General features: G+C 42.1%; 2 protein-coding genes, 1 long non-coding RNA gene and 1 pseudogene across 9 annotated transcripts; 1 reads left to right on the forward strand and 3 right to left on the reverse strand.

Moving 5' to 3' along the window:
• The first annotated feature begins 482 nt into the window (after positions 1-482).
• slc44a1b (solute carrier family 44 member 1b) lies at positions 483-26,841 on the forward strand. Of its 7 annotated transcripts, none has more exons than XM_085417259.1 (17): positions 483-844; positions 1,237-1,326; positions 4,988-5,130; positions 7,143-7,279; positions 11,837-11,930; positions 12,011-12,180; positions 12,304-12,393; positions 12,483-12,640; positions 12,726-12,912; positions 13,402-13,570; positions 15,181-15,337; positions 16,354-16,437; positions 16,513-16,650; positions 17,316-17,552; positions 19,980-20,078; positions 21,268-21,371; positions 22,408-26,841. In XM_085417259.1, exons 1-17 carry the CDS (start codon positions 821-823, stop codon positions 22,550-22,552), a joined length of 2,226 nt encoding a protein of 741 aa, XP_085273385.1. In that variant the 5' UTR covers positions 483-820; the 3' UTR covers positions 22,553-26,841. The 7 variants fall into 7 exon arrangements, with proteins under 7 accessions (XP_085273385.1, XP_085273413.1, XP_085273402.1 ...); XM_085417287.1 differs by having other exon boundaries at positions 21,189-21,371; positions 22,408-22,540; XM_085417276.1 differs by having other exon boundaries at positions 21,189-21,375; positions 22,408-22,522.
• Positions 26,842-34,625: 7,784 nt separating this feature from the next.
• Positions 34,626-36,138, reverse strand: LOC146676979 (TBC1 domain family member 2A pseudogene; annotated as a pseudogene).
• Positions 36,139-36,234: 96 nt separating this feature from the next.
• On the reverse strand, positions 36,235-44,908 carry LOC146676980 (uncharacterized). The gene is made up of 3 exons (XR_014913109.1): positions 44,107-44,908; positions 36,432-36,632; positions 36,235-36,344 (listed from the first exon to the last, which is right to left on the reverse strand). It is a non-coding gene; the product is annotated as an uncharacterized LOC146676980 (long non-coding RNA).
• Positions 44,909-53,854: 8,946 nt separating this feature from the next.
• On the reverse strand, positions 53,855-56,111 carry LOC146676981 (TBC1 domain family member 2A-like). Its single transcript, XM_085380777.1, has 3 exons — positions 55,672-56,111; positions 54,966-55,089; positions 53,855-54,636 (listed from the first exon to the last, which is right to left on the reverse strand). Exons 1-3 carry the CDS (start codon positions 55,826-55,828, stop codon positions 54,435-54,437), a joined length of 483 nt encoding a protein of 160 aa, XP_085236903.1. The 5' UTR covers positions 55,829-56,111; the 3' UTR covers positions 53,855-54,434.
• Positions 56,112-63,157: the final 7,046 nt, after the last annotated feature.

The raw sequence follows: 63,157 nt of genomic DNA on the forward strand, positions 1-63,157 counted from the left end.
CATGAACCTCCTCTAACGTCTTTCTTTTTCCTCCTGCCAGCCAGCTCCACCTTCATCATCATTTGTCCAGTACATTCACTCTCCCTCCTCTGCACATGTGCAAATCATCTCAGCCTCACGTTTCTGACTGAGCTCATTTTTAATCCTGCATCCTGTTTACTCCCAATGGAAATCTGAGCACCTTCAGTAGCAGATATCAATCTGGTTTGCAGAAATGTATAATTGCGGGATTTTGGGGGAGAAACTGAGGTTTAATTCTTTATTTATTGCATAGATTGTTGCATAACTTTGGGGTATTTCACTCTGTTTGAGAAAACTGTTGATGATTACTTAAAAGATGTGACTGTTTAGAGTGTTTTGTGTTACTTTCTAGTGTAGATTAGCTCTACAGGGCAAACAGCGGCATCTTGCCTTTAGAATGGATTTAGTGGTCAAAGCGGGTACTGCAGCTGCAGGTCAAAAACGGCTTTGTTGTTCTGCTCCGCTCACGGCGCGGGCACAAGCGCAAGCGCAATGAGATGAATGGCCGCAGCACCTGACGGCCCACCAGGAAGTGTGGCGGACAAATCCTCGGCCGTTAATCCCCGCTCGGTTAGGTACCCGGAGTAGCCTCCGACAAGTAGAATGCTCAGCGGGTCGGAGCGTTCTGTCTGACCGTCGGGACCGTCTCCGCTCCGGGTTCGGCCTCCGGGATCACGCGGGGCTGGTCGTCTCCTCCTCGCCCCCCACCCCCCCGCCTGTCGGGCTCCAGACCCCGCTGCTGCTGAGCTGAAGCTCTGTGAAGCTCCGTGAAGCTCCGGGCACCTCCACCCTGACTGCAATGGGATGCTGCGGTAGCACGGAGGTAAGCGCGGCCTGGTTCGGTTCGGCCCGGTTCGGCTCGGTCCGGTACCGTGCTCGTTCTTCTAAGCGTGTCCTTCAGCAGAGCGCCGGTGTGTGTTTATTTTGTGACCGTGAAAGGGAAACCGGTCCCGGGGACCAGAGCGGGCCGAGCTAGGATTAGAGCCAGCAGCTCGTTTAATCCAATTAGCTCCAGCCGGGAACAGGCGGGTAACCGCGGCCTGTGAGCGGCCCCGCTCCGCTCTCTGCGGCCGTAAACAGACACGGAGCTGGGGGATGGAGCCGAGTTAGCAGGCCGGGGCAGGTGGGATAGAGGGAGGGATGGAGTTCCTGAAGGCCCTGCTGTGCTCTCACCGTGTGTGTGTGTGTGCGCGTGCGTGCGTGTGTGTCTTTCAGAGGACAAAGAGAGAATGGAGACCGCTGGAGGACCGGAGCTGCACAGACCTGCCCTGGTTTCTGCTCTTCACCGTCTTCTGCGTCGGCATGGTAACCACAGAAACCCTCCATCAGCACCCACATCACTCACAGTACTACAGTAATGCTACAGTAATAAAAGACACAATACTACGATGATAATATGGCGATAGTAACCTGGTATTCCAGTGATATTACCTCAGGAGTACATACAGTAATGTTGCCACACGACACTACAGTACTATTACTGTAATACCCTGGGTATTATACCTCTGAACTATAGTAATATTACATTAATGATATGCCTAATACTACTACAATGATAACAAAGTAAATATTACAGTAAAGATGTTCTCATAACTACAGTAATTTTAGAGTATTAATACCAACTAATAGTACAATGACAATAAGGTATTAATATCCTATTATTACAGTAATGATAACCTCAGAACTACAATATTATCGTAGAAATATTGTTCTTAGTACTACAGTGATACTACAGTAACATCCCAGTATTACAGTGATGATACCCTCGGATATACAGTATCAATACAGTAATAATAGCACACAAAACTACAGTGATACTCCGGTAATTGCAGTTAATTACAGCAATTACAGTAATGGTACCCCAGTACTACAGTAATAATACAGTAACAATACCCTCAACATTACAGTGATATTATAGCAATAAGAGTTCCAAACAATAGTAATAGTGCATTTATATTACCTCACAATAATATAGTAGTACCACAGTAATAACACTTCCTGTACTACAGTGATACTGTAGCAATAGCACCCTCCTGTATTACAGCAATTATACCACCAATGCTACAGTGATACTACAGTAGTGATACCTCATAAAACAGTCATACTATGCTAATAATGTCCACCAGCACTAGCTGCTAAGTAAAATAAAAGCACAAATTATAGTAGATTTTTGGGTAAATAAGAGCCTACTTGTGATTATGAGCATAACTCTTCTGTCTGTGTTGCTCACAAAATAATTTTATCAGTTTGTGAAGGATTATGTTCAAAATCTCTAACGATAACTGCAATAAAAGTATTTTCACTGTTAGCAATCTTGATCCCATATTAGCCATTATTTAAAAGTTACTTGCTTCGTTTATGAATATTTTCTGAGTTACAAGCGGAATAAATTTTAGTTACTGAAATAAAAACTAGACTTAATTAAAAAAATGAAATGATATTGTTACTTATTAAATTCACCTTGGATATTTTGCCCAACGTATTCTTAACGTGTTCTTTGAAGCAGGTCATATAAAAAAATAAGGTTAAAATCATCACTTCATTACAAAGACTGGAAGAACATAAACAATAATGGATATATAGCTCATAAACGGTGAAATACAATGCTTGTCCTTCCTTCTCGAGAGACGATTGAGTGGTTTTTATTAAGGCTTTCTGTGGCTGAAGTCAAATTAATTAATAATAAAAGTAAAAGTAACACAGCAACGGTCATACCGAGTAGTAAGGACAATTCAATTTTATTTATATAGCGCCAAATCACAACAACAGTTGCCTCAAGGCGCTTTATATTGTAAAGTAGATCCTAGAAAAATAGATACAGAGAAAAATGCAACAATCATATGACCCACTATGAGCAAGCACTTTGGCGACAGTGGGAAGGAAAAACTCTAATGAGTGGCTATTTGAGTCTGAAGCAGTCTGAACAGATGTAACCAGTAAAGTAGCTGATGGCTAAAAATGAAACTATGTTTTATTTTGTTTTTTAAACTTAAATGAGCATATTTTATTCACTGACACTAAACCAAAGATTTTAAATGAAATAAAAATACAAATTATTATGAATCTGCATCTTACTGACTGATAAGCGTTGACCCAGAAAATCAGGCGAGTGAATTTAGCATTTTCTGATGTTTATGGTTGAGAGTTGGTGCTAAAATGTGGAACAAGCCTGTTTTAGTCTAATGTTTTTCATAAAGAACGGACTCTGAGGCTTCTCTGTAACTGGGATTTGGCTGAGCAGCGTGAGAGCGCATGACGGTATAAGCAAGACGTGGGAGATGTGTGAACACTTTGAGAGAAAAAAACATGTATGAAAAGTAAAGTCGGTGAAACTTGCTTTTACAGCTTTGTCTTGTTAAGAATCGACTTGAAGAAACTGTTTGCACTGTAGTTAGAAGCCCCTTCAAACTGCTGCCTGCCTCTGTAATATGTTTGGTGTTGTTGATGTTCTAACAGCGTTTCTGTTTGAGTTGATTTATGAGGAAAATTACTTACTGGACATGCAGCTGAATACTTTTCTGCTGCCAGAAGCACAGATACAGAAAATCTTTACCAGCTTGTGCCACAGTGACTGCATTCATTTTACATTTTAACCCCTTATTGTAAATTTTGACTTAATAAGTCTTCAGTTTTTTTAAATTTTATATACAGTTAGCCATTGTAACACAGTAATCGCTGACGATGGATTACTGCTGAAATGCCGCTGAGTCTTTGCCCCTTAATAAACATGGTTAAGTAGTTTTTCTTCCTTTTCAGCTTAGTAATTACACAACTTTTGGGTTCTCTTACATCTTAAATTTCTGAGAAAAAAACTCAGAAGTAAAGAAAAGACAGCACAGATTGCTTTACTTTTCAAGGTGAAGTGGAAAGATGTTCATTCGCTGGCCCTGGTGGGTTCAACAACTCAAGCGTAAACGCTGTTAGAACATCAACAACATCTCCTGCCAGACTTATTGAGGCAAGCAGCAGTTTGAAGAGACCTGTAACTACAGCACAGCAGTGATAAAACTCATTTTTATTTGCGGCACGTCTGAAGGCAGAAGGCCAGGCTGTATGATGCGGGCAAACTCTCTGATTATTTAGGTGTATTATTTTTTGACTCGGCACCACGACATGTTTGGTTTTATTAAATGCCTCATTCTAACCATAGCTGTTAGACTCAGGCTTGTGAAAGTTGTGAGGTACCTGAAAAAATACAATCAGAATGAATTCTTTTCCAAACTATAACTTGATGTTTAATTGTGTGGCTCTATGTGGACCACACTGAAGCATGTTATTAAACTATATATTTCTGCCCCTTTATATAATTTTTTGGGGGGACTGAATGAATGTGCACATCTGGATTAAGATTCTTGTGGTAACAGGAAGTAGCAGCAGGAGCAGAGCAGGCAGCTGATTGGCTTTTAAAGCCTCAGGCAGAGCTCTGACTGGTCAACAGTCGTTTGATTTTACAACTGAAGCGAGGACAGGAATAGATGCATGAAAATTTTATGATGAGTAGAGAATAAACAGTGAATCTGAGCCTGTTCAGGTCAGAACATCTGCTATTCAGCCCTGATTTCTGAGGATTTAAACCTTTTAGATGTCATGTGGTCTTAGATTTTTCACAGTGATGTCCTGACGGGGTTTTTACTGGAACTCATCCTGAGTTTGGTCATTTTATGTGCTGCTGAGACGAGAGTCATGAAAGTTTCCATATATATTCATAGTCTGGTGCGAGTATCAGTACAGATAAAACACAACAGATTTTCCCAACCATGCAAAAGCTGAAGGCCCAGATTCAAATGTATGCAGTTGATCAGATTAGATTATTGACTGAAGATAAATTAACGTGTAACTGGAGAATGTGACAGCAGTAGATGTGATACAGTGCACTGAGGGATGAGATTCAGTGAATATAGACAGCAAGAAACGCGCCTGTTGCTTAAGGTGTGTTGCACTCGCTGACTCTCTTTCTATCCTCCAGGGCAGCATCTGCGGGTTCACCATCGTCACCGGCGGCGCCGCTCGCCTCGTCTTCGGATATGACAGCTATGGCAACACTTGCGGCCAACGAAATGAACAGATTGAAGGCGTCAGGCTGAGTGGCCTCGACCACACGGACAGGAAGTAAGTACTGAGGTTTTTACTGTTCTTCGTACAGTTAAAGTGTTGAGTTTGTTACTGTTTGACAGGAATCTGTGCATTTTGAAGTTACTTCTGACTATTTGAGAAACAAAAATGTGATATTTGAGTAAATATATACTCCTCTTAACAAAGCAATGTTTAAAAACAGGTTATCAGAGGGGAGATTTTGTGTATGAATTTTTCTGTCGGAAAAACTCGCGACTACAGGAATTCTGTAGTTGGGCTTGTCTTGGTTTATAGGTTGTATTGAGGTGTTCATCTTTACAGTTTATAAAGCTCTTTCAGTGCGTAGCAGTTTCGATTATTGTGTTGATATTTTATTACACAGTGCTGTGTTTTGTGTCTAATAATTAGGATTTTATTGCATAAATATTTTTGGGTTTTTTTAAGTTATCAGGGTCTTTTTGCAGTTTTGTTTCATTTATTTTGTGCTCCTGGTGGTGATATATGTAAATAATTTAATTTCACTGTAATTCTTTAGTATTTTTGTTTGTATTCTGGTTGTGTTGCACATCTGTCCTGTACAGTCTGTCTTTGTTAATTTGCAGTATTACTGAAGTAGTACTTGGGTATTTTTAGAACATTGTGGCAGCTCATCCTGGCACTTTAATACTCGATGCGTTTGAGTTCCTGTGGGAGAGTTCACCATTGATTATGCTGACACTAGCTGAGAGCTGTGACTCATCTCACACACACACACACACACACACGCAGAGCTCCACCTGCTGGAGGGCGAGCAGCTGTTGGAGTTTGGAGGCGATGTCAGACCTACTTTTACACACGGTACAGATCTTTGTTAGGCATCTGTCAGCTCTTTACTGTGTCAGACTGTTTGATCTCTGAGACATTCTGACTGATGTGGGATCAGATGTAGTCTTTCAGCTGATATAAACCCACGGGAACACGAGGCTGAACAGAGAGCGAGGTGATTTCAGGTGAAGTGAGCGGGATCACAGGATCACAGATTCCTGCGCCTGCAGGAGAGGAACGGCGAGGGTTTGAGTCTCTGCAGACTCTTTGTGGCTCTTTGTTTCCATTCGTTGTTGAGTCACACGTTTCTCCCACATCTACATTCCTGCATTCTGCTCAGCTTTAATCCTCCTCTGCTCAGACTCAGCTTCTATTTTTACTCAAACACTTCTGTTCATGACTCAAGTCGGGATTATCAAACTGGGCAGACTGGGCAGCACTGCCAAAATTCAGCAGTCAGTTCAAGTCTACAGTACGTGAAACAGTCAGATAGTAGCAGAACTGATACACGATGGACTGAAGAGCAGGCAGCTGATGTAGTGCTTCTGCTGGGTTTTGTATAATAATGAGGTTGATTAATAATAAAATGGATCATGAGTATAAAATTATAACTTACACTCCGTTTATCCAGTTTTTAAAGTATATTTCCTTAATGTGATTGCATTCTATTGCAGTCTCGACACGCCTCTTTTAATAGAAATTAGATGTAAAATATTCCTGTTCTTAAACATTTCTGCAGTTGATATTTATTTGAATGTGATCCTTTAAAACTGATACTTTAAAACGCACTGAATAAGTAGGTCCATTCAACCCTACTGACGGCCTTACCTGCACTTAAAGACACTTATCAGAAGATTTTTTGCTTTATTTATAATATTTGGTACTCTTCTAAAATCTGGAAAATTGTGCTTTACTTTTAAAAATGCATTGTGTTCTTTATCAGCAATTCCTGAAATTAAATTTTGATAAAGTTACTGGCTTCATGTCTTCATATTTATTAGAAGATGGAGATTTTTCTGGTTTTAGAAGCACCATTTGTTAAATGGTTTAAATGCCAATCCAATGCTGACCTATTTGGTGTCACTCTTTTTTAGATTTTAAGGTCTTTGGAGGCATTTACCTGCATTTTATATATATATATATAGATATATCTATATATCTATATATATATAGATATATATATAGTCATTTTTTCTATTATAAATGTCGATGTGCTGACTTCCTGTACTTTCTGTCGCTTACAGGTTTGTTTTCTTCCTGGATCCCTGTAACATCGACATTGTTCAAAGGAAAATCAAGTCGATGGCTCTTTGTGTGTCTCTGTGTCCCACAGAGGAGCTGAAGACCTACCAGGACCTGAAGAGGTTCGCTATGGTCAATGGTGAGGGTATAAATGTCACACGACTCCTTGCACACTTGAATAGGTGTCTGGATATCCAGATATATTTTTACACGTCTGAGCTGAGGGACAAAGAGGCTTTGTTCTAGGCTTTAGAGGCAGGAGAGGGTGTTGATGGGAAATGTATTTGAATCTGTGTCTTTATTTGTTCAGCAAGGTCAAACATTTAAAGCAGGTAAAGTTTTTGAGGTATAAACAGATTATATGTCAAAGATGAAAACAGGTGAAGCTGGCTGGGGTGATGTGTTGGAGGTGAAAACTGAAAGGTGACGATTGTGCTGAGATCAAGCGTGCAGAATATAAAAAAATAAAAGCAGGTAACTTAATAAATATGAAGATAATGGAAGCAATAAAAATAGAAGGAATTAAAGTGTAAAGAAGCTTATGTGTTTGAGGTGATAGCAGGTGATGTTTTTTAATAGGATTTATTTTCATTTTTCAATAAAAAAAAAACAAAAGCTGTTACAGAACATTTATGGCACATAGTAAATATCTGCAACTCGTTACAGTACGGTAAGTTATTGTGACTATAGGAACACACTTAAGTGTATATTCTTGTATCCATGCCATTCAAGGGTAATTTCAAACATCTGAAAACCCAACACATAAAGTAATAACAATATTCGTGATTACAAGAAACAATTAGGATAATACAGTATGTGGGAGAAAAAAGAACAAAACAAAAAGTAGAGAACACGTTATACAACCCCCCCCCCCCCCCCCCCCCCCCCCCCCCCATACCCTTGTATGGCTAGCAGATGATATGTTGAGGTTAAATAATATAATAAAGTTTGAAAGAAGTATGCAAAGTGTTAAACAGGACAGCCGATGAAGTATTGAAGCTTAAAGCAGGTGAACCATTAAAGATAGAAGTAGGTAAACAGCTGGAGGTGAAAGCAAGTGATGTCTTGAAGTTGTGACGACGCTTAGGCACTAGATGTCCCTGTTTTGGTTTTGGTTTTGTGGTCTTGTCTGATTTGGAGAGTAATTAGCTGTGAGAGCTGGGCCCAGTGAAACACTCCCTCCTGCCTGCACTTGCATTGCTCCTTGTACTGGATTGGATTTGAAACCAACCTTCTAAACTGGACCAGTTCAGCTGCATCATGTTTTCTTGTGTTATTTTTTGCTTTGCACACATTCTGCCGCATGCATGTGCAAGCTTTACACTTCTGACAAAGGCATTCTCTCTAATGATTTTTTTTTTTTAATAATCATTTTCCAGCATGCAAAGTGTTAAAGATGTAACGGGTGATCTGCTGAAGGTGAAAACATACAATGTGCTGAATCTGAAAGCAGGTGTTAAATATGAAGGGTGGGTGATGCGTTGGAGGCGAAAAGCAGGTGGAGTGCTGGAAGTGGCAGGGGATTGGAGGGTGCACTGTGTGACTCGATGTTCTCACAAAGACCGAAGTACGAACATGTTGCTGGTTTTAAAGGAAGCAGTGATGTCAGCACTTGGCCGACCGCGCGCCATCGCGTCACCGTGATGATTGAATGTCTGCAGACCGGACACACCAACAGTATACTGAACTTACAGTACAGTAACAAAGGCAGCATTAATGCGTGTCGTGTAATTGGTGCCACTCTGCTCTGCTTCTCCTCCATCATGGCTGCTCTGTGACTCAGAGCCTTCACTGTTCACTTGAGACACAAACGTGTTGAAACATGACGGCAGACCCTCGGTCAGGTGACCTCACAGCTCCTCCGGCAGTCGTTTATAAAGGATCCACTGTCACAGATTCACACAGAGGAACTAGTTTATCTGCTACACCTGAGCAGCCTGTCACAGAGGCCCAGCTCCAGCACGCTCACACTCAGTTTGTTCATACAAGCGGAAATATTCATATCTGTGTTTCAGATTAAACTTTCAAAATAAAAATCAAATCAAGTTCACAGTCAGGAATGATACAAACTGGGCATATTAGTCAAATGACTGGGCATATTGGGGACTAGTTTCTTTTGGAGCTGTTTGCACTGGATGGTGTTTTTTTCCCCTCTTCAGCCACGCGTTCCCATGGGTTTTTTAAAGGATTTGCACACAAGACATTTTAATGACTGCAGTCATCTGAGCTTTGCATGTTTCTTTTGTTCGAGTTCTTCCCTCATAAGAATGGTGCCTTTGGGTGGTGATTATGTATGGCAGCAAGCATGATCACTGTGAAGAGCAGAGGTAGTGATACCTTTTTGATACAAATATGTGCAATTTTCTGCAATATGTCTATGTTGCACCAATAAATAAAGCCCAAGTAACTAACTGGTTTAAAAATAGTATCATACCTCTAGAGTATATCAGTATAGTATATCCATGTACACTTCAGAGTCCATCAGTAACCAGCAGTGGCCTAGTGTCACTGGAAGCTAAACTGGTCCATGCATCAGACGTGAACTGAGGCACAAAGTGTACAGAAATGCAAGGAGCGATAGCAAGTATACCATAAACTTAGGGCAAGTGACAAAGCAAACTAGGAAGCTACTACTCAAATAATTCTTTGACACATTATGAACAGGAGTAATACTATGATGTACTAGTTCCCTGAACTGTACTATAATCACGTGAAGTATACTGTGAAGCAAAGAAACAACACTATAAAAGTCACACGATTACAAAAACACTGAAACGAGTGGTTAGTAAATCACTACGTGAACTGTGACATGGTCCGTGAGGGAGCCTTGGGGCTGTTGCGGACGAGGGCTGGGGACCCAACACTGGGTAACATCCAGTGCAGGACCCATGGGGTGTGGGACAGAGGGAAAGGGTGTGGCGTAATTCTCAGAGTCACTGAAACAAGGGAAACAAGTGTTAGAAGGGATGCCAGATGCGGATCCAAGGCGTAGGTTGCAAATTGCAAACAGTCTTACTTTTCACAGGCGGAGGCGAAGCATAGAGGGGTTGGTGCGGATGGGGTGTAGAGGTACTCCGATGAGTAAATCCGTTAATGTCAGAGCGCTGGACAGGAAGGCAGGCAGGTGAATGTAAGTGGAGAAGCTGTGTGCTGACCAGTGACTGAACCAAGACGGGTTATGGCAGTGAGTTTCAGCAACATCCAGAGGTTTTCTGTGAGCAGAAGGTACAAGGTCAATACAAGAATAACTATGGCAAGATACTGTCACTGTGGCGGCTTGACTAACGAGGCTTAGCAGACGATCTGGTGGAGAGTGAATATGAGCACTGATTTCAAGAAGCCAGCAGCCCAGATTACACTCAGGTGCAGCCTGTCAGCGGTGATGCGGCGGATACGCTCAGAGTTGGAAACGCCGGCACTGTGGAAAAACCCAGCGCTCACCCTGACCATCAGCTTGGATGTGAAAACCATGAAAGTCTGCATGTTAAGATCATACTGATTCTATAACTTGAGGACTAGAATACCAATATTTTGAATATCAAAAACCCCCAAATTTAGCAGAACAGCAGAACAGCTTATAGTTGAACAGTGGTGCCTTTTTGTACTTTTAGTGACTTGATCCCATAAGTACATCTACTAAAAATCTTGGATGAGTATCAATATTGGTGACCTTGACCTCAAGGTTAAGGTCAAAGGTCATGTTTACTAAAAATCTTGTGAATGCAATAGGTGTATTTACACAGGAAGAATATAATATAGGCTTCTCATACTAATAACTTAACTGACAATCTCTGACACTTTGCAATTTGACAATCTTGATCCAATTCATGCATTTTTGTTTTGCAGGTTTCTCAAGGACGCAGAAAGCAATATGTAGTTAAAATGGTGTCAGTGTTTCAGTGTTTTGACACAATGACATTCAAAGCTTTTTCCCAGTTTACATTCAGTGAATTTTCATAATGATAATCACGCTTCTGGATGTTCAGGCCAGGGCACAATTTGATTGCAAAAATGTTAAAAGATGTTAATGTTGTTTCAACATTATACAATAAGCATAGAACAACTTTTAACCTTGTTAAAATGTAAAAGTGGGATTGTGCCACCTAAAGATTCAACTGCCAGGAGGCTGAGGCGCTGGCACCTGCCAGTATTTTATAAAGTTTATTTTACTGAGTGCTTTGAGTGCTCAGTGAGAGTAGAAAAGCGCTATATAAGAACCAGTCCATTTACCATTTATCTGAATTGTCCTGTGAAGGACTTTGTTCTGAAAAACAGTTTATAAATAAAGATTATTATTATGTTTTATTGTTTTTAAAATGGTTAAGCCAGTAAAAACCTATTTCAGGAACTGTTTGATTTACCGAAACAGATGTGCTTCCATTAGGTCATGCATATTGTCTGCAAACATCATCTGATGCTGTTGGCATAAACAAAATTATATTATCAACATATAGGGATAGTTGATGGTCATTGTGTCCTGTTGTTAACCCATAGATTTGTGGGTATGATTGTACAGTTACTGCAAAAGTGGAATTGCTAGTGTAAACAGCAGCGGTAGCAGAGGACCATCCCAGTGAGACTTTAAAGAACTAGGATCATTAAACCTTGTCAAAGACCTTCTCTGCATCTAAAGGGCCGTATTAGAAGTTATTTTATTATTATTTAAAATATGATGGTAGTTTTTTTTTTCTTTCAGGTTCTGAGCTGTGCTCCTATGAGTTAGCAGCTCATAGATATCCTGTTCTCGAACAGAGGACCACTAAATGCCCCAAACTACCTGTTCCACCCAGGTATGTAGCAGCTTTTCACCCCAAAGTCGCTTGCTTTTTTGCTTTTTCTGTGACCTCTGACCTCTGTCTTCCATTCTCAGTAAACCGCTGCCCGTGTTTAATCGCTGCACTCCGGTGGACATCTCCTGCTACGCAAGGTTTGCTGAGGCTGTGGTGACGTTTGTCGGGGATAACAGTGTTCTGCACCGACTGATCGCTGGCGTCGCTGCCAGTAAAGAGATCATCATCGGACTTTGTGTCCTCGCACTGTGTGAGAACAAGCATCAAACTCTAAGATGAAAATCTAATTCTCATATGGAAGTGCCAAAAACTGCAGTTCTTCTAATGGCCACTTGAGACTCTAACATCACTTTTTTTTGCCTGTCTTTTTCAGTCCTCTCCATGATCCTCATGGTGATCATTCGTTACATCTCTGCTGTCCTCGTCTGGATCCTCACCTCACTGGTTGTCCTTGGATCCCTTGGTGAGATCACTTCCTGTCTGTTTGTTGCATTAAAAGATGTAAACAGATGAAATGTGTCTGAAATCAGGGCTCTGCTTTTTGTGTCTAAGCGGGGACTAGTGTGCTCTGGTGGCTCTACATTGACTACCGGCTATACGGGAACGACACTTCCTCTAAAGTACTGAAGGAAGCGAAGGAGGAGGTGGAGGTCACCAGAGATAGCGGACAGGCACTACTTGTCTATGCCGTTGCTGCCACTGTATTCACTGTATGTACTCGACATCAAACAGAGCATAGAAAGTGTGATCGATTGGTGTTTTAAACCCGAGACTGACTGTGTGTTTTGTCTCCAGATCATCCTTCTGCTGCTGATGCTCTTCATGAGGAAACGAGTAGCTCTGACCATCGCTCTGTTCCACGTAGCAGGAAAAGTCTTCATACACCTCCCCCTCCTCACCCTGCAGCCCTTTGTCACCTTCTTTGCCCTCCTGCTCTTTTGGATCTACTGGATCCTGGTCCTTCTCTTCTTGGGAACCACTGGTCAGTTGCAGCAGTCAAAGAGAAAAGCTGACATCATAAACACGGAGCTGTCCCTCTGATGTGCTCATTTCTAATCCTATCTCTCCTGGTTACTCCCAGTGAACATCTTAACACCTTCAACTCTGCTACTGCTACCTTGGCCTCCTGTCTTCAGTTTAAACTACAATGCTGTTAGATATTCGTCTTTGTTTTGCTAATAAGTCAAACAGCTGGTACATATTTGGTTGAACCCCCCCCACCCCCCAATCACATACACATGTTCACATGTCCAGTTTCTCTCTGTTCTTGTTGTACCTTTTGGTTGTAGTGACTCATTCGTAAATCGTTTATCCTATAAATTGTGCTTGAACCAATTTGGGCGAATCGCGGTACCCGAAACTGTCTCTGTGGATTTATGTTTCTGTTGAACGTTGAATGTAAAGTAGCAGATTTCATTTAGTTTTAGTCATCAAATTATTCTTTCTCTCTTTGCTCTGTGTGGTCGTGCAGGTAACCCCGTACAGAATGAGGAGACGGGGCTGACGGAGTTCAGACTGACCGGTCCTCTTCAGTACTTGACCTGGTACCATGCTGTGGGCCTGGTCTGGATCAGTGAGTTCATCCTGGCCTGTCAGCAGATGACTGTGGCCGGTGCTGTGGTCACGTACTATTTCACAAGGTGAGTCCATACTACACTTTACATACCTTTTTCATACTTGATATTTCACTGGAGAATTTGGTATATGATGGTATTTAAATAGAAAAGACAGCTTCTTTTCGCCTGAGACACTGACTGTAATCGATGTAGTAAAGCAACATGGTGGAAAGTGGATAAAATCAGCTTGGATACTTTTAAGAAAATGAACAGCTGGTCTGTAGGTATTTGGACAATGACAGCAGGATCATGTGTCTCTCTTTCTCCATACCTTTCTTTAGCAATCGTTCTGGTATAAATTTATCTGTGCAGGCTCATTAGCTGTTTTGTCATAAAGTCTAATCTAAGATAAGATGACCTTTATTAGTCCCACACGTGGGAAATTTGTTTTGTTACAAAGTGGACAGTGCAAAGTTACATAGCAAAAATTAGAAAAACACTGGAATAAGATAAGAATAAGATACTGTACACAACTGTACACAATAGAATAGCATAAAATAAAATACTATATATAATAGAATAAAATAGAATACAAATGCTATATACAACTGAGTATAATACAACGATGCCAGAAAAGAGTATTGCACTTAGTATTATTGCTTTTGCACATGTGTGGATGTGTGTGTTTGGTCAGTTGGAGTCTTTGTTGTACAGTCTGACAGCAGTGGGGAGGAAAGACCTGCCCACACCGTGGGTGCCGCAGCCACTGAAGGAGCTGCTCAGTGCTCTCAGAGTCTCCTGCATGTGATGGGAGATGTTGTCCAACAGGGATGACAGCTTAGCCACCATTCTCCTGTCACTCACCACCTCCACTTGTCAAGAGGGCATCCTAGAACAGAGCTGGCCCTCCTGTTCAGTCTCTTCCTGTCCCCAGCTGAGATGCTGCCACCCCTGCAGACCACACCATAAAAGATGGCTGAGGCCAACCCAGAGTCATAGAAGCGCTTCAGTAGTGGGCCCTTCACTCCAAACGACCTAAGTCTCCGCAGCAGCTACAGCCTGCTCTGCCCTTTTCTGTAGAGGGCGTCTGAATTATGAGTCCAGTCCAGTTTATTGTTCAGATGAACACCAAGGTACCTGTAGCTGTCCAGAGTCTCAATGTCCATACCTTGAATGTTTAGTGGTTGCAGTGGAGAATGTTTGTGCCTGCAGACGTCTACCACCAGCTCCTTGGTTTTACTAGTGTTGATCTGGAGGTAGTTCTGCTGGCTAATCTGGTCCTCTTGTTGGTTGTAAGCAGTGGGTTGCAGCTTGGTTACAAGAAGCTACAAAAAGATAATATTTTTGAAGGTTTCTCTTGATTGTAGACATTGGCCGTGATACTTCTAGAGAGTGCGCTTCAGTCATATCGTAATTGTTTGAAGTAAAGTACACTGTGGAGGTGTACAGAGTCAAAATTACAAAAAAATTATTATGCTTGTTTTATCTCAAGGTATTAAAATCATACTGTCTGTATTTCTAGTCACTCTGGTATACAATGACAGCATAATACTGCATCTTTTTAGCCTGCCTTTTTAAACTCTGGATTTCCGAGTGGATTCTCCACATGTGTACCCCCTCGTTTCAGGAAACATAAAGGTTCTTCTAAATGTCTCATGGCAGGAAAGACTCTTAACCAGGACTTTGTGTTTCAGGGACAAGAACCGACTCCCAGTGACTCCAATCCTGTCCTCAGTCCTGAGGCTGGTCCGGTACCACCTGGGCACAGTTGCGAAAGGATCCTTCATCATCACACTGGTCAAGATCCCACGACTCATCCTCATGTACATCCATAATCAGCTCAAAGGAAAGGTACAAAAAGTTTATTTACTAGACTGTTAAGATAAGATAAACCTTTATTAGTCCCACATCTAGGAAATTTTTTGTGTCACAGCAGAAAGTGGACAGTGCAAAGTTACAGCAGCAAAAATTAAGAAAAACAATGGAATAGAATAAGATAAAAGAATAACATACTATATAAAAATAGAATAAAATGCTATAACTAGCGCAAAGCAGTAGTGCATGATGGCAGAATATAATTGCTAAGACTTAAGTTAGAAAGTTACAAGAAGAGAGGAAAGAGGAAATAAGAAAAAAGCTCAGAAATGAGCAGAGCTGCCGTAACAGGCTGCCACACGCCAGAAATCCAACGCTGAAAAAATTAGTTTTCACTTTTACTAAACATGAAGTAATAAAGCAATAAGATGCAAACAAAATACCTAAAATCAAAGTTTTATTTATTCAAATAAATAATTTTTAAAGAGGACAGTGCTTAGTGTAAACTGAATATATACCAACCAAGTAAATGTTATTTCACCAGATCCCATTAAATTGATTTTATGTAACAATTAGTTAAAGAAAGCATTTAGACAGATTTTCTCTTTTTCTGTATGCCCTCTTGAAACTCCTGATGAATCCTGAGATGTGCATAGGTTTATGGATTTTATTTCTCAGTAGGGAACCTTACCATGACACTGTCACTTACAAGAACAATGTGAACCTGTCAGTGGCGAACACACTGTTGCTAAGATTACACGGAAGTGATTCATTGAACAGTTTCACCAATTATGATCAATCTGGAAAAAAAACATCAGAAGAATGACTTGATGTCCTTTAAAGGTTTGGTAACAATACGAAGGGCATCTGTCTGTATGCTGATGATGTTTTGGTGTTCAAACAGAAGTCTCCTCGTCACTACAACAACATTTCTGTTGCATTAACAACTCGTTCATCCTTTTTAAAAATGATTACATGTACAGTGTGTTGTATGTGACATGTAAACATAAATACATTTTATGTATAACCTGATATTATCTGTTGTTTATCAGGAGAATGCGTGCGCTCGCTGTATGCTGAAAACTTGTATCTGTTGTCTGTGGTGTTTGGAGAAGTGCCTCAACTATCTCAATCAGGTAATACTCCACCCTCTTCTCTTCTCTTCTCTTCATTGATATGATCATCTCACCATGTCTGGTTTTATTTCCCAGAATGCATATGCAGCCACAGCCATCAACAGCACCAGTTTCTGCACGTCTGCACGTGATGCCTTCGTGATCCTGGTAGAAAACGCGCTGCGAGTCGCCACAATAAACGCCATTGGAGACTTTGTGCTCTTCCTGGGGAAGGTGAGGCGGGAGCTTGATTTTTCATTTTTCCTGCCAGTTTGTGCTGCTTTGGAGGAAGGATCTTCACTTTGAGTGTGATCACCTAACTGGATGTTGCTGTAAGAGAGCTTCGAGTGCTCAGCTACAGCAGAAAAGCACTATATAAGAACCAGTCCATTTTCCATTTACAGTTCTGTGGGATTAAGTTCAGAATTTCCAAAACATTGACTTTAAACACTTTTACTGGTCCCGTGAAATGAGATTTGATGCCATGCCTAAATTTTTTTTCTATACTATACGTATACGCCAGTATAGGTGGGGAAAGGAGCTATTAGCTAGCCAGATCCAGAAACAGTGCTATTATGTTCGTCTTCCTTCCTTTTCTTTGCATTTGTTTTTTAGCTGTAAAATCTAGTGGCAGGGAGGGCTTTCATCTTGGCTTTTGTCCACCATTCTCCTGTCACTCACAGACAGATAAATTTCTAGCTTACAAACACCCCAGCAGAGCTGGAGCTGATGTTGACTTGTAGGTTACCTGTCTAAGGTGTTCTCGGGAGCTCTGTTGCTTTTTGTCTTTAGTAGGAAAAAAGTAGCTAGTGAACTTTGAAGCATCACGGCATATGGACAGTGGATTTCAGTTTTTCTTTTCCCACCTGTCATCAGTTTATTTGAATATATCTCCTCAGATCCTGATTGTGACGACGACGGCGTTCGCTGGAGTCCTCCTCCTGAACTACCAGCGGGATTACGCAGAGTGGCTGCTGCCGCTCATCATCGTGTGTCTTTTCTCCTTCCTGGTGGCCCACTGCTTCCTGTCCATCTTTGAGATTGTGGTGGACGTCCTCTTCCTCTGCTTCGCCATTGATACAAAGTACAACGACGGCACTCCAGGGAAGGAGTTCTTCATGGACAAAGCTCTGATGGTGAGATCTTTCGTCTGTCTCCCTCAGAGCTCGGTGAATTTAATAAAAGGACTGATATGGTAACATTCAACTCTGAAAATATGCTAGTGTAATGATGACCTGCAGCAATGTTCCCTCTATGCTGCGCGCATGCGCAATTGCGCACTGCTGGCACGGTCTCTGCGCACAGAAAATCTGCATTGCGTTAAAACTTTAACAATTCTGTTTTGCAGTGTTAGTCAGTAAGTGACTGGCTGCTGGGATTAGAACGATGCCACCTTATCCCATAGTCCAGCCAATAATGCGATTCACATTCGTATATACGCAGCTAATCAACGTCGTTGACAGGCTATGACAGCGTCCTTATGTGCCGACACCGGTGTTTTAGCTAGCAAAGCGGCGTGGCTGATGTGGAGTGAAGCCATGTTAATGACAACGTGGAGATGTGAGCAGGACAGACGGAACAATTGACGGGAAAAGTGTGGACTTTATACCAGTTTTTAAATTGTGTTGATAGACCACGTAAAACCAGAGTTATGATAAAAATATATGCAATGTTTGGTTTTCTTCCTTAATACTATCGTTGTTTATATTTCCTGCGGGAAGAAACGGCGTTTTATAAGGAAAACGCTCGAAAGCCTGTGAGCAAAAACAAAAACAAAAACATGGAGGAAGTGGAAAGAAAGGCTCTTGGCTCTTTCAAAGGAAGAGTACCCAGCCACTGGTACAGATATGTAGACGACACCTGGGTCAAAATCAAGACACAAGAAGTGGAATCCTTCACTGCGCACATTAACGCCGTGGATAAAAACATCAAGTTCACCAGGGAAGACACAAAGGATAACTGTTTGCCTTTCCTGGACTGCGCTGTGCACATTGAAGAGAACGGCAACCTCAACATCGAAGTTTACCGGAAGCCCACACACACGGACCAGTACCTCCTGTTCGACTCCCATCACCCTCTGGAACACAAACTTGGGGTAATCAGGACCCTACACCACCGGGCAGAACATGTTCCCTCTAAGCCTGAAGGGAAAAAGAAGGAACACACACATGTAAAGGAAGCACTTAAAACATACGGTTATCCTAATTGGGCATTTATCAAGTCAGCAAAGATGCACAGAAAAGAAGATCAGACACCAGCGAAGGAGGATAAGAAGGACAGACGCAGCAACATTGTCATCCCCTATGTAGCCGGTGTATCAGAGAAACTCAGGAGGGTTTTCTCCAAGCATGACATCCCAGTGTACTTCAGACCCAGCAACACACTCAGACAAAAACTGGTTCACCCGAAAGACAAAACTCCAAAACACAAACTTAACAACGTGGTGTATGCTGTACAGTGCAGCGAGGAATGCCCAGACCTCTATGTCGGAGAGACCAAACAGCCACTTCACAAGCGCATGGCACAACATAGAAGAGCCACCTCCACAGGACAAGACTCAGCAGTCCATCTGCATCTTAAGGATAAAGGACACTCTTTCGAGGATGCCAACGTTCACATTTTGGACAGAGAGGACAGATGGTTTGAAAGAGGAGTGAAAGAAGCCATCTATGTCCACTGTGAGCGACCATCTTTGAACAGAGGCGGTGGTTTACGACACCAACTGTCTGCCATGTGTAATCCAGTTTTGAGATCCCTCCCCAGGCGCCTTAATGCCCACTCACATCCTGGGCCATCTGACCTTAGGAAATCACATGATAGGGTGGGGCCAGGTTTCACAATGAGCTCACCCTAAACCCTGGCTGATTGTGACCCACACCCACTTTCACACCTTGGCTCATGTGATTAGGGTCATCAGGGGGTCCTTTGTCCCTCTTTGGGGGGAAACTCCCAATGGGTTTAAATCTGGGACTCTCCACCATTTGACCTTAGAACTGAAGAAGCTTCTCGGATGAGAGGTGAAACGTCTTGAAGCAACTCAAAGAAGTCCAGACGCTTTTCTTTCCAAGCTCCTTAGACTACTTTCAATAGTGTTAACATACTACACAGGTCATGAACAAGAATTTTTAAAAATTTTCATTGTAAGTGGGCTAAAGCAGTTAATTAAAAGTAGCCTAACATAAATGTAAATGCTGTAATTTGATTATTTTAATAAACCATGTAACTTGGATGGATTTGATGCTGGCATGACCACAGTGCACACATCTAATGTTGCTCCCAGTGGTCCAAGGGACCGCTCAGGGAGTTTGTGTGTTCGCTCAGACACACGAAAAATTAGAGGGAACATTGACCTGCAGGTGTCAGTTCAAGAAGGGGAAGTTGTTTGTCGTAGAATCTCCAGTTTGCAATTCATCATGGGATGTGTAGTTCCTTTATTGTTAAACATAATTATGTTCAAAATAAAGTTCTGATCATGATTGCTAATAAAAGGACTTTCTTGAATATCAATGGGGTGCAGTGTTTTAATGTGTTTGGTCTTTGTCCACCTTTCTGTGTTCCTGCAGGAGTTTGTGGAGAGCAGCCGGCGGTTGGAGCGTGCTGTGGAACGTGGGCGGAGTCGGGTGAAGGAAGTGGCATCAGAAGGGGCGGAGATCAAGCCCATGGTGAGTGACAATGACACCAGAGGGGGCGTGGTCAGGCAGAAGAACTCGTTGGAGGCGGCATCGGTGGGTCCAGACTGGGGTTGTGACGGGGAGTGGGAGGAACATCAGGAATTCCAGGTGTACTACCTGTTGGTGGGGGTGCTGGTGGACTGGATGCTGATGGAGCAGACTGACTTTGTCCTCTGTCTCAGCGAGGACGTCGTCCTCTTCCTGTGTGTCTACCTGCCCACCTCCACTCTCTTCCTGTTCGTCAGCCTGCTGAACACACCAAACCCCGCCCCCTCTGCCCATTCACATGTTAAATCAGCCGCCGTAAACACTGTGTGCTAACCTATACATGCTAACTGATGCATGTGGTGACTCAAGCATGCTGACTGGATGGCCCACTGACGCATGCAAGCCAAACCCATTTACATCGCCGCCATCATCACCATCATCATCATGCTGGCTGCTTCCTCAGAGACTAAACTCCTACTGACTTTTTGTTTGTAATCTATTTATTTTTTACTTTTGTAATTTTTATATTTGAAATTTTTTTTTTTTATAAATGTGTTGATGTTTTGTTGCTGTTTGAGTGAACTTCTGTTCAGCCTTATTTTCTCACTGTGGTGCTTTAAACAAGAAGAAGGACTCAGCAGATGGTAAGCTGCAGCTTCAGGTTCATGGTTCAGTCTCAGGCTCTCTTTATGCTTCTGTGATTCTGGTCCTGTCATCACATTTTTAGATATACTACCTTATGATTGGAGAAAAATTATGTAAACTGAGATGCAAACTCTGCTCTTCCCTGCTGATCAGAATGATCGAATAACCAATAAAATTGGAACAGACGTAAGACAGGTTAGTTAATTTTTAAAATATGAATCAAAAATGTTTACAGAGTTCAGTTTATGGACCATAGATTTAAAAACAATCTATTTTTCAGGAGCTGATTGAGGTTAACTAAAGGTGGTTTTTTGAAAGATGCTTTCTTCTGGGTCCTAGCTTCCTATTTGGTTTCAAAGAATGATATTTCATCACTTGAACTCATGTCCCTCATAGTTCGAGCAGCTTAGGAAGAGCTAGGTCTGACTCAGAAATGAATTCTAAAGGGTTCATTATTTTCCCCACCAGATGTTTGCTCCTGGTAGAGTGAGACGAATTAAAAACCAGAAACCAGGTGGTTGTCACATCCTGTATGTTTGTCCTTCAGCGACCCCCAACAATCAACCAAAGAAAAACTGCAGAGAAACAAAAAACAACCAAATCTAGAAGCGCAGCAACAACAGAGAGATGCAAAGGACCACTCCAGCTCTTGTAGGTTTGTGCAGATTGTGTTTCAGTTTGTGAAAAATCCCCAGTATTTTGTCACAGTAGTAACAGCACTGGAAAAATAGCTGTGGTGGATAAACTTTACCCTGAATCGCTTCTAAAAGTTTTGCAGAGTAGTTTAAGGATAGCTTTTCCACTCTGGAGCCAAACAGCTAAAATGGCTATTTTAACTGTTATAACACCAGTTCATTGTAATACCGTAACGTCAAAAGCCTACAACTTTAAGAAAGAGGTCCAACAATCAGACAAAACTTTTATGAACAGCACTTGGAGATGATGGAGAGGAAGAACTCCCTTTTAACAGGAAGAGACTGCCAACAGAACCAGGCTCAGGGAAGGATGGACTGTCTCGATCAGTTGGAGGTTATTTGGCAGCTTCTAGGCTAATCTTTTACAAATATAACACCAAGGTCCTTCAGTTAGTCTTACAGCGAAGCCAATTTTGCCTAAAAACTATCATTGTTTTGCTAATGGTTGCTCAGTTTAGGATTTATGCCAGGAGGTCGTCCTTTGGTGGCAATAGCTACATAGATCTTACAAGTGTTTGTAGACAAAGTGGTGGTTAAAGGTGATGCTATCTGGAAACTACTGCTTGTATGAAGCCAGATATCAGAATGTAAGATATAGTAAATGGTGCTGTAGTACTCGAGGAAAGGGGTTTTACCACAACATTTACCCCTTTTAGCTCTAAGTCCATAGGGCCCCATTTATTCTAAGCATCCCCATGAGCGTCCCCATGAAACAGGATCCCCAGAGATTGGAACTCTCATGGAAATAAGGGACCAACTGAAGAATTGTTACACCCCTAATAATGATGATGATAATAATGATAATAATATTAAAAACTTTTAAGTGAGTAACTTAGTGAGAAAAACTAGGAAATAAGCAAACCCTGCTCCAGCTATGTGGACCTGACTCACCTTCATCTCCCATTATGCTCTGCTCTCTCGTCCATACCCTGTGTGACTGCCTGTAATGTGTAATGACTTGTGTTAACCATATGACCGTTTTGCTGTTTCAGGCTCCGGGGACGAGTTCAGCTTGACCAAAATCAGCCAATGGGACTTGTTAAAAAGAGACATTCCAAATGTTTATTTTTACCAACGTGTAACATGTTTACTATGGTTTCACTCCAGGGAAAACAATATTTTAATAAGAAACTGTAAAAAAGTAACAATGTAATGAAGCACTTTATATTGAAGCGCTGCAGATTTTAAACCGGCTGATGCATTTTTTTCGTAGTGATGTCCTTTTTTATAAAACTCACCCCAACTCATCGCTCACTCTTCAGTTCCTAACAGTTTTCAGCCACTTTTCCGTTTTTTGTCTTAACGTTTGTTTTGGAGACGACCCGCGCATCGCGGAAAACAGCTCGTCAACCAAGTCATCAAAGGGACGGGGCCTGTGGACAGGCGGAACAGCAGCCATAAAACTCCATTTATTTGGTGGACGAGATCTGTCCAGGTCATACCGAGGCTGTCAGACTCTATGTGGGATGGATCACCACGAGTGTGCGTTTTTTTGTTTTTTCTACCGTAGTTACTGCTACAACCTGCAAGGTGTGGGTCATGAGACCAGTTATGTGACTCCTTAATGCAGCACCTTCAGTTTGCTGAAGCCTGAAGTTCTCCTGCAGCTAGGAAGGACAACAGAGCTTGTGGAGAAGACGGGGTTAGTGGCTCTTTTTTAAATCCACCAGACTTGTTTGACAAAAACAGGGATTTTTTTAACACTGAAAATGAGTGTTATTGACCTATTTGTGTGACTTTTGCTTTTTAATGCATTAGTTTAGGTCCGAATTAATGCATTATAACACCAAAGTAGCACAATATTACAAACTATTCAATTGTGGCAACAGTAGATGAGTAACTCCTGTGTTCTTTGAGGTAAAATTACTGTTTTGATGAATGGGGTCTGGTGGAGTGTAACAGCTTCAGTTACTTGTTTAAGAAAAGCTGTTTAATATGGGTAAAGTGGAGAAAATCTTGTGTACATAGCAGCTCATGGTTCTTGTTTGTGCATCTGCTTGTGGGCGTGGCCTTCTGCCACCCACTGCAGATAACATATTGACTGTGAACAGTGGAAAATAATTTTAAAAGGTTTCCTGACTGATAAATCAATACATTTGAAATCACGCTCTTTTTAAAAAATATCAATCAGTCATTTCAAACACCAAGATATGTATTGTGCATTGCCTAAACATATCAGGACAGAATCTTTGATGCATATCAGACCTATAAATAGCCTATAGAAAACTGTCTCCATCAGTCACATGACTCTCACCTCGTAGGCTGTAACAATCAGCCGAGTCCCCTTGTGGTCGGGGCTCAAAATGGTTTACTGGCGTCAGAGACGGATGCTCCAACAAACAATCACCCGGATCCCACTTCCTGTCCAGAGCTGAAACCGCCGTCTCTGAAACGGCCACAAATCAAATTGTTGTTTCCATTGAGAAGACGGTGGGAGATGTGACGGCTGAGTTCAGTCAGCAATAAAAAAAACTGCATCATGTGACCACATCAACAACGACAACAAGTCTTCCTGCTTCCTTTTGTTCAACATGTTCCAGGTTCAATGATTAATTTCGCCTCAGGCAGGAAGTCCGACCAATGGCTCGACTGTCAGAGGTTTAATCTCCTTTTATTGTTCAACAAGGCAACTCATTGGGCAACCTGAGAAAGAAAGGTTGCCCAAAATGTGAGTTTGAGTTATCAGAATGTCTTGAGTCAAGTGCTGAAGAAAGTGAAACTTTTGATTTGAGAGCAACGGTGCTGCCGAGGAAACTGCTCTCCTGGTTGGCCAACATGTTGCCTTGTTGCACTGCAGGTTAAGCTGTGTGTGAGGCTGAATCCAAGCGTCCTTCCTTCAGACTGAAATACAGACTTAACCCAGATAGCAAACATGTCTGGCCTTATCTGGGCACTTTGGGGACCTACAGTTCAGTTATGTTGTGTAGACTGAACACTCCTATATCATCCCAAATCCTAAATCATTATGATGATCTGCACATGAGTACCTCCCATTGGAAACCAGGTTCAAAATGGAGGGAAATTAATAAAGGTTTAGAACCTAATTAGTGCTGCAAATAAAATCCTAAAATTTCCCTCACCAAAACTGAAGCTCAGAACATTTGGACAGTCAGTTAGTACAGAAACCTCACAGCAGCCATATTATTGGTCAGATAATTGCAAAAAAATGCTTCAACAAACATGGTGCAGAGGTCCAGTTCTAACTCCAGTTACTTGAGGTGAAGCCTAGCAGACAGCTAGCCGCTACAGTCAGCTGTATCACTATCCAGCTGTCAGTCAAATAGACCACACCCCTAATTATGCAAACTTCAAGCCTTAATATAATTTAAAGAGGTGAGTTATAAAAACATTCTTGACCTGTAGACGTGTTATGAAGGTGTAAATTATCTATAGAGACAAAAAACGTTTTTATATAAACTGTAAACATGTTTATTTCTGCTGTAAAGTTTTAACATGGGGGTTTATGGGGACTGACTCACTGCTGGAGCCTCCGGTGGATGTTAGAGGAACTGCAGCTTGTGGGCACTTTACCATTTGCATCAGTGGAAACAGCAACTTTCATTCACATTATTCAAGAAATGTTGCCTTTACAAGCTGTTTACAGTAAACTGAAGCTGAAGGTGTTTCCATGGAGACATCCTAAGGATGAAGTCTGGAGTTTGGACGTTCTCTGGGTTCAGTCAGTTTAAAGTTTGTTGTGTTCAAACATCGACCTGCTGACATGTTTCTGGTCTGAGTCTGTGACGATGAACATCTGTGTGCAGTTTAACACTTTTTGTTCCTGAGATGTTAATGGGCGCAGCTGATTGGCTCCGACCGGCGGTGTTTAGGCTGCGACTGTTCCCATCATGCACCTTGTCTCTGCCAAACACCTTCACTTTGACAGATAAACCGCTCAGAGAGGCCAAACTGAGGAGCGTCTCCTCCAAACAAAAACAAAACAACCCGACAGATTCACAAGCTGTTGTGGAAAATCTCTCCGTGTGCAGAAAACTGGACCTCAGTCTGACATTCAGCTTTCAATTATTAAGCGCATGTGTGTGAAAAAGCAGCGAGGCCGTGGTCGCCGCACTCGATGCTCTGAGCATGTTAACTAATTGCACTAAAGATGGAGTTCATTCATCACTGACGTCCGTTTGAATTAGCTGTAAAGTATTTTAGATGAACAGTGTTCGTAGCTCAGATATTACCACACACACTTACACTCTCTCACACACACATTTATTCATGTTTAAACGTCCCAAAAAGAAAAAACTAAGAGCAATCAAAGGAAATATTTAACTCCTGCTATTCAGATACACTTAGATTAGTTTGGACCATGTGACTGCTGTCGCCGGGCAGATTAATTTGACTGCAGATTAACCTGGAACTGAGAAGTTTCATTCCAACATCAGAAAAGTCTGATCATTTCAAGTATTCAGTTAGAATTTGTACAGACACTTATATACAGGACTCAAATCAATCAGTGTGATTGGAATAATGACAAAAACGAGATTGAAAACAAACGTGGTGATATAAAAACAGTAAAATCCTCATCAGGCTTTAAGTGGTGTGTCTCCTAAAACACAAACAGACTTCACTTTGGGGTATTTTTGTCCAGACATCTCTACAGAATTGTTTTAATTAAGAAACTTTAGAGGGTTTTCTGGCGTGACTGGCCTGTTTAAGGACTTTATGTGAAAATCATAAACTAACAAAGCAAATTTGTTATTTATTTAACTCTATTTCTTCTTGGGATGAAACATTTCAGCTCCACTTCCTTGTCTGCTGATTAATTGTACGTTTCATTTACCATTATCCATCCAGTCGGCACGCAGAGGTCAAGCTGCTGCTGAAGGTATAGGGTCAGCAGGTGAGCTGTGGGTTAGTGACACTCCAATCAGAATCTTTGTATCGACTGACTTATGCAGCGTTGTCATAATCAGACTGCTTTTTTTTTTTCAGTGGATCTTATTGTATTTTTTTATTTAAACACAGGGTGCATCTAACTTTAAGGTCAAATCTGTCAAATTTGCATAAAGAAAACAGCTTTTAAAAAAAAGAAGCACCAGTTTGAAATCACACAGGTAAAAACACAAATTTAAGGCTGATTTAAGTCAAATTCTGTCTCGTCTCAGAAGGTAAAGAATGTTTCCAAAACCTGAACTGAGCCCCAGATCTGTCACAAACGTGACCTGGTGTTTGTGATGTTTGAGCTGCTTGTAGCTCAGTGAGATTTAGGTTACAGCCTATGTGAAAACATTTCACCTCTTCTTTAAAATAAAGTATAAAAACTTCATCGTTACTGGAGGGTTATCAGGTTGCATCTCGTCTTTCTACTTTAAGAAGTTTAGAATGGGTTAGCTTTGAGTCTCGACAAATTTGACCAAACTCACAAAAACTATCCAAATACAAAGTAAATTTCATGTATGTTTTTTTTTTTTTTTTTACTTCACAACATTGTTTCAGTTCATCACCATTATTTTTTCCCAAAGATTTGCTTTATGTATTTCAGTTAACTAAAGTGTTTTTTCAGGCTTTAGTAATTATAATAAGTGGTCTGAACAGGAGGTGGGTGGGGCTACTGTGCCCTACGTCATACAGCTTCAAAAGAGGAAAACAACTCTTTGAATCTAAGCCTTTAGAGTGGCAACCTGAGCTTTTGGCTCACAGGGATTACTTGAGAAATTCTTTATTTGAAACCTGTTCAGTATGACAGGAAATAACTAAAAGCAGAAGAGCAGATGTATTCAGGACGACTTCCTCTTGTTTGATAAGATAAGATAAGATAAGATAGAACTTTATTAATCCCTCGGGTGGGTTCCTCTGGGAAATTCGATTTAATCCCTCCTTTGAGCTGGTTCTTTGAGTTTGTGTGACCAAGGTTTTAGGTGGTCAGTAGTATTTCACAGAACCTGAAGAGGACGGTTAACCTTCCCCCGTTTCTGCATGCCACTCTTCAGGTGTGATATCATATCTTTGGTATTTGGAGATCTCGGCAGTCACAGCTAAAATGGTCTTATTTATTCTCCTGTGAAGTTTATAGGTCCATTTGTCAGAGCCTTGAAGTTGTTTCTTGCTTTTTACCCCTCAGCCATAAAAGGTTCACCTTTTAGTGACCTGAACTTCAATGTGAAGGTCAGAGGTCAAGTTTTCTGAAAATGTTGTCGTAGGTGCATCTGCTAGGAGGCTGGGGGTAGCACTTAAAACTTAACAACATTTTAATAACATGTTTGCATATTCTCTCCCGATTATTAACATCTCAACCCAGACTACTCTGATATTTTCTTAAGAACATCAGTGGTCAGTTTGATATAATGTCCTAAAATGTCCATTTGTATTTTTTATCGATTTTTATTACCCATAACGGTAAAAAGAATCCCAAATCTAGCTCTTTAAAGTTTAAAGACTTGCAACTTGAGCCAACCTTTAAGTCTGTGCACAGCTCTTTGAGTAATCCTGTTAACAGACCAACCAAACCAGTTACAGGTTATTTATTTTTATTCAGATGTGATTTTCTGAGCCTTGGCAGTGATCTTTCTTTAACATTGGAGTGTCTCTAACTCGTCCTCTACATGCCACCCTTCTCACTTCGGTTGTAGGTTTTAAATAAGGCAATCTGAGACTGTTTGCCTGCTTCCTCGGGCCCGGATCGGAGCAGATGAAGGGCCGGTGTTGTAGTAAAGTTGCATGTCCATGTGTCCCAGCTCCGTATTGCAGCGCGTCGTCTTCGTACGGTGTGAATAATCTGCTGTTAGATCCACAGCACTAAAAACTCTGACGTCTTTGTTTCCTTCGGATGTGACTCTTTGTCTTCATGAGGGACGGCTTCATAGCAACAAGAAAAAGTTAAGACTTTAGGCAACACAAGTTTAACTGTCAGGTGTAACACTAGTGTTTGTTTTCTCTGCAGTACGAAGTGGTTTGTAACATTGAAGAACTTTTTCTTTGGCTCTGGGTTGTTTTTTTATATTTATCATTTCTTATGTATATTTGTTTTTTAAGAAAAATAATAAAAAGGAAAATTTGAATCTGTGCTTGGTATCTTTCTTGACTTTCAAGATCTGTGTGTTATCATATCAGAAGGGAATATGATTGACAGATTAATCGTTTGGCCTCCGAAATGCCCGAAAATATCCAACAAATGGTCCCACGTGGAAATGTATGTACACAACCTGACAGGACACATTGGTGGTTATTTTTCTGTTGATCTGAACAATAATCTGTCTTCTTACCCTTTTGTGACACTTAAAATTTTTTTTTAGCCAAAATCCACATACTGACTGGCCGATTTATTAGGTACAACTGTTCAGCTGTTAACCCGTTTCAAATGAGTGCAACTCTAGACATGAGCAAGACGACCTGCCGAAGGTCAAAGTGTGGATCTGGATGTGGAAGAAAGATGATTTAATGGACTCGTGATGTGGTTGTCCATGCTAGACAGGCCGGATGGGTGGTGTTGATGTCAAATGACCTGACTGCCTCAAGCCAATACAATACCCCTACTTGTTAGGAGCTTTGGGCCCCTTGTTTATATAAGAATAAGTTATCATTTTAAGAAACACCAAGTTGATGTTCATAGAAGTACATACATACACACACACACACACACTATTGCTTACCTACACACATCAGATATTGATAACCTTTAACTGACCCCTGATCTCCTAACTGTTCCTTAGGCCTGACTCCGGGATCCTCTCGTACTCGCTGTCACTTTCATCCAGTTCGCTGTCCTATATTGAAACAATGTTAGGGTCTGATCTTGGATCAATGTTAAATTCTGATTTTGATTTTCCACCACGTTTGCACCCTTGGATAATATTGAAACAACAATAAAATCATCATTAAAAACCAACAGGACTTCACAGGTATTTCAATCAATAATAAACCACTGCAAATTACCATCAATACCTGTGAAAAAGACAACTGTGTATGATATAAAAAGAGGATAACCATTATCTGTTAAGCATTATGTTACAATTTAACATAATGTAAAATTGTAACATTGTACACATAATGTTACAATTTAACATAATATAACACTGTAAACAATGTTACAATTTTACATTATGGTAGAATTTAACATAATGTAAAATGGTAACATTGTAAACATAATGTTACCATTTAACATAATGTAAAATGGTAACATTGTAAACAGAATGTTATCATTTAACATAATGTAAAATGGTAACATTGTAAACATAATGTTACCATTTAACATAATGTAAAATGGTAACATTGTAAACAGAATGTTACCATTTAACATAATGTGAAATGGTAACATTGTAAACAGAATGTTACCATTTAACACAATGTGAAATGGTAACATTGTAAACAGAATGTTACCATTTAACACAATGTGAAATGGTAACATTGTAAACAGAATGTTACCATTTAACACAATGTAAAATGGTAACATTGTAAACAGAATGTTACCATTTAACACAATGTGAAATGGTAACATTGTAAACAGAATGTTACCATTTAACACAATGTGAAATGGTAACATTGTAAACAGAATGTTACCATTTAACATAATGTAAAATGGTAACATTGTAAAAAGAATGTTACCATTTAACACAATGTGAAATGGTAACATTGTAAACAGAATGTTACCATTTAACATAATGTAAAATGGTAACATTGTAAAAAGAATGTTACCATTTAACATAATGTGAAATGGTAACATTGTAAACATAATGTTACCATTTAACATAATGTAAAATGGTAACATTGTAAACAGAATGTTGCCATTTAACATTATGTTAATTATAACTAACGGATTTACTTTACCAAATGGACCATCCCGGCCTTGCCGTATTGGTCTATTTGATTCACCTTTGTTTTTATTGTTTATTTTATTTTCACTTGCTACACATAGGACAGACATGACTGGGGGAAAGAAAGGGGAGAAAGAAAGAGGGAAAGAAAAACAGCAGGGAAGAGGAATGGTGATAAAGGGCAAAAAACAAAAACCAACAAAACAAACAGACAAAAAATATATATATCAGTCACTTCAACTCAAAGAAGTCCAGACGCTTTTCTTTCCAAGCTCCTTTGACTGACTGTTAGGACAACTTATTTATTGCAAGCATGCAGTACAAGAATAACTCGATGTTTCTGACTTTGCATTACGAATTGTTTACCCACTGACAAACATTTCAAATGAAATTAAATTAAAAAACAATTTGTGGTAACCTGATTTTAATTCAAAAAGAATCATTAACAACACTTCTTGTAATGGTGTCAAAATCAGCCCAACTTTTATTTTCAAATGCAAAAAGTAAAAGAAAATGAGCCAACATACTGGACACATATAATTGTCAATATAATTGTTTATAAACAATTATACTGTCATCATTGTTACAGATATGGAAACTTTATTAACAATTTGTCCAAGTAAAAAAATGCCCTGCTAATTGTTGGGGTTTTCTCTCCTCTAGCCCTTTCCTTTAAGCTCTTCTTTACATCCCCCCACCCCCACCTTTTCTTTTTTCTTAATAATATAACAATAAAAACAATTGGCTGCATTTTAAATGTGTCAGATCAATGTCTTTATTCAAGAATACAAGAAATGGTAATAGCTGCATGTGTGTTTGTGTGTGTGCATAATATGCATACTTTACTTGTTGGATCCAAATCCCACAAGGAATCAAATAAAACAAGAAGACAAACAAAAACAAAACAAAAATATATTTCTCTCCCTTCCCAGGTCAGGTTCACAAAAGCATTGCAGCTCTTTATTCCTCTGGTACAGCTCCAGAGTCTGTCAGCCAAAAAGAAACTACTGAGGTTCCAACACCCAGTGTTTCTGTAAACACAGATGAAAATGAACAGTCATCCACATCTAAAAGATTTGTAGATTCGAGGGACCGGTATAATACATCTAGTACATCTTTGTTTAAACCTCAGAACACAAAAAGGGAACAAACCATTGTATACAGATTTAAAAGTGCGCAAAGCAACGAACAGTCACCCTCTGAAACAGCTGAGGTTATCACAACCATTGTTTCTGTAAATACACAGGAACAGTCACCCACCTCAAAAAGATTAGTATATTCAAGGGACCAGTGTATCTACTCTGGTCAAAAGAATCCATGCTTCGTACTGATGTCCACAATTCTTTTTTATTCCTCTCACAATCATGGAGCACCGTGAAAACTAGAAACGAGTAAAATAATATCAATAGCACATATGACATCCATCTCAGCCACTTATTTCTTTTCACAAGGTGCACAAGTGCTTAACAAATAACAGCATAATGTTTTTACCGTGTACGCCTTGTAAAACCAGTAGTAGAAAAGTTGTAGATTCGTGCTCTTGTGGGGGAGACGTATGTTATCCACCACCTCGATAGCTAGCCGAGAGTTTGAGGGTCACTAGAGCCGCCGAGAACGCATGAACTACTTACGGTAGGACGTTTTGCCAAAGTAAGACGTTTTGTCAGAACACCGAGTCCTCAGGAGGATGCAGCCCATGAATTTGGACACGATCTCAGATGCACTTCTGGTGTTGTCATGGCAACCCACACAAACATTTCAGCGTCAGCTACAATGAGGCGGAGCCCTTACTGGGACACTGAGCTCAGGTAGAGTGAAAGACAACATTTTTCCGCATCCAAAACAGCAGCGCTGTTCCTGTGACCTCTAGTAAAGCCTCTACTTGGGAAAAGGGAGTCTTTCATCAAAGCATCCTGCAGAAGTTGAATAAAAATATGCAAATGTTTAAATGATGCAACTTAATGAAGGCTGACAGCAGTTGTACTATTTTACATTGCAGCGAACAGGGGTGACCATTATTTTCAACGTTTTTACAGCATTTTTCACATTGAAAGTGAAATAATATAAATAATGTCTCAATTAAATTGTGTTAATATTTAAAAATACAAAAACTACAGCTTTGTTCACAAGCCAATAAAAATGTACTTGGGCCAGTAAAACTCAGAGCCACTAACCTGCATCTATAGCCTTGAGGATCCAATACTTATATGAGGGTATTATTCATGAGATCCACCTGATTTTTAAGCTTAAGCAATTGTGCTTCAGAGATTTAAGTGCATCTCCCTCTTGTGGTAAATAAAAATAACACTTATTCAGCACCTGGTTGTTGCGGCTGCATCAGGACACCAGATGTTCAGCCTCCATCCTGCATGCATGGATGGATGCATGGATGGATCAGTTTGTAGGCTGTGTGTGGTCAGCAGCAGGCTGCTGGGTGTGGACCAAGAGGGAAAGCCCAGCATGTGAAACCCATCAGCAGAAGGCCAGAATAAAGGTGCACAGACAAACGCAGCCCAGACACTCAGGCAGGACGAGTAAAATAAATGGCAGCAAACACAGTATGATGTGGTAAAATGTGCTTTCTTTCACAAACAGATAGCACAAACAAGAATCACAAGAATCTCCTTTGTGGTTTTTGTTTTTCTTTTGAGTACATTAATAAAAAGTTGAAATAAAGTGGCAATAAAATTCATGCACTGAAGACCACACGAAACCCTAATTCACCCTACTACCTGTTGCCTTCACATTCCATTTGCATCCCTTGTCCACAGAATCAAAAATGACCCTTCTTCACTAAAGATCGAACATAAAGCAATTGCATTTTAAATGGAAGCCCATTTTGCATTAAGAAACACTATCAGCAATCAGAAATTGTGTATATCAGAGTTCTCTGTTTTTACTGTCCTGAAAACTGCATTAATTCAGTGGATGCGGTTAGGTTCAAAACAACGTAATATAAGAGGGCAACCAATTCAATCTAAGAGGGATCCAATTTTTATCCATTCATGTACCAGCTACTGGCTTTTTGCTGTTATGTTCTCATATCGCATGAGAGTTTATTTGCCAGGTGTCAGAAGTCTAATAATGAATAAAGTTCAGGATATGCTTAAAAACTCACCTCAGTATAGCCGTCATCAGAAGGAAGTGCGCTTCACTGACTCATCAACTTGTCTCAGGCTTTCCACAAAGTTTCACAGTTGACCTTAAAGTAAGATGCTGCAAGCTTACCTTGCAGTGTATTACTTTTCAAGGTCTAAAGACCTTAAAGTGCGCTATAGATTGAAGTGATTTGAACTGACAACAGGGCTAATTCAGCACTTCAAGTTAACATCAATAAAAGTTTTTAAATTTATTCTGATTTCCGTTTGTTTTCATTGCCTGTGCTATCTGTTATTTAGTTCAAATTGTGGGTAGATAATGCTGTGCTGTCATGTGACCTGTTCTCTCATGTGTGCCTTTCTCTTGTTTTGTATGTATTTCTCGTTTGTTATTTATTCCTATTTTATTCCTGCAATTGGTATGGAATTCATTTTTTTTTTAATTGATCAGTGTTTTGAAATTAGATGTGATGAAGATGTGACCTTAATTTACAAAATCAACATCATGTTGGATTCAATGAGACATGAAACTAGTGCATGAAACAGGTCTCAGTAAATGTTCTCATAGACTGCAATACACTGCCCCCTGCTGGTCATTATAAAGTCTGCAGATGTCATTTGACATGAATGTCATATTTGTGAAACAAAATAAAGGACTCTGTAAAATAAATGAAAATCAAATATTTATATACAGAATATTTATGTACAAATGCTGAAAAAGACATTTGAACAAGATGCACACCCAGTAAAATTAAAAAAAAAAAGAAAAGTCAGTTTTATCATGTGACTATCATGCTGTCATTTCTGCACAATGCACTTTACACCAGATCAAAATAAAACACTGTGAGGTCGTTCTAACCGGAAGCCCAGAGAGCTTCGACAATGCAGCACAATGCCCTGAAGCATCAGCATCAAAATATACTTCAAGTACCAAAAAGTACTCATTGTGCAGAATGCCCTATTTTTGAATAGCTGGACATTTTAATTACTTTATCACCAGCTGTGACTACAGCTGATAATCAACCATGTTTCATAGGGATGTGACTACATTTAGAAATGTCACGCATTTTTAGGTATAAAGCAAAAGATGCAATGAAATAAATAAGCTATCACATATTAATCCAAATGAATTCACTGAAATACATCTGCACATTTCTGCAGCCTGACTTATTACACACGTGAACACAGTACACATTTGTTTACTGCAAGCTTGTTTCAGAGATGTGATGCAGTTAAATCTGTATGCGTCTGTTTCCTTGTAGTGTTAGTAGAGATGGTGAACCTGACACAATCCTGTGTTTGGTGTGAAGGAAACCAGTTAACAGCCGGTTTAGTGAAATTCTCTTGAACTCATGGAAAACTCATCGTCGTCTCGAAGTGAGCAGCTGAAGCGTCCCGTGTGATCAGAGGTCCTCGTCGTCCTCGCTCACCATGACGTCGAGCTCTTTCTTTCCGTACGACGCTCTCGGTGATGAACTCCTTGTGCTGCTCCTCCAGCTCACGCAGCTCCGCCTGCAGGCGCTCCAGGTGGAGCACTCGCCGGTTCCTCAGCAGCCGGCTGGGGAATGGGTTCATGTCGTTGAAGGCGATGCTGGTCAGCTTCCTGCATGGACACACGCAGGTGGAAAGGACTCGATCACCAACACAGAGGAACTGGAAACTGATCAGCTTGAGTGTTTCTGTTTTATGCTGCTTGATACTTCAGGTACTGCAGTTTGAGCAGGAAATACTGGACTGACTGGACCACATGTATCCGAGAGCTGCAGATACTTAAAAATCTTTAAATCGTTGTTACTGTGATCAGGGAAATTTAAACTTCTCACAAAATTTCAGTAAAAAGGGTTTGAAGCTCAAAGATTCAACAGCTACATCCGCTACACTTCTGAGAGTGTAACAGCTCGTAGATTAAGGCGGGTGGAGGCGAGTGCGTACCTGGCATTGGAGACGGTCTTTGTGAAGAAGCGTAGGTACTGGTAGATCTCCACGCTGTCGTGAATCTTCAGGATGTCGTCCTCTTTGTATTTGAACAGAGCCAGAGTGTATCTGAAGATCACCTGCAGCACAGACACGCATTTCATAACAGGACACTCACGCCACACAATTAATTGGAAACTTTGAGGAGGTGAGTCATAAAATTACTCTTTCAGTTGTGGTGCAGTTGGGCCCTTTACTCATTACAGCTCTGATCGATTTCCAATAAGCCACTTGGTTCCTCAGTTGCCAGATAATATTAACTTACTTGGTAGTTGAGCTTTAAGTTTAAATTAAACTTTTGGGTTGGATCTACGTGGCTGAAGCTGTTGTCAGCATTTATCCCTGTGTGGTATATATTTCTGTGTCTGAACTGTGATTTTATTTCCTGAGACAAACGATGTAAAAGCTGTGCTGCATTTGTCACATTGCAGAAACAAGCCCAAAGGCATTGTCCCGCTCATCGTCTGGATTTACGCTGCTTGTGGTAGACTGTGAGGTCGTTACTAGAATGATCTGCTTTCCCACTCCTATTTCATGTCACATGACAGTTCCCCATGCTTAGTAAACAATGTCTTATTACTCCTAAAATGTAAATAAAGACATCTAAAGGTGAAAACAAAATCATTTTTGTTTCCATGGACACTACTGTGGTGCATTCAAGTGTTGTCTGCATTTCTGTCATGGTGTGTTCGGGTGTATGGTACCTTGGTACCCTCATACAGGAAGGCGTCCCACAGAGGCATCAGGATGTCGCTGGGCAGACTCTCCACAAAAACCACCAGGAACCAGTTGAAGGTGACCAGAGAGACGTCAATGTTGTGATCCTCAAAGTGAGATGCCAGGCGAGGAAGCTTCTCCGCCATGAAATCCTTCAGCACGCGCTGGTCCGCCTGAGCACAAAGACTCACAGAGATCAGCCTCACTGATCACTAAAACAGATCACAGCAGGCAAGCAGGTGAGTGTGTCTGCTGACCTGAGAGGCCACCAGATTCTTGGTGTAGTAGTCCTGAGGCATGATGGCTTCCACGACTGCCACCAGACACCAGAAGGCGTCTTCGTCACTTTGGAGGACCAGCAGAGCGAGGGCCGCTAACCTGTGGACATTGATGGAAGGTGAGGTTCTGCCTGGAAGGCGGGTCCACATAAGAACTCAGATATAAAATTTATACTTTTGTTCTGACCTGTTGAGTACCTGGCAGTAGCCAATGGCAGGGTTATGCCCGGAGAAGGCCAGAAGGATGCGGCGGAGCTGCTGGAGGGCGGGGCTGGAGGGCGGGGCTGGACGGCGAGGAGAAGTGCTGATTGGTCGTCAGGGTTCGGTGAAGGTCCAGCTGGACCTGCCTGGAGGCAGGATTAGGAGCTGTCCGACTCTTCTCACACAGCTGGAAACAGAACAGGATTACTGAGTGCTCGCCAGCATTGCCAACAGGAAGGAGGAGGAGCCACCTGTGCTCAGGTGCGGATAAAGCACTCTGTTGGCAGAGGTATGAAAATGCGCAGTAAAATCTAACGTGCATAGCTAACTTCATCAACGACATTTTGGGAGGAATAATCACACATCAGCCTTCGGCCATTTTTTGATGAACGCATACGCCCCCTAGAGCGCGCTAACTTTATTAACAGCCACACAAATGTAAAGCACACATCAAACATAAATAAACCATTTGACTGTCTCCATAATTGAGAGCATTTTCTCTTCTTATTTCAACACCCCCACTTGCTCTCATATTATGATGCTCTTAAGTAAACAAAAAAAACAACAAACAAAAGGTTTCTTCCTCAGTACTGTATACATGTTCGTATACCATGTTAATGCCCAAACATAAACTTCTCAATCTTGAACAGCTTAACTTTTGTTGCAGGCTTTGTCATTACATCTGCAACCATCTCTTCTGTTGAACAATAATCCAGAGTTATTTTTCCTGCACTCACAGTTGATCTCACAAAGTTGTACTTTATGTCAACATGTTTACATCTCTGTCTCGTCACAGGATTCTTCGCCAACGCAATTGCACCCTGATTATCTTCATGAACTTTTGGCGGTGCATATTTTTGTCCATCAATACCTTGTAACAGTTGCATTAGGTACAAAACTTCTTGTAGGGTCGCAGCTAAAGCCATGTACTCCGCTTCACAGGTAGATAATGCAACAGTAGGTTGTCTTTTGGTTTTCCATGAGATTAAAGGACCATCTACAGACAAGCTTATGCAATAACCAGTTGTACTCCGTCTGTCTGTTACATCAGCTGCCCAATCAGCATCGCTGTATGCCCACAACCTCAGTTCTTTGTTGTCACATTTCCTGTAACACAGTTCTTTCTCGGTTGTCCCTTTCAGATACCTCAGTACTAGAGCAGGGCGATATGGCCAAAAATATTTATCACGATATATATTTGAAAATTTGCGATAACGATATAACTGACGATATAATTGATGCGAGACAAAATACAACTCCACAACATTACTAGCGCAAAAAGAAAACCTTCCATTTATTTTCACTTAAATAAGAAGCTGGTTTTTATGTACATTAAAGCTTTATAAAAATGTAACAGTGCAAATACAAATTCCTTGCTGAAAGTTTAACCAAAAGGCATTTCCAGTAGAAATGGGCTGACATATCCTGAGCATAACCATATATAATATCCACTGAAGTTAAAAAGAGGTGCTTTGCAAAATTAAACTGCAGTATGCAATACGTATTTTTCGGACCATAAGGTGCACGGGATTATAAGGCACATCAAGCGAAACAAAGCAGTCAGATAAATCAAACTTGATTAAACTCATTCTTCTTGCTTCCTCCACTTCTGTACCATTGATTCATTAATGTTGAATTCTCTGGCAGCTGCTCTATTCCCATGTTGTTGCAGTATATTAATGACTAACCTCGTATTGTGGATGGATTATCTCAGTTGTTCTCCTGACTGAAGTTTGGTCTGTTTACAGCACCCTGCCATGCGATTGCATTTGTCTCTAACCATGAGGAACCTTAACGTTAACTTTTATAAGTGGAAAAGTGTTAGTGTTCGTCCTCCAGCTTCCTGTTTATGTTATGCTAACATAGCTGTGTCGCTAGCGATTACGTAGCACATCATTATATACCAGCTAGCCCAACTTCAGTAACCCTACAAACGTCACTGCTGTTTAGTTTCCTGTCTTCATTTATGTTGGAAGTGATAGCAGAGCTGTACGTTTGATTTTTTTCAGAAATCTCTCAGTCAGAACATGCAATATCATGCTTAGGTAACTAGCGAGCTAACTTCCGCTAGCTTCCCGCTAACTTCTAACTCTGTTAAATGTAATAAATTTTGTTTTAATGGATGCCTGGAAGTTAAACTTCATAGTTACACCTGGTAAAGCAGCAATGCTGATCGTTTTATTAAAGATGAAAGAATTTAGACAGTTTTTAACGCTCAGTGATGCTGCAGTGTTCGTTTGAACTGAAGAATTAAGGAGTTTAGGACCCAGATTACTCCCAGATTTAAGAGCATCTTAGTCCGACAAATACGACAATAACGACGGCCGCTTGCATGTTCTGCAAAAAAATGTGCTTTGTCGTGTATCTGACGGACAAACACCAAACCAGTTCCACATCACTGAAGTTGCACCATTTTTACAAACCAATTCTGGTTCATCTGTTTCACTCAACAATCGGCCATGTGCGTATGAAAACAAAGGCACTGCGCATGCGCGTTTTACTCATATTCTATCGCGATATTTCATTTTCCTATTGTTGCCTAACATTATACCGGTATTACCGTGAACGGTATAATATGGCCCAGCCCTACTCAGTACATGTTTTACTGTAGTCCATTTGTCTTCAGTTGGCTCAGTAAAGTACTGTGAAAGTTTACTGACTATAAAACTCAAGTCCGGTCTTGTGCATGTAGCCAAATAGATCAGACTACCAACTGCCTCTCTGTACCTTTTGACATCACTCATCTTTTCTGCATCATCAGCATAGTTCAGTTTTTGCTCACAAGGTGTCTGTCTTTCTTTACAATCCTGCATGTTGAATCTTTCAAGTATTTTTTCCACATATTGTTTTTGTGACATTTTTACACAGTTATCACTCTGGTCAAAATCTATACCAATGAAATGTCTCAGTTTACCCAAATCCTTCATTTTGAATTTTGCTGCAAGCATTTTCTTCACAACAGTTAGTTCAAAAAAAGGAATACACTGCAAGGTAAGCTTGCAGCATCTTACTTTAAGGTCAACTGTGAAACTTTGTGGAAAGCCTGAGACAAGTTGATGAGTCAGTGATCCGCACTTCCTTCTGATGACGGCTATACTGAGGTGAGTTTTTAAGCATATCCTGAACTTTATTCATTATTAGGGTCTGTGCTGACGGACGTGGGTTACTGACCTGGCAACCTGGCTGCCCCTGGGTGGGTCCGGGATGGGCGTGAGGTTTTGGGGGCGCTCCGTCTCTGGGCTGGGGCCCGGGCCGGGCCTCAGGGGCTCGGGTCCTGGTTGGTGTGTTGCCGGGGTTGTGGGCGGGTGGGTGCATGGGGGCCCGGCCCTGGAGCAGGGTGCCGCCGGTGCATCGAGCCGCCTGGGGGGCTCTTCAACTGGTGGGGGGGATGGTCACATCTTGCAGGAGCTTTCTTCTCTCAGGAACTCTCTGCAGGAGGGGGAGATACAGGAGAGGTGGAGGAAGATCTCAGCCTGGGCGTTTACCGTCTTATGTAGTCTGGAAGATGTGTGGTTGGTGGGGTGGGTGCAGTTTTCTCTGTGGTGGGGTTGGGTGGACTGTCCAGGGCTCTGTGGAGCCGGGGGGCGCTACTGCACTGGGCCCCGGTCTGATGGGCCTGGGCCCCCCTTCCCTGGCGGGTCGCGGAGGGTGGGAGTGCCTACTGGGGTCAGCGGGGGAGCTGGCCCCAGGGAGGGGTTACCTGCCCCTCCCTTCCTTCCCTCCCCATCTCCAGCTGCCTCCCTCTTCCCGCTCCTCCACAACCACCCACACATGCAGGGCCTTGGAGTGGGGGTATGTCACCAGGGTGCAGAGGAGGCTACCCCCCCCCCCCCCCCCCCCCCCCCCCCCGGTCCCCTTCTGGCTGCCTCTGCCTCAATTTTATCCCACAACTTAGACATTCACATTATTCACACTCTCATTACACATACATATAGGATCTTGGGGGTGGGCACAATCACGGAGTCCAAATCACCATCAGGGTGTATACCTCACCCCTGACGTCGTTGCCCACCTCTCAATTTTAAATACACTTAGTCATTGAGGGTTAGCAGGAGGGACTATGCGCTTACCTGCTGCTCCTTGGCAGGTAGCTCCATGCCCTCCTGGGTTTTAATTGCACCTTAGAACACATATGCATCAACACTACAATGAGCGGGTGGAGGGAGGTTTGGAGTCTTCTCCCACCCCCATTCTCTGCGGCCTGCTGGAGCGGGAGGGCTAGTAGGAGGAGTTGGCCGTCCGACTGCGGTCTGGGGTGTGGGGCCTCCCTGCTGCTGCGGAGTCGGGGTGGTCTGCCTCTCCCCACCGCAGGGAAAAGGGTAACACCACCTGGGTCTGGGTGCAATTCCCCCCTCCAGGGGCAAGGGTACCTAGACCCGGTTTGTAGAGTACGCTTGGGGAGTGTGATTGTGTGTACAGTGTCTCTTTATGTCTGTCTCCACGTTGGTTGAGTGTGGAGTGAGTGCATATGAGAGCATGAGGGTGGGAATGGATGTTTGTGTCTGTGTGTGCCTGTATGTCTGTGTCTATATGTCAGGTTGGGTATCAGACGCCACCTCTCTGGGGACACCTCAGGCCCTCCAAGGTTTGGAGGCCTATCTCCACCCACCACCACTTCCCCTGCCGGTGGCGGACTCCCTCAGGTGTCGGTGTGTTGGTGGTTCTTTGTGTCTGGGGGTGGGCGTCCGGGTGCACACCGGCTCACTCCTTGGCGGCCGCTTGTCGGGGCCTGGGGCCTGGGGCTCGCTCGGGCCCCTTCGGAGGTGGGGTGCCCCCGGCCTCTCGGCCTAGGGCTCGGTCACTCAGGCGCAGCTGGGGGCCGGCGGAGCTCACGGGCGCGTCACTGCAACTCCCCCTGACTTCTGCTCCGCGGCTGCTGGGCGAGCCCTCATCTGGGACTCTCCTCAGCTCTTACTGGGACAGTGGCGCGGCTGCCCCTCTGTTGGTCTTCCATGGTCTCTTGTGTTCTGGGGGCCTCTGGATGTCTGGAGTTTTGATCTCCTCCATACCCGCTTCACACCCTGGAGGACGGGGCTGTGGCCCCCCCACACTCCCTAGCAGATCATTACATGGAGAAACCTTTGGAATGCAAGCATGCTGATCCACACAGGTATGCACACATGGGTATTCACAGACGCGGACTAAAGCTTTCTTGGCTGCTGCCTCAAAGCACACTGTGCGCTGTCTATCTTGCGTGCTGCACAATATCGTTTATTACTTAGTAAATACTGATATCTATGACTAGCTAGTTTATTGTGATGGTGCTTTGTTTTCTCTATTATTATGTTGCTCTTTGTTGTTTGCTGTCTCCTCTGTTTGTTTTTGTTTGTTTGTTTTTGGGTTTTTTTCTCCATACAGGTGACCCAGGAGTTTTTTTTTTTTTCTCTCTCTTCCCCCCCCTTCTCACCGTCTCTTCTCCCCTTTGGTTTTCTTTCTTTCTCTCCCCCTCTTTCTCTCATTCATTCCCCCTGTCCTATTTATTAAAAAAAAAAAAAAAAAAAAAAAAAATGACAAAGGATGAACTGAAGCTCTGCCATCACGTAATGTCGCATACTGCTGTTTCTGATGTCATTTAAAAAAAAAAAAAAAAAAAAAGACATCACTCATCTTTTCTGCATCATCAGCATAGTTCAGTTTTTGCTCACAAGGTGTCTGTCTTTCTTTACAATCCTGCATGTTGAATCTTTCAAGTATTTTTTCCACATATTGTTTTTGTGACATTTTTACACAGTTATCACTCTGGTCAAAATCTATACCAATGAAATGTCTCAGTTTACCCAAATCCTTCATTTTGAATTTTGCTGCAAGCATTTTCTTCACAACAGTTAGTTCACTTTCATCACTAGCAGCAATGATCAGGTCATCTACCCATACAATCAGAATCACCTTCTTATTTTCTGTCATTTTTGTGTAAACACAATGGTCAGCGGGGTTTTGCACAAAGTTGTTCTCACTCAGATATTCATGCAACAACTTGTTCCAATTCCGGCCTGATTGTTTTAGCCCATATAGCGACTTTTTCAACTTGCACACCAGTTTTTCATTTGTGTCGGATTTTACCTCATAACCCTCAGGTTGTTCCATGAATACCTCACAATCTATTGGTGCATGAAGATAGGCAGCTTTAACATCCATCTGGTGTAAAAGCATGTTTTCTTGTGCTGCCTTTTGCATCAACACTCTGATACTAGTCAGGTTAGCAGTAGGGGAAAATGTTTCTTCATAATCCACACCTATCCTCTGACTATATCCTTTAGCAACATAACGTGCCTTGTACTTCTCAGATCCATCAACATTGTTTTTGACTGCGTACACCCATCTACCCCCCACTGTCTTCTTACCCTCAGGCAAAGTGGTTAAGGTAAATGTGTCATTTTCTCTTAGTGATTGCATCTCTTCATCCATTGCACTGACCCATTTCTCTGAGTTAGATGAAGTTATTGCTTCCTTGAATGTTTGGGGAATGTTACACATTGCTCTGTAACAATAATCCATGTTTGTAAGTACTTGATCACAATCCTCCTTATCAGTAACATATTCACTTAAATACCCAGGCCTCTTTCTCACTCTGGAAGGATACCTTGCAGCCTCGCAGTCGAGTTCATTCTCCTGTGACTGGCTGCTCATCTCAGACATGCTTACTGGGATCTGTTCCTGAGTATCTGTGTGTTCTGTACTCACATCAGTCTGTTCTCTGGTCTTGGTGAACCTGTTTGGTGTCTCAAAGTCACCCTCATCATCTGGCACCTTGTCAGTCTGTGTTTGTCTCTCTACTCTTGTTTTAGTCTCAAACTTCACCAGTCTATGCTTCTGTACTTTCCCACTGCCCGGGTAGTAGACCATATAAGCTGGACTGTTCTTGTCATATCCAACAAAAATTCCTTTCTCACACCTTGAGTCTAGTTTTCTCTTGTTCTGCCTGTAGGCATAACACACTGACCCAAATGTCTGCATCCTGGAAAGGTTTGGCCTTCTTCCTGTCAGCATTAAATATGGTGTCTGTTCTGTGCGTCTGTTAAAACATCTATTCCTCACTACAGCTGCTGTTTGCACTGCGTAAGTCCACAACTCTTTAGGTAACTGTTTCTCTATTAACATACACCTGGCCATATCAAAAAGAGTACGCCAATTGCGTTCTGCAGTACCATTTTGGTGTGGTGAGTATGGTGCTGAGGTCTCATGCCTGATTCCATTTTTGCTAAGGAGTGCCTGATACTCATTTCCCATAAACTCTGTTCCATTGTCAGACCTGATACATTTAACTTGCCCATACGGGGCTGTATCAGCCAAAAACTTCTGTGTTGCTTTTGCTGTGTCACTCTTATTTTTCAGAAAATACACAAACACTGCACTGGAATAGTCATCAGTGAATGATAGTGCAAATCTATATCCATCTCTGGACTCTGAGTCTACTGGACCAGCTAGATCTGTGTGTACCAGCTCTAAGGCGGTTTTGGCTCGTGCATCAGGGTCCCTGTTTCTAGTTTGAACAAACTTTCCCTGTGTGCACACTTCACAATGCAAGACAGATTTGTCTGTTTTTCCTTTGATTGCCATACCATCAACAACCCCCTGTAATTTCTGAATGTCATCATAATTACAGTGACCAAGAATTTCATGCCATGTTTGCATGTCATAGCAACCCTTACACTGGTCTTTACCTTCAGTGTTTACTGTTTGTAGGTAGTACAGTCTGTTGTACTCATATATTGGGAACCTTGTACCGTCTTTGTGTCGCAGGGTGTCTTTTCCTTGCTTGAAGATCATAGTTGCTCCATTTGAGGTAGCTGCTTTCACAGAGAAGATGTCTTGTGGATACGATGGGATGTACAGTGCCTGTTTCAAGGTTGTTTTGTGGCACTGCCCCCTGCTGTCCATCAAGCAAAACTCTGCCTCCCCTCTTTGCTCTGCAACTCCAGTGCACTTGGTGCCGTCAGCCAACTCTACGTAGTGTGACTTGGGCTGGAAACTGTCGTCGAATCTCCTGAACTTCGTTATATCTGTAACTGAAGGAAACGGTTTCCAGGGCCTAATCCGTGGATCGACTTCCTTCGAGGCGTGGACGTCTATCAGCAGAGAATGTACCTTAGTCTGTAACACAGTCAAATATATTCTCAAGTAATATTCAAGCATGCCATTCAGCGTGTTAGTACGAGCTCGGGAGCAGCTTGGGAGAACAAGAAAACAGAGACTGCTTTAGATTGTCTTCCCAAAGTGACTCAACTTTATTCACAAGTACAACAGTTTATATAGAGGGTAAAATTCATGAGACAGCAGATTTATCAGTTTAAACCAGTACAGACCAAGATAAGGCAGCGTCTTCCTGCCCTTGGGTGAAGAAGCATCCTTTGTGTAGTGTATCAGTTCAGCTACAATTGTGATTATCTCAGCGACATATTTTCAAGGCACAAAACGAAGAGTTCTTACATTAGTGAAATCTGAAACAAACCATTTGGCCTTCAACAGGCGTCTCCTAAAAGATTAAGAAACTAATGTAGCTGAGGGAGTGATCTCTGTGGTATTTCAACCTTGTACCAGCCTGTGATTCTCACACATCAATTCTTGGGTCAAAGAGAAAAATAACTAAAACAAAGGGGCCTTATTGAATGACAGAGTTTTCCTGCATAATGTCACTATAAAACAATATCCAGTAAATGCTACCATGGTACTAAAATACCTAACAGTTCCCCTCTTTTATTATTTTTTAAAATAATAACTCAAATAGAAAGGAAAAATCACAAATGTAATAACATAATATAAAAAGCAAATCATAAAATGTAATAGTTCACAACCTAATGTTCAATATACACATCAGGAACATCATTGGTAACATCTGGCACATCCTCAGGATCAATTTGTGCTAATTGCAAATACATTGAAGTAGCTGTACTGGTAGCTATATGGGTTATCATTGAGCGTACACAGGGTATCATGGTTTATTGGTGGTGTCTGTGTTGCTTTCTACTGATTTTAGAGAACGTGAGGAGTGTACTAGGTGGGTGTCTTGCCAAGTGGAGCATGAGGTATTGTCAGCAAAATGTGGCTTGCAGAAATGTGAACAGGGTTGCAGTTTACAATACGAAATAGTAAATAAAAATCCTAAGGTTAATGCAGTAGATATGATTAATAACCTAAATATATAAAAAAGACAGTTCTTTAGTCGTCTCCTGGCCTGGTCCCAGGTTCGAGAGACACCGTATAAGCGTCGTGTGATGACAATGGGCATTTCATTTTCTCCATTATCAGGATGGAATGAGTCTATCTTTATCAGGTTAGACATTGTGTGGTACTCTAGGCTTTCTGTTCCTGCTGGATGTTCGAGTACCTTGTTGTTGTTCAGGCGGGGGATCAAAGGGCTTTCTGAGTCTTGGCTCTTTCAGGCGTTGTGTGTTAATCAGTGATTGTGTGTGTGTAGGTGTATTGAATCCGGGCGCTGGCTCGCCTGAGTCGTCATCTGTAGGTGTATTGAATCCGGGCGCTGGCTCGCCGGAGACGTCATCTACTTGATCCGACGCCTTAGGTGGTTTGGTGGGGCTGGTCTTAACCCTGCTGGCATGAATCCACTGAGGTTGTCCGTCTGTTAGGATGCTGGTTCTCGTCACTGCAAGTACAGTCTGGGGGCTGGAACATGCGCGGCCTCCCCGAATTTCCTTGGTTTTAGCGACTTCACCAACACCGCATCTCCTTGTCTCCACTGGTGGAACTGTGGAGGGGAAAGATAAGATAAGATAAGATAAGATAACCTTTATTAGTCCCACACGTGGGAAATTTGTTTTGTCACAGCAGGAAGTGGACAGTGCAAAAGTTATGAGGCAAAAATTAGGATACAATAAGAATAAATACAGTACACAACTGTATAGAATAGAATAAAATAAAATACTATATACAGTAGAATAAAATAAAATAAATATACAATAAGATAAAAATAGAATACAAATACAAATGCTATATACAACTGAGTAAAAATACAACGATGACAGAAAGGATTATTGCACTTAGTATTATTGCATATGTATGGATGTGTGTGTTTGATCAGTTAAAGTCTTTATTATGGAGTCTGACAGCAGTGGGGAGGAAAGACCTGCGAAATCTCTCCGTCCCACACCGTGGGTGCCGCAGTCTCCCACTGAAGGAGCTGCTCAGTGCTGTCACAGTCTGCTGCATGGGGTGGGAGATGTTGTCCATCAGGGATGACAGCTTAGCCGCCATTCTCCTGTCACTCACCACCTCCACTGGGTCCAGAGGGCATCCTAGAACAGAGCTGGCCCTTCGGATCACCCTGTTCAGTCTCTTCCTGTCCCCAGCAGAGATGCTGCCGCCCCAGCAGACCACACCATAAAAGATAGCAGAAGCCACCACAGAGTCATAGAAGGTCTTCAGGAGTGGGCCCTCCACTCCAAATGACCTGAGTCTCCGCAGCAGGTACAGCCTGCTCTGCCCTTTCCTGTAGAGGGCGTCTGAGTTATGAGTCCAGTCCAGTCTATTGTTCAGATGAACACCAAGGTACCTGTAGCTGTCCACAGCCTCAATGTCCATACCTTGGATGTTCAGTGGTTGCAGTGGAGAATGCTTGTGCCTGCGGAAGTCTACCACCAGTTCCTTGGTTTTACTGGCGTTGATCTGGAGGTAGTTCAGCTGGCACCAGTCCACAAAGTCTTGGGTCAGACCTCTGTACTCCTTGTCGTCCCCATCAGTGATGAGGCCGACTATTGCAGAGTCATCAGAGAACTTCTGCAGGAAGCACTGGGTGGAATTGTGGGAGAAGTCTGCAGTGTAGATGGTGAAGAGGAACGGAGCCAGAACCGTTCCCTGTGGGGCCCCCGTACTGCAGACGACCCTGTCCGACACACAGCCCTGAGTCCTCACATACTGTGGTCGGTCGGTGAGGTAGTCCAAAATCCAGGTAGTGAGGTGATGGTCCACTCCAGAGTTCACCAGCTTGTCCTTTAGAACCGAGGGAAGAATGGTGTTGAAGGCACTGGAGAAATCAAAGAACATGATTCTCACAGTGCTTCCAGCGGTCTCCAGGTGAGCGAGGGAACGATGTAGGAGGTGAATGACGGCATCATCCGCTCCAATGCCAGGCTGGTAGGCAAACTGAAGTGGGTCCAGTGATGAGCTTATTAGGCGCCGAAGCTGAGCCAGGACCAACCGCTCCAGGGTCTTCATCAGGTGGGATGTCAGAGCCACCGGCCTGTAGCTGTTGAGGTCCTTGGGGCGTGAAGTCTTTGGCACTGGTACAACACAGGAGGTTTTCCAGAGCTGTGGAACTCTTCCCAACCTCAGGCTCAGGTTGAAGAGGTGCTCCATCACACCAATGGCTGAGAGAGACAAACTTTCTGATAGTTATTATTCAGTGTTTCTACCAGGTTATGAACATAGTCAGACAATGCAGTGTCTATGTCCCCTTCCAATAGCGGTGCCCCTCTGGAGGCTGACCATGGTGTTGGAAACGGTCTTCCCATGATTATTTCAAATGGAGATAATTTGGTTGCTGCGGATGGAGTCATTCTAATCTCGCAGAGGATTTGAGGAAGTAATTTGACCCAGGTCATTCCTGTTTCTATCATTGCTTTAGTCAGGCGGTTTTTTATGGTCCTATTCATTCTTTCTACAACTCCTGAACTCTGAGGATGGTATGGCACATGATATTTCCAGTCTATTGCTAGAGTTTTAGCACACTTTTGAATTACTTCTGATGTGAATGAAGGTCCTCTATCACTGTTAATTTGGTGAGGTATTCCAAATCTGGGTATTATTTCATTGCACAACTTTTGACAGACTACTTCTGCAGTTTCTTTTGATGTTGGATAAGCTTCTACCCATTTACTAAATTGGTCCACTATTACCAGTAAGTACTTGATGCTTCCTTGTGCTGGCATATGTGTAAAATCGATTTGTAATGTATGAAATGGGAAATCTGGTTGTGGTAAATGCTGATGTTTTGCTTTTGGTTTTCCTACATTAGTTCGTGCACATGTTAGACAGGTTGCTAATATGCGTTTTACTGCGTGTGATGTTTTCTCGATTACAAATCTTGATTTTATTGCTCCTATTACCCCTCTTTGTCCGACATGACTCACACCGTGAAAATGGCAGACAAGGATTGGCAGTAGTGAAGATGGGAGGGCAATCAAACCCTCAAGGTTTTTGTATAAGCCGTCTCTGTTATCTAAGGTACAATTATTACTTTCCCAGTAAGTGTAATCTGAGGCAGAGGCTTGCTCTTGTATGAATTTTAGGTCAACATTTGTTTCTAAATAGTCTGGGAGTGTGACAAGTGGCAGCTGTAAAGGCAAAGATAATACTTCCTTTCTGGGTGGTTGCTGTGAGGCAGCAGCTGCTTTCGCGGTTACGTCTGCAAGAGCATTTCCCACTGCTTCGTCTGTGTCAGCCGTGCTGTGCCCCTTCGTTTTAACAACTGCAATTGCCGATGGCAGCTGTATAGCCTGCAAAAGTCTTTGAACAAGATCAGAATTAGCGATCGATTTTCCATCAGCAGATGTGAAGCCTCTCTGTCTCCACAATGTGCCAAAGTCATGCACCACACCGAATGCATAACGGCTATCAGTGTAAATTGTTACTCGCTTATCCACATGTGGCTCACAGGCGCGTATTAAAGCCATGAGCTCTGCTTTTTGTGCTGAGTGAAACGGTAATGAGTGAGCCTCTAGTATGATGTCAGGCAATGTGACCACTGAATAGCCACAAAGAAATGAGTTGTCATTTGGTTTTGAACAGGACCCGTCCACATAAACAATGACTGAGTCTGGGATTGGTGTCTGCTCTAAGTCTGGGCGTGGTGCTGTGGATTCCTGTATACGTGTCATACAATCATGATCGTCAGGGTCGTCTGAACCATCCTGTCGGTCAGAGGAACACAGCATACGAATAAGTAAGTGTGCTGGCGAATTGGGTGTGCTGTTTGCTTTTATAGTGAGATTAGCTGTTGAAGTCAGTGTAGCTTCATAACCTGAGCGACGTTGTGCGGTCATATGTTGTGTAGTTATGTTTGCTAGAATGGTCGTGACCTGGTGATTGGTGTGTAGAATAGTGTCATGTGAGAGTGTGAGCTTCTCGCAGTCCCTTATCATGATAGAGCAAGCTGCTACTGCTCTCAGGCAGGCCGGCATCCCCTGAACTACCGCAGGCAGAGTCAGGCAGACCCAAACAAGGGTCCCTGTAATGCATTGAAAGAGGCAGTCATTTCTGTGGACCACAGTATTCGAGGAGGCTTGTCTTTTTTGCAGCATTCACGCAGAATGTGGTCATGAAAAGAACAGTCTGGTATCCACTGTCTGCAATAGTTCACCATGCCTAGGAAGGACAACATTTCCTTCTGTGTAGTGGGCCGAGGGACGGAGGTCACAGCTTTGACCCTGTCTGTAGTCATGGAACGTTGTCCGTGAGACAGTGTGAATCCCAAATATTGAACAGAAGTCTGACAGTACTGCGTTTTCTTTGCTGATGCTTTGTGGCCAGTCTGTTGGAGGTGCTGGAGTAGCATGTGTGTAGCAGTTTGACATAGTTTTTCACTCGGAGCACAGAGGAGGAGGTCATCCACATACTGGATCAAGGTACAGCCCTGAGGAGGAGTGAAGCTGTCCAGGGTAGCACGGACCACCATTGAGAAAGCAGCAGGGCTGTCTATCATGCCCTGAGGCAAACGTGTCCAGGTGTACTGCTTATTTCTATGTGTGAATGCAAATATCGGCTGTGTGTCTTCATGCACAGGCACTGAGAAAAAGGCGGAGCACAAATCCACCACAGTAAAATGTGTAGATGTTGCTGGAATAGCTGTCAGTATGCTGGGAACGTCTGGGACGAGAGGTGGCAGAGGCATAATGACTGCATTAATTTGCCTTAAGTCTTGTGTGAAACGCCATACGCCAGGTTTGTTAGGCTTTGGCACAGGATTGACAGGAGTGTTATATGGAGATACTGTGGGCTTTATTACTCCAGCTGTCAATAAATCTCCTATGATGATGTCTAAGGCTGCGGCTTTTTCAGCGGAAATGGGATATTGCTTGACATATACTGGCTTGTTGTTTTTCAGCTGAGCATGATAAGGTGTACAGTCAATAAATCCTACATCATTCTCACCTCTTGACCATAATGTCATGTTCTGATATTCAGCTGGCAATGTGACAGCAGAGATAGTACAGTGTATGGGGTAGGTTAGATCTATGTGTCGACATGGTGCAGTAATGTCATAACCTATGTCTGAGTTATGTGACAAAATCACTGTTTTATCTTCACTGGTGTGAGCAGTTATCATGTTGTTAAACAGTGTGAGAGAAACAAAAGTGTGGCTCCCAGATGTGGGATTACCTGGTAGTGGTATTTGTACACGTTTTTGGCACAGTGTGTGACGTGGAATACCGGACAAAAGGATGTTGAGTTCATTCTCTGCTGAGGCGTCCAGCTGACACAGAGGCTGTTCCTTCTCCATGGTGTCGGTGCAAAGGGCAGAGAAAACATAGCTGTTATCAGTATCTGCAAACATTTCACCCTTTGTGTTAAATGAAATACACAAGTTCATTTTTGCCATTAAATCTCTGCCTAATAGATTCACAGGCGAGTTTGGAATAATTATGAATGGATGATATGTAATTTCGTCTGGTTTTGGGCCCCAGCGTGTCTTTAGAGAATGAGTTTTGGGGCATTGCACTAGAGTTCCGTTTATTCCCATGGTGTTGATGCACACAGAGGAAACAGGCCCACTATAGAATTTTCCAGACAGTGAACTTTTAGTGGCTCCACTGTCAACTAAAAAAGAATAAATCTTTTCACCTATTTCTATATCTAACATGGGCAAGCTTTCTGTGTTACGGGACAATTGCAAATGCAGCATCGTGTGTAGTGCTTCACACTGTCCCTCATCCTCACCTGGGCCTCCCTATTGTCGGTCCAGCCTTTCGTTATCATATGGGTGGGGATTAAAATGTGGATTATAAGGTTGCTGCCGAAGTGCAAAGGGGCCATTATTTTGATGTGATTCCTGTCTGCGTTGCCAGTTAACTTGTCTGGAAGAGCTCTGCTGACGCCTAGTGGCAGGAGCTGGTCCTGTGTTTTGTGGTTGAGACCCACGTGCTGCTGATTTGCATTCCCTCCTCCAGTGCCCTATTTTTCCACAGTAAAAACATACGTCTCCACTCCTATCTCTCCTTCTGAGATCTCCCTGCTGCGCTTGTTGAGGGGGCGGGGCCCCTGCATACATCATTTTCTCACTTTCCTCTGAGCCTTCAACATCAAAATTTAACATCATTCTAACATTTTTAGCCTTCGTGCTGTTGGGAAAAAGATCTGCACCGGCTTTCGTTTTGACAAGTGTGATAAAGTTCTTTATCTTCATGTCATAGAGATTATCAGTGGCAGTCAGCTTCAATAGTTGTGAACATTCTGGATGAATATTGTTTAAGAATGTTGTTATGAAAATCTGATCATTTCCACCTTCAGGCATGCATGCCTCATTAGTCCAGCAGTGCATGAAACGTTTCATAAACACTAGAATAAATTCATCTGGCTTTTGCTTGCACATGGTTACTGCATTTAAATCGATTTTATCTCTAGACATTGTGAGCAGAAATTTCTTTAGATTTTGAAAAAAGGCTGTGATTTTGTCATCGTTTATCCACAAAAACGAGGTGGTGTTGGCTGCTTGGTCATTTTTAGGGTCTAGTTCCTCTACTTCTTCAATAAGCTGAGATTCAGTCACACCTGGGATTCGTTGACATAATATATATCTATAATCAGGCCCACCCAAGTGGTGGTCCGCTATTTGTGATTTTATATTTTATTTTTTTCGGTTTTACAGTTAATTTTGATTTTTTATCGGACCCGTCTAAGGTCTTTGAATTATTCTGACCCATGGTCAGTGATTTCCAGAGGGGTTTAGACGCTTGAAGGATTTAAGTTAGTTTTATTTTGCTGTGGCACACCTGAGGTTACTTGATTTTTTGCTAGCAATTTTATCTTTTTAGTGAGCAACTTCTCACTTTTTAACGAGCAACTTCTCGTTTTATGACCACAGGCAACTTCCTGTGTCCTTTCTGCTGGTGAGCAACTTCTTAGTTTATGACAGCAGGCAACTTCCTGTGTCCTTTCTGCTTTAATTTACAAAACAACAGGCAACTTCCTGTGTTTCTATGTGGGCCACTAAAGAAGGCTCCTCAGTGTATCCCACTTGTTACTATGTGGGCCACTGAAGAAGGCCTCGTCAGCGTATCCCGTTTCTATGTGGATCACTGAGAAAGGCATAACACAGTCTTATAAAATAAAAGACACGTGCCTACCTTCGTCAGGATCCCACTTCTGACACCAAAATTGAAGGAAACTGTTTCCAGGGCCTAATCCGTGGATCGACTTCCTCCGAGGCGTGGACGTCTATCAGCAGAGAATGTCCCTTAGTCTGTAACACAGTCAGATATATTCTCAAGCAACATTCAAGCATGCCATTCAGCGTGTTAGTACGAGCAGCTCGGGAGCAGCTTGGGAGAACAAGAAAACAGAGACTGCTTCAGGTTGTCTTCCCAAATTGACTCAACTTTATTCACAAGTACAACAGTTTATATAGAGGGTAAAATTCATGAGACAGCAGATTATCAGTTTAAACCAGTACAGACCAAGATAAGGGAGCGTCTTCCTGCCCTTGGGTGAAGAAGCATCCTTTGTGTAGTTTATCAGTTCAGCTACAATTGTGATTATCTCAGCGACATATTTTCAAGGCACAAAATAAAGAGTTCTTTCATTAGTGAATTCTGAAACAAACCATTTGGCCTTCAACAGGCGTCTCCTAAGAGATTAAGAAACTAATGTAGCTGAGGGAGTGATCTCTGTGGTATTTCAACCTTGTACCAGCCTGTGATTCTCACACATCAATTCTTGGGTCAAAGAGAAAAACACTGAAACAAAGGGGCCTTATTGAATGACAGAGTTTTCCTGCATAATGTCACTATAAAACAATATCCAGTAAATGCTACCATGGTACTAAAATACCTAACAGTATGGAATTCATTTTTAAAAAAAATTGATCAGTGTTTTGAAATTAGATGTGATGAACATGTGACCTTAATTTACAAAATCAACATCATGTTGGATTCAATGAGACATGAAACTAGTGCATGAAACAGGTCTCAGTAAATGTTCTCATAGACTGCAATACACTGCCCCCTGCTGGTCATTATAAAGTCTGCAGATGTCATTTGACATGAATGTCATATTTGCGAAACAAAATAAAGGACTCTGTAAAATAAATGAAAATCAAATATTTATATACAGAATATTTATGTACAAATGCTGAAAAAGACATTTGAACAAGATGCACACCCAGTAAAATTTAAAAACAAAAGAAAAGTCAGTTTTATCATGTGACTATCATGCTGTCATTTCTGCACAATGCACTTTACACCAGATCAAAATAAAATACTGTGAGGTCGTTCTAACCGGAAGCCCAGAGAGCTTCGACAATGCAGCACAATGCCCTGAAGCATCAGCATCAAAATATACTTCAAGTACCAAAAAGTACTCATTGTGCAGAATGCCCTATTTTTGAATAGCTGGACATTTTAATTACTTTATCACCAGCTGTGACTACAGCTGATAATCAACCATGTTTCATAGGGATGTGACTACATTTAGAAATGTCACGCATTTTTAGGTATAAAGCAAAAGATGCAATGAAATAAATAAGCTATCACATATTAATCCAAATGAATTCACTGAAATACATCTGCACATTTCTGCAGCCTGACTTATTACACACGTGAACACAGTACACATTTGTTTACTGCAAGCTTGTTTCAGAGATGTGATGCAGTTAAATCTGTATGCGTCTGTTTCCTTGTAGTGTTAGTAGAGATGGTGAACCTGACACAATCCTGTGTTTGGTGTGAAGGAAACCAGTTAACAGCCGGTTTAGTAAAATTCTCTTGAACTCATGGAAAACTCATCGTCGTCTCGAAGTGAGCAGCTGAAGCGTCCCGTGTGATCAGAGGTCCTCGTCGTCCTCGCTCACCATGACGTCGAGCTCTTTGTCTTTCCGTACGACGCTCTCGGTGATGAACTCCTTGTGCTGCTCCTCCAGCTCACGCAGCTCCGCCTGCAGGCGCTCCAGGTGGAGCACTCGCCGGTTCCTCAGCAGCCGGCTGGGGAATGGGTTCATGTCGTTGAAGGCGATGCTGGTCAGCTTCCTGCATGGACACACGCAGGTGGAAAGGACTCGATCACCAACACAGAGGAACTGGAAACTGATCAGCTTGAGTGTTTCTGTTTTATGCTGCTTGATACTTCAGGTACTGCAGTTTGAGCAGGAAATACTGGACTGACTGGACCACATGTATCCGAGAGCTGCAGATACTTAAAAATCTTTAAATCGTTGTTACTGTGATCAGGGAAATTTAAACTTCTCACAAAATTTCAGTAAAAAGGGTTTGAAGCTCAAAGATTCAACAGCTACATCCGCTACACTTCTGAGAGTGTAACAGCTCGTAGATTAAGGCGGGTGGAGGCGAGTGCGTACCTGGCATTGGAGACGGTCTTTGTGAAGAAGCGTAGGTACTGGTAGATCTCCACGCTGTCGTGAATCTTCAGGATGTCGTCCTCTTTGTATTTGAACAGAGCCAGAGTGTATCTGAAGATCACCTGCAGCACAGACACGCATTTCATAACAGGACACTCACGCCACACAATTAATTGGAAACTTTGAGGAGGTGAGTCATAAAATTACTCTTTCAGTTGTGGTGCAGTTGGGCCCTTTACTCATTACAGCTCTGATCGATTTCCAATAAGCCACTTGGTTCCTCAGTTGCCAGATAATATTAACTTACTTGGTAGTTGAGCTTTAAGTTTAAATTAAACTTTTGGGTTGGATCTACGTGGCTGAAGCTGTTGTCAGCATTTATCCCTGTGTGGTATATATTTCTGTGTCTGAACTGTGATTTTATTTCCTGAGACAAACGATGTAAAAGCTGTGCTGCATTTGTCACATTGCAGAAACAAGCCCAAAGCCATTGTCCCGCTCATCGTCTGGATTTACGCTGCTTGTGGTAGACTGTGAGGTCGTTACTAGAATGATCTTCTTTCCCACTCCTATTTCATGTCACATGACAGTTCCCCATGCTTAGTAAACAATGTCTTATTACTCCTAAAATGTAAATAAAGACATCTAAAGGTGAAAACAAAATCATTTTTGTTTCCATGGACACTACTGTGGTGCATTCAAGTGTTGGTACCCTCATACAGGAAGGCGTCCCACAGAGGCATCAGGATGTCGCTGGGCAGACTCTCCACAAAAACCACCAGGAACCAGTTGAAGGTGACCAGAGAGACGTCAATGTTGTGATCCTCAAAGTGAGATGCCAGGCGAGGAAGCTTCTCCGCCATGAAGTCCTTCAGCACGCGCTGGTCCGCCTGAGCACAAAGACTCACAGTGATCAGCCTCACTGATCACTAAAACAGATCACAGCAGGCAAGCAGGTGAGTGTGTCTGCTGACCTGAGAGGCCAACCAGATTCTTGGTGTAGTAGTCCTGAGGCATGATGGCTTCCACGACTGCCACCAGACACCAGAAGGCGTCTTCGTCACTTTGGAGGACCAACAGAGCGAGGGCCGCTAACCTGTGGACATTGATGGAAGGTGAGGTTCTGCCTGGAAGGCGGGTCCACATAAGAACTCAGATATAATATTTATATTTTTGTTCTAACCTGTTGAGTCCCTGGCAGCAGCCAATGGCAGGGTTGTGCCAGCCAGCAGGATGCTGTGGAGCTGCTGAAGGGCGGGGCTGGAGTCTGAAAGTAAGAGCTCGTTTAGACTCTATTCTGTGAACAGGCTTGCTCCCACGAATATGTGAATTCATCTGTAAAAGAGTTTAACTCTAATGCACCTGCTCCTCCTGCTCCCTGCTGCAGGGCGGCCTGTTGGACTACGAATGCCAGTGCGGAGCTAAGAAGATCAAAGAGGAGCTGTTGTTCTTGAACCTGCCAAAGTGAGTAACCTCAAATCGGTCCCCAAAGGCCTCAAACCACCACAGTTCAGTCGGTGTCAGCTTTGTTCATGTCATGTCCTCCTTGCGTCTTCCTTTGAGCCTCTCCTCTTTGTCTCATCTCTTTCAGTGTGCTGATCCTCCAGCTGAAGTGGTTTACGTTCACTCCATCGTTCACCGTGGAGAAGAAGAACAGCCCCATTGTTCTGACACAGCAGCTGGTGATCAGCCAGGACACAGCCTTTACTGAAGAGGTAAGGGAAAAGGCACACCGTTCATTTCAAGTATGGATGGAGCCCATTTCTAAGCTAACGGGTGGTGCCGCTGCCCTCTCCCAGTAAACTGCTCGCTATTTGTTGGTCAGCGTGATCAGTCGTTTGGGCTCCTCAGCTTACAGCGGTGAGTGGGTGCTTTCAGACACATGTGCTGAATGCAGGTCAGCTTTGAAAGTTTATGAGACGTTAATAAGTGCGCCTTCTCCTCTCAGGACATTACGTCTGTGACGGCGTTCACCAGATGAGCGGAAGAGACGACGTCACAGACAGCCGGCTCACGTACGATGACGAGTTGGTCTGCCAGACCACGTGTGAGTCTGTGTGTGAGCAGCGGCAGAGAACAGCTTACCTGCTATTCTATAAAAGACAGGTGACGTCTCCCAGCAAACAGTCAGCATGTCTGTGCAAATATTCAGTGTAACTTGTAGAAAAACCCTCACACTCAGTTTATTTGTGTTTTTCTTTTTCTATTTCTTACTTTCTTTGCCGCACTAGAAAGGCAGCAGAGTCGGGACTCAGATCTGCAGCAACACCTTCATTGTTATTGTTATAACTCTCATAACTCAGACGCCCTCTACAGGAAAGGGCAGAGCAGGTTGTACCTGCTGCGGAGACTCAGGTCGTTTGGGGTGGAGGGCCCACTCCTGAAGACCTTCTATGACTCTGTGGTGGCTTCTGCTATCTTTTATGGTGTGGTCTGCTGGGGCGGCAGCATCTCTGCTGGGGACAGGAAGAGACTGAACAGGGTGATCCGAAGGGCCAGCTCTGTTCTAGGATGCCCTCTGGACCCAGTGGAGGTGGTGAGTGACAGGAGAATGGCGGCTAAGCTGTCATCCCTGTTGGACAACGTCTCCCACCCCATGCAGCAGACTGTGACAGCACTGAGCAGCTCCTTCAGTGGGAGACTGCGGCACCCACGGTGTGGGACGGAGAGATTTCGCAGGTCTTTCCTCCCCACTGCTGTCAGACTCCACAACAAAGACTTTAACTGAACAAACACACACATCCACACATGTGCAATAACACTAAGTGCAATAATCTTTTCTGGCATCGTTGTATTTTTACTCAGTTGTATATAGTATTTGTATTTGTATTCTATTTTTATCTTATTGTATACTTTTATTCTATTTTATTCTACTGTATATAGTATATTATTTTATTCTATTCTGTACAGCTGTGTACTGTATTTATTCTTATTGTATTCTAATTTTTGCGTCATAACTTTTGCACTGTCCACTTCCTGCTGTGACAAAACAAATTTCCCACGTGTGGGACTAATAAAGGTTATCTTATCTTATCTTATCTTATCTTATCTTATTATTGTTGTTAGTACTGTTGTTGTTATGATTGATATTGTTACTGTTATGATCAGTTTTATTATTATTATTATCATTATTAATTTTTTAATACATTTGTTTATCTTTATTATTATTAGTAGTAATGTTGTTGTTTATGTTGTTATTGTTATTATTATTACTGGTATTTTTGACATTATTATTATTATTTTGTTGTTATTGTCATTATTAGTAGAAGTAGTATTAGTTATATCATTTTTATATCAGCCTGGAGTGAACAACATGAAAGCATGGATCCATCCTCCCTCACATTCACAATTCAGGCTGCTGGTGTAATCGTGCGGGGGATATTTTCCTGGTACACTTTGGGACCTTTAAATGCTACAGTCTGAGTATTGTTATGACCACAGTGTACCCTCTTCTGATGGCTGAAAGTAAAAGGGGGTCCAGTACCGGTTCCGGTACCAGGCCTACTGACAATTTAACATAATGTAAAATGGTAACATCGTAAACATAATGTTACAATTTAACATAATGTAAATGGTAACATTGTAAACATAATGTTACCATTTAACACAATGTAAAATGGTAACATTGTAAACAGAATGTTACCATTTAACACAATGTGAAATGGTAACATTGTAAACAGAATGTTACCATTTAACACAATGTAAAATGGTAACATTGTAAACAGAATGTTACCATTTAACACAATGTAAAATGGTAACATTGTAAACAGAATGTTACCATTTAACACAATGTAAAATGGTAACATTGTAAACAGAATGTTGCCATTTAACATTATGTTAAATATAACTAACGGATTTACTTTACCAAATGGACCATCCCGGCCTTGCCGTATTGGTCTATTTGATTCACCTTTGTTTTTATTGTTTATTTTATTTTCACTTGCTACACATAGGACAGACATGACTGGGGGAAAGAAAGGGGAGAAAGAAAGAGGGAAAGAAAAACAGCAGGGAAGAGGAATGGTGATAAAGGGCAAAAAACAAAAACCAACAAAACAAACAGACAAAAAATATATATATCAGTCACTTCAACTCAAAGAAGTCCAGACGCTTTTCTTTTCAAGCTCCTTTGACTGACTGTTAGGACAACTTATTTATTGCAAGCATGCAGTACAAGAATAACTCGATGTTTCTGACTTTGCATTACGAATTGTTTACCCACTGACAAACATTTCAAATGAAATTAAATTAAAAAACAATTTGTGGTAACCTGATTTTAATTCAAAAAGAATCATTAACAACACTTCTTGTAATGGTGTCAAAATCAGCCCAACTTTTATTTTCAAATGCAAAAAGTAAAAGAAAATGAGCCAACATACTGGACACATATAATTGTCAATATAATTGTTTATAAACAATTATACTGTCATCATTGTTACAGATATGGAAACTTTATTAACAATTTGTCCAAGTAAAAAAATGCCCTGCTAATTGTTGGGGTTTTCTCTCCTCTAGCCCTTTCCTTTAAGCTCTTCTTTACATCCCCCCACCCCCACCTTTTCTTTTTTCTTAATAATATAACAATAAAAACAATTGGCTGCATTTTAAATGTGTCAGATCAATGTCTTTATTCAAGAATACAAGAAATGGTAATAGCTGCATGTGTGTTTGTGTGTGTGCATAATATGCATACTTTACTTGTTGGATCCAAATCCCACAAGGAATCAAATAAAACAAGAAGACAAACAAAAACAAAACAAAAATATATTTCTCTCCCTTCCCAGGTCAGGTTCACAAAAGCATTGCAGCTCTTTATTCCTCTTGTACAGCTCCAGAGTCTGTCAGCCAAAAAGAAACTACTGAGGTTCCAACACCCAGTGTTTCTGTAAACACATCATCATCATCATCATCATCAACTTTATTTATAAAGCACTTTAAAACAACCACAGCTGACACAAAGTGCTGTACATTGGAACTGTAAAATTAAATTACATGAGATATAAATAAAAAACAAATAAAAGAAGAGTGAAATCATTAATTAAATAACTACTGCATTAAAAAAGAAACTAAGTCTCACTGAGGTTAAAAGCCAAGGAATAAAAGTGGGTTTTAAGACGTGATTTAAAAGTGGACAGTGAAGGGGCCTCTCTAACATGTATGGGCAAATTATTCCATAATTTTGGAGCCACAATAGAGAAGGCCCTGTCCCCTCTGAGCTTCCTCCTGGATCTCGGTACCTCCAGGAGCAGCTGGTCAGCTGACCTGAGAGACCGACAGGGTATGTGGGGATGAAGAAGCTCAGAGAGGTAAGGCGGGGCAAGACTGTGTAGACATTTAAAAACAAACATAAGAATTTTAAAATTAACTCTAAAAGACACAGGCAGCCAGTGCAGAGAGGCCAGCACGGGGGTTATATGCTCTCTTTTTCGAGTTCCTGTTAGGAGTCGTGCAGCCGCATTTTGAACCAGCTGCAGACGTGAGAGCAATAACTGACTGACCCCCACATAAAGTGAGTTACAGTAGTCCAGGCGGGAAGAAATAAAAGCATGGATCACTGTTTCAAGGTGCTGCCTCGAAAGAAAAGATTTTAGTCTTGCCAGTCGCCTTAAATGATAAAAACTGGACTTCACCACTGCTCTGATTTGGTTGTCCAATTTAAAATCACTGTCCAACTTAAAACCAAGGTCAGTAACAACAGATTTAAAATAGACTTCCAGGGATCCTAAAACAACAGAGGATGACTCACAGGGACCACTGGGTCCAAACACCAACACTTCTGTTTTCTTTTTATTAAAATTTAAAAAGTTTCGAGCCAACCAAGCTTTAATGTCATCTAGACATGTCAAGAGAGGTTTTATGGAGATGGCATCCTTGCGTTTTAGTGTCAAATAAATTTGGCAGTCATCGGCATAACAGTGAAATGAGATCCCATGCCTTCTAAGGATAGAACCCAGAGGCAGTAGATACAGAGAAAAGAGCAGTGGCCCTAAAATTGAGCCCTGTGGGACGCCGCATGACAGAGGAGCAGAAGACGATTCGTAACCGAGAAGGCTGACAGAGAAAGTTCTATCTGACAAATAAGACCTAAACCAATTGAGTGCAGTGCCACCAATACCCACTACATCATGTAATCGAGAAATTAAAATATTGTGGTCTACTGTGTCAAAGGCAGCAGTTAGGTCAAGCAAGACAAGAACAACATGGTTACCAGAATCACATGCCAGAAGGATGTCATTAAAAACCCTTAGTAATGCAGATTCTGTGCTGTGAAGGGTTTTAAAACCTGACTGAAAAACCTCAAAGATTCCATTTTCATCTAGAAAATCTTTCAGTTGACTAAAAACAATTTTCTCTAAAACCTTGGAGACTAAAGGCAGCTTGGAAATAGGCCTATAGTTCGCTAAAACTGTGTGATCAAGGCCAGGTTTCTTAAGCAGTGGCTGTACTACTGCATGTTTGAAATTTGCAGGAACCACACCAGAAGACAGACTGCTGTTAATAATGTCAAGGACATACTGTTGTATACTAGGAAAAATTTCTTTAAAGAATTGTGGAGGGACAGGATCCCGTGGGGAACCTGTGGGCTTAATATGGCGAACCACATCCTCTAAAGAGGAGAGCGTCACAAGCTCAAACTGAGTGAAAACAGCAGCGCAAGGGACAGAGACAGAGGGGTCAGAGTCAGGAGCTGTGATAAGAGCCCTGATGGTGACAACCTTTTCAATAAAAAAGTTCAGAAAATCATTGCAAATCTCAGGAGAAACTTCCAAACAGACATTCAAAGGAGTATTAAGAACAGTGTCAATGGTCCTAAATAACACACGTGGGTTATGACAGTTGGAAGAAATAATATTTGCAAAATATTCCCTTTTTGCCTCTTTAACAGTGTTCTGGTAGCGATGCCAGCAGTCTTTGAGAATTTGAAATGATACATGCAGTTTATCCTTTTTCCACCTCCGTTCTGCTCGACGACATTCCCTCTTAACAGCACGACTGCTCTCATTAAACCAAGGCTCAGGTTTAGCCTTAAGCTGCCTGGTTTTTAAAGGAGCCACAGAGTCCATGATTTTTTGACAGCAAGAATTAAACCAGGAATGTAGGTCTTCTGTGTCAGAGGAAACAAAGTCAGAAGGCCCGCCGAGCTGATTAAAAGCAGCAGAAAACTGCGCAGCAGTGGCGGGGTTAATAACCCGACAGCACCGAGTAGCAGCGCCAGGTTTAACTGCGGTATATGTCAAACCAACGTTGAATAACACAGGCATATGATCTGAGAGTGCACAGTCACAAATCTCCAAGTCAGTGACAGGCAGACCATATGACAGAACAAGGTCCAGTGTGTGTCCGTGCTCATGTGTAGGGCCACGTACGGACTGTACCAGGCTAAAAGAGTCAATAAGGCTTAAAAAGTCCTTTACCAGTGGCTTATCAGGACAGCATACATGTATATTAAAATCTCCAACAATAAGAACACTATCATAGTTGGGCATAATCCCAGCTAAAAAATCAGAAAAGTCGTTTATGAAGTTCTTATTGTATTTCGGGGGGCGATAGATGACAGCGCAGAAAATCGGGTTTGTACGACTCACCTCAAATGAGGTAAGTTCAAAGCTGGAGAACGAAGGCTGTAGAAAACACTGCTTACATTTAAAATCCTTTTTGTAAACAGTCACTGTGCCTCCACCTCTGCCTGACGTCCGTGGCGAGTTAAAATAGCAACAATCCACAGGTAAAAGTTCAGATAGAACACTGGACTCACCAACACTCAGCCACGTCTCAGTCACACACAGAAAATCCAGATCACGGGAACTGAAGAAGTCCCGAAGAATAAAAGTTTTGTTTAAAAGTGATCTGGCGTTCACCAGGCCAATCCTAGCGGGAGCTGGAGTTGGCGCTCGGGGTTCAGGGGGTCCAGAAACCCGCCGCAGCGATCTCAGATTCCGATAATGTTGACAGCGGAGGTTTAGCCTGGGAGGGCATGGGCAGCGAGGCCGAGGAGCATCATCATCAAAGCCGACCACAGGCACCAAACAGGTATCAACAGGATCCAGAAAACGCCGAGACGCAAACAGCCTTGGCAAGAATCCATGCACTGGTCGGAAAACAGCAGAATAATTCTTTAGGTAAACCTTTAGCTTCACCAGGCGACCGCTTCGTTTACCCCGGCGACGAGGACGCTTTCGCCGGGAAGGTAG

This window comes from Rhamphochromis longiceps, linkage group LG2 (assembly GCF_057381845.1).
Source record: "Rhamphochromis longiceps isolate RC_006_pf linkage group LG2, R_longiceps_female_GT1.1, whole genome shotgun sequence".
NCBI classification, from domain to species: domain Eukaryota; kingdom Metazoa; phylum Chordata; class Actinopteri; order Cichliformes; family Cichlidae; genus Rhamphochromis; species Rhamphochromis longiceps.

What these genes read in the sequence shown, in the direction of transcription:
- slc44a1b (XM_085417250.1), top strand. Translation starts at nt 821, where the DNA reads ATGGGATGCTGCGGTAGCACGGAG. An exon ending in CCGTCTTCTGCGTCGGCATG is followed by an intron (nt 1,327 to 4,987) that starts GTAACCACAGAA and finishes TCTATCCTCCAG; the next exon opens with GGCAGCATCTGCGGGTTCAC. An exon ending in CTCGACCACACGGACAGGAA is followed by an intron (nt 5,131 to 7,142) that starts GTAAGTACTGAG and finishes TGTCGCTTACAG; the next exon opens with GTTTGTTTTCTTCCTGGATC.
- LOC146676981 (XM_085380777.1), bottom strand. Translation starts at nt 55,828, where the DNA reads ATGGCGGAGAAGCTTCCTCGCCTGGCATCTCACTTTGAGGATCACAAC. An exon ending in CTTCCTGTATGAGGGTACCA is followed by an intron (nt 55,090 to 55,671) that starts ACACTTGAATGC and finishes TGTCTGTGCTGC; the next exon opens with AGGTGATCTTCAGATACACT. An exon ending in AAGACCGTCTCCAATGCCAG is followed by an intron (nt 54,637 to 54,965) that starts GTACGCACTCGC and finishes GTGTCCATGCAG; the next exon opens with GAAGCTGACCAGCATCGCCT.